Genomic DNA, 72,089 nt, shown 5'->3' on the forward strand with positions numbered 1-72,089 from the left:
GCATAGCGTCCGTGACGAATGGCTCACCAGACACCTCGACCAAAATAAGCCAGGAACGATGGCCACATTAACAAGCCTCATGACCCGCTTTTGCGCGGGTGAGGAAAGCTGGCTAGCCAGATGCAGCACCAGCAACCCCAGTACATCTGAAGTTAGAGATGGAAACGGGACATCACGGTGCAACAGCAATAACAAACGCCAGAATAAAGAAGACAGCACGAATGGCACGACAGTAAACGCCGGATTCAAAAGCTCTCGGCCCGGTCAAAAGCCGCCCTCTAAAGGCACCAGGGATGAACTGTCCAGCCTCAACAAAATTCTGGACCAAGTATGTCAGATCCATAGTACCCCTGGTAAACCTGCTAATCATACCCACAGAGAATGTTGGGTCTGCAAGCAGTCCGGCAAGCTCAACGCCGTACACAAGGGGGAGGATACACCAAGTGAAGACGAGGACGAGCCTCCCAAGCAAGACACTGGGGAACAAAAGAAATTTCCACCAGAAGTCAAAACAGTAAACGTGTTACACGTGATCAATGGAAAAAACAACGCGGCACTCCCAGGAAAATATACCCAAGTGCCTGTCACCGCGAAGTCCTGCCACTGGTCGTCTCAACCGATCACTTTCGACCATCGCGATTACTCAGCAAGTATCCGACGTGCAGGATGGGCTGCCCTGGTATTAGACCCAGTAATTGGTGGATATCACTTCACACGAGTCTTGATGGACGGTGGCAGCAATCTAAATCTAATATATCAGGATACAATCCGCGGGATGGGGTTAGACCCAACAAAAATTTGCCATAGCAATACTACCTTTAAAGGAGTAACGCCGGGCCCAGGGGCTCGTTGTACGGGCTCCCTCCTACTACAAGTTATATTCGGCCCCCCCGATAACTTCCATCGCGAGCATTTAACCTTCCACATCGCTCTGTTCTAAAGTGGCTATCAAGCACTGCTCGGACGCGAAGCTTTCGCTCGCTTTAATGCAATACCACACTACGCCTCCCTCACACTCAAGATGCCCGGTCCACGTGGCATCATTTCAGTGAACGGAAATATCAAGCGATCTCTGCACGCCGAAGAGAGTGCAGCTGCATTGGCAGCTGCACACTAAAGGCGCCCGGACCAGCGAAAGCATCCAATAGGTCGTCAAGACCTCAGACACAACTAATCAAGTCCGGCGCCGCTATTTATACCGAATAAATAGTCATACCCCTTGTCGGTGTCAAAACCGGCGGATCTCGGGTAGGGGGTCCCGAACTGTGCGTCTAGGCCGGATGGTAACAGGAGGCAGGGGACACGAAGTTTTACCCAGGTTCGGGCCCTCTCGATGGAGGTAAAACCCTACGTCCTGCTTGATTAATATTGATGATATGGGTATTACAAGAGTTGATCTACCACGAGATCAAAGAGGCTAAACCCTAGAAGCTAGCCTATGGTATGATTGTTGATGTGTATGTTGTCCTACGGACTAAAACCCTCCGGTTTATATAGACACCGGAGAGGCTTAGGGTTACATAAAGTCGGTTACAATGGTAGGAGATCTGAACATCCGTATCGCCAAGCTTGCCTTCCACGCCAAGGAAAGTCCCCTCCGGACATGGGACAGAGTCTTCAATCTTGTATCTTCATAGTCCAGGAGTCCGGCTGAAGGTATAGTTCGGCTATCCAAACACCCCTAATCTAGGACTCCCTCAGTAGACCCTGAACCAGACTTCAATGACGATGGGTCCGGCGCGCAAATTGTCTTTGGCATTGCAAGGCGGGTTCCTCCTCCAAGTACTTCATAGAAGATCTTGAACACAAAGATAGTGTCCGGCTCTGCAAAATAAGTTTCCACATACTGCTATAGAGAGAATAATATTTACACAAATATAATCTGCTGACGTATTCTGTGGTGCGACACGCCACGACCAAGCCTTTATCCGAGTCGTTTAATTACCCACCTCAGCGTGTTATGCGAGGTGGTTTCCTTGGCACGTCTTGTTAAAGCAGAGATCGTGTCCCCTTATTACGGGATTCTCATCAATATGGGCGTGGGTAACCCAACCGCTTCTAGGACTCCTAGATCATAGGCAAGTCCAGACGGACACGGGGAGGACGCTTGATATCCACCCTCTTTATAAAGGGACAAAGCTTTTACTTTTCCCTCCCGTGCTCAATCGAACCCTTCCCCCGCCTCAAGCTCAAACGCCCAAAGCTCAGGTCAGGTGCTCCGAACCTTCAGTCATGTCCGGATCCAGCCTTCAAGGCCGATGGATGCCCTCCTCCGTCACGGAAGAAGATATCAAAAGGTTGAGGGAGGCCAGGTATCTGACCCCCGAAATGTCGCATCGGCTGCCTCCCCGGGGGCAGGCCGTCCCCTCTCCCAAACCCAACGAGAGCGTCGTGTTCGTCTCCCACTTCCTCCAAGGTCTAGGTTTTGCACTGGATCCTTTCGTCAGGGGCTTGATGTTTTATTACGGGCTAGATTTCCATGATCTAGCTCCGGACTCCTTCCTGCATATCACGACTTTTGTTGTAGTATGCGAGGCCTTCCTCCGGGTTACCCCCACTTTGGCTTATGGCTCAAGACCTTTGAAGTAAAGCCGAAGATGATCGAAGGGCAACATGCAGAGTGTGGAGGCGCCTCAATACACAAGATGACGGGAGCTCCGTGGCCCAAAGGTTCCATCCTAGAGGTGTCTCTATTGTGGCAACAGGAGTGGTTCTACATCACGACTCCTAGAAGTGCCAAGTGGGCGGCCGCCCCCGTTTTTCACTCGGGCCCTCCACCACGACTGATGTCATGGATCAGCAGAGGACTGAGCTGGGGTCCAGCCAAGGACGTGCCTTTACTGCAAAGCCGCATTCGAGATCTCTTCAACAAAGATCTCAATTTGGTTGCAGTAATACAAATTATGCAGGTTCGTCAAGTCCAGCCTTGCAAACGTCGGCCCGTTCGCTTGTGGGAGTTCAATCCCGAGGGTCCGCGTGCCATTCAAAATTTTCTCGGCCTGACGCACGAGGATATGTATAAGTTATTCTTCGGACCTCAAGTAGAGTGTCCGGAAATCACCGAGGACGTGGGCCTGAGTAGTAACCGCGCCGCCGAACAGGTAAGTAATCTTCCGGCCGAACATATTATCTTTCCTTCGTTACGAAGTTATTTCTGAGAGTTTGCTTTTTCGACCAGGACTGGCTAACGAAGGCGAAGTTGATTCAGTGTTTGGCCCCCCTCCCTGAGGGTTTGGAGAATCCGGTATTGGAAAAGATGCTTCAGACCGCACCTTGCCCGGATCCCTTGAGGGAAGATATTGTGGAGGATAATGCGGGTGGACGCGGGCCCCCAACGCTTCCTATTCTAACTGAGGGAGCGAGCAACTCCGTGAAGGAAGACGACCAGAAGAGGAAAAGGACTGCGCCCGGGAATTCAGAAGCCGAAGCTTCCAAACGGGAGAAGAAATCTTCCACCGGGGGCCCTACCTTTGGGGGCGCTGCTGCCGCACAAAGTCCGCGGGGGGATCAATTCTCCTGGGAGTCGTAAGTGACCCGAAAACTTTAATAGTACAGATATGCCATCCTTTTCTTCTGAGAAAATAACCACCGCATATATTTATGCAGTTCGGGCCTTAACCCCTCTCAAATGAGCTCGTCTTCGGGGGATCTTCTTCTAGAGATGATGGAGAGCGAGACGCCTCCTCCGGACTCCTCCGCTCCGGAAGCGGGCGACCCTGAAGTGTCGTCGTGGAGGGCCTCTCCGAGTCCGGAGAGGCCAGAAGGTAATCCTATTGATCCCCGAGGCTCCCAGTGTCCGGCTCCCGAAGAGAGTAGACAAAAGAGTCCGGCACCGTCTAGTGTGCAATCGGACGTTCTGAGGGAGTTGGTGGGGCGAGCGGCCATCTCAGATGATCACCGTGTACTGATGAATATGGTGATGGAGAGGATATCGTCCGCCGAAAGCGGATTGCATGAAGCCTTTATGAGTCTACTGACAGACTTTGAGGTACGTAAAAGGGATGTGTAATAGTCCTGCACATGCTAGGTGTGCCCTGTGTAGATAGTAGCCCCTGAGACTCTGGTTGTCGTCGGAAACGATGACGAACGGAGGATCATATTCCCAGGTAATAACCATACTGCCTCTATGTGCAGGAGATGGAAGCTCCGGTGGCCAGCCGGACTAGCCAGTTTGCCCATTTAGAACGGCAGTTGGATGCGGCAGATGCCGACATCGAGCTTGTTAACAAAAGGCTTAACGAGGCGCAGGGTAAGTATCCTTGTCTGGTAAACGCCACATAGGAAGAGTATGATGCCAGTGTTTTTAACATGTTATGACTGCAGATGGAGCTGCCACTGTTGAAGCCTTGCGGGCGGAACTTGCCCGAGCCAAGGAACAAGCAAGATTGGGTAATGCGGCTGCTTTGAAGGTGGCCGAAGAGTTGCGAGCCGAGAAGGCCACACATGGCGAGAGTCGGGATAAGATGGCCAATATGGCCGTAGAATTAAAAGCCGCCGTAGACCATTGCCGGGCTCTTGAAAAGGAAAACCAGGCGAAGGCATCGGACCTTGAGAAGGCTGCTGCAACGGGAAAAGACCTCCGCTCTGCTATGAGGGCAAAGAAGGAGGAGCTGCAGGAAGCTGGGGATATTGTAGCCGGGAAGTCCTTTATGCTGTAGAGGAAGTACGAAGATCCACGGTATGCCCCTCTGGATCGGCTGTGGAGTTCGGAGGATGCGTATATGGATTTGGCGGTGAGCGCTGCCGATGCGGCCAAGTACTTCCAGAGTCAGATGGACCGTGAAGTAGACCAGCTGTTTTGGAAGCAATTCCTTTCTCCCGAGCGTCCACTTTCGTTGACGGACCAATTAGCCGAATGGGCCGAACTAAATAGGTTGTCCAGACTCTCCATGAGGTCTGTTGTGGATCAGCTATGGTCGGGAAGGTCAAAACCGAGTAGCTATCTCAGCTTGGTGCAGCAGGTTCTCGATGTGGTGCCGCGCATAAATGCGATGAAGAGGTCGGCGTGCATAGAAGGCGCACGGATGGCCTTTGCCCGTGCTAAAGCATACTGGGCAGAGATGGATGCTACCACTGTTGCAGCGCAGGACTCGGCCATAGGTCGAAGGGCTGCTGAGCACTACTTTGAGGAAGTTCTTGAGGGTGCTCGTTTGATGGAGACCCAGTCCTCAAAAAATATTATATCTGAGTGACATGTAATCTCATTGTAAGCGAAATGCTTTTATAAATTTTTATAAGGCTACTTTTATACTTTTTCTTGAAAGTAATGTGATGCCTCCTGGGCGGCCGTTTATGTATACATGTGTAGAACCTGAAAGATTGCAGTCGTCGGCTTCAACCCCCACGCATATAATGCGGAGGTGTTCGCAGAAACACGCGTTCACACTTAACCCAACGTCTTGGTCCTATTAAGGAGGTGATAGCAGAGCGAGCGAGGCAACCAGACTATAATGCTTTAACACTTTCACTTAGCCATAGGAGTTTGACAGTGGGGCTACTAGATAGCCCCTGGTGGCTCCGCACTCTCCCAATCCCGGGGTGCATATATGCATGGTCGGAAAGCGGCCCTTCGTTAAGGAAGAGGAATTCTAACATTCCCATGGGTCATTGAGTGGTTAACCAGTCTCACTCTAGATCATGACAGTCAGTTTTCAGCTTTCTCTACTGAGGTGCTCATCCGGATGAACCAAGGCACAATCGCAGTAGTTCTCCTGGTGCTACCTTAGTCGGCAAAGCGGAACGTAAGGCACCAAAACACAGGAGCCGGGCAAACCCAACATTTGACCAAAGGTAATGATTCGGAGCTGATGCATATAGGGCCAAACTCGCGACGTCGAACACTCCCTAAGGTATTCGGTCTTTGTTGTATAAACCGGGCCTGAAGAATGGCCTTTGTAAGAAGCCACTTGTGTCCAGGTACGTGCATTGTTCTGGCGTGGCCACATGCCAAGACGTCAGCATCCTTCTCAACGGTGGATATGTATCAACAAGAGACAATAAAAAAGGTTTACGCAGGGTCTTAATCTAAAAACAATCCTTGGGTCGGGTCCCTGCTGCACGTATGCGCCTGTGTCTCCGTTGTGCCGTATCCTGGACGGGTGTAGCACGATGATCATCTGTAAAAGAGAGGAATTTAGGTAAAAAGGTTGTCGTGCAAAAGGATAGTTTTCTAAAGAAACCATGTATAATTCAAGATAAGAAGAAATCGCCACTTGTCTACATGTGTTGAGCCCCTTGTACTTTTGAAACATAGGGGTGTGACCGTTTATTCGATATGAGTAGTGGCGCCGGACTTGATTAGTTGTGTCTAAGGTCTTGACGACCTATTGGATGCCCTTGATGGTCCGGGCGCCTTTAGTGTGCGGCTGCCAAGGCAGCCTCACTCTCCTCGGCGCGTAGAGATCGCTTGATACTTCTATGCACTGAAATGATGCCACGTGGACCGGGCATCTTGAGTGTTAGGGAGAAGTAGTGTGGTATTGCGTTAAAGCGAGCGAAAGCTTCGCGTCCGAGTAGTGCTTGATAGCCACTTTGAAATGGAGCGATGTGGAAAGTTAAAAGCTCTCGACGGAAGTTATCGGGGGAGCCGAATATAACTTGTAGTAGGAGGGAGCCCGTACAACGAGCCCCTGGGCCTGGCGTTACTCCTTTAAAGGTAGTATTGCTATGGCGAAATTGTGTTGGGTCTAGCCCCATCCCGCGGATTGTATCCTGGTATATTAGGTTTAGGCTACTGCCGCCATCCATCAAGACTCGTGTGAAGTGGTATCCGCCAATTACTGGGTCTAATACCAGGGCAGCCCATCCTGTGTGCCGGATACTTGAGGAGTACTCGCGATGGTCAAAGGTGATTGGTTGAGACGACCAGTGGCGGGACTTCGCGGGGGCAGGCATTTTGGTATATTTTTCTGGGAGTGTCGCGTTGTTTTTTCTCTTGATCATGTGCAACATGTTTACTGTTTTGACTTCGGGTGGAAATTTCTTTTGTTCCCCCTTGTCTTGCATGGGAGGTTCGTCCTCGTCTTCACTTGGTGTATCCTTCCCCTTGTGTATGGCGTTAAGCTTGCCGGACTGCTTGAAGACCCAACATTCTCTGCGGGTATGATTAGCAGGTTTGCTAGGGGTACTATGGATCTGACATACTTGGTCCAGAATTTTGTTGAGGCTGGACAGTTCATCCCTGGTGCCTTTGGAGGGCGGCTTTTGGTTTGGCCGAGGGACTTTGAATCCGGCATTTACTGTCGTGCCCTTGGTGTTGTATTCTTTATTCCGGCGTTTGTTATTGCTGTTGCGCCGTGATTTCCCGTTTCCATCTCTAACTTCAGATGTACTGGGGTCACTAGTGCTGCATCTGGCTAGCCAGCTGTCCTCACCCGCGCAAAAGCGGGTCATGAGGTTTGTTAATGCGGCCATCGTTCTCGGCTTGTTTTGGCCGAGGTGTCTGGCGAGCCATTCGTCGCGGACGCTGTGCTTGAAAGCCGCTAAGGCTTCGGCGTCCGGACAGTCGACAATCTGGTTCTTTTTAGTAAGAAACCTATTCCAAAGCTTTCGGGCTGACTCTCCGGGCTGTTGAGTTATGTGACTCAGGTCATCCGCATCCGGAGGTCGGACATAAGTCCCTTGAAAGTTTGCCCGAAAGGCGTCCTCGAGCTCTTCCCAACTTCCAATGGAGCTTTCGGGGAGGCCTTTGAGCCAGTGAAGAGCTGGCCCTTTGAGTTTGAGAGGTAAGCACTTGATGGCATGGAGATCATCCCCTCGAGCCATATGGATATGAAGGATATAGTCCTCAATCCAGACCCCAGAGTCTATTGTTCCGTCGTATGCTTCTATGTTTATGGGCTTGAATCCCTCTGGAAATTCATGGTCCAGCACCTCATCGGTGAAACATAGGGGGTGTGCGGCACCCCTGTAGCTGGGTGTACCGCGTTGTTCGGATGTTTGTTGTGTTGCATTGTATGCTGGGGCGCGCTTGCGTGGTTCATAGATGGATCTTGTTGCACCATCCTTTGGGTGCGAGCCCTCGCATGGGTCGCGTGTTGTATTGTGAGCGGCGTTGAATGTCGTTCTGTGTTGGTAGAGGGGTCGTCTATCCGACCGGGTGGCTGCTTTGATATTTGGTTGTGGGGGGTCTGAGGCCTCCTCATCGAATTCGGGTAGCAGCTTCCGCTTTGGGTAGCTCTTGGAGGGGCGATTGTCGCCGTACCTTTCTACAGTGTTGAGTATTTTACTCCATCTGAATTGGAGCGTGTTTTGTGCGGCCTTGAGCCTCCGCTTCTGCTTTTTGAGGCTCCTTGCGTTGGCAACGAGCCTTTTACGGGCATTCTGCTGCTCCGAGTGCCTGTCCGGCGTTATGTCGTCCGGACCATTGTCATTGATAGCATTTGTTTGTTCGGTTTGATTATCCGGATTGCCGTTGTCTGGCAGCGGTTCGCCCTGCTCCAGCGCTGGATCAATGTGATCGCTATTTCTGTCGAGGCAGGATTTGGGGCGGCGCTTGCGTCGCCGCTTTGACTGCTTTTCGAGGGAACAATCCTTCGTTGCGTCCTTCCGCTCCTCGTCGTCATCTTTGGGTGCGTCCACCATGTATACATCATATGACGAGGTGGCGTTCCAGGGCTCGATAGGCGCTGGTTCTTCATCGTCTCCTTCATCGGCGTCCATACCGTCAATGTCGTCGGAGTTGAAGTCAAGCATGTCGGTTAAATCGTCGACAGTGGCTACCAAGTGGGTGGTGGGTGGGCTTTGAATTATATAAGGGGCTCAACGCGCGCAGACAAGTGGCAATTTCTTCTCATCTTGAATTATACATGGTTTCTTTAAAAACTATCTTTTTGCACGACAACTTTTTCACCTAAATTCCTCTCTTTTATAGACGATCATCGTGCTACACCCGTCCAGGATATGGCACAACGGAGACACAGGCGCAGACGTGCAGCAGGGACCTGCTCCAAGGATTCTTTTTAGATTAAGACCCTGCATAAACCTTTTTTACTGTCTCTTGTTGATACATATCCACCGTTGAGAAGGATGCTGACGTCTTGGCATGTGGCCACACCAGAACAATGCACGTACCTGGACACAAGGGGCTTCTTACAAAGGCTATTATTTAGGCCCGGTTTATACCACAAAGACCGAATACCTTAGGGAGTGTTCGGCATCGCGAGTTTCGCCCTATATGCATCAGCTTAGAATCATTGTCTTTGGTCAAATGTTGGGTTTGCCCGGCTCCTATGTTTTTGTGCCTTACGTTCCGCTTTACTAGCTAAGGTAGCACCAGGAGAACTACTACGATTGTGCCCTGGTTCATCCGGACGAGCACCTCAGTAGAGAAAGCCGAAAACTGACTGTCATGATATAGCATGAGACTGGTCAACCACTCGATGACCTGTTGGAATGTTAGAATTCCTCCGCCTTAACGAAGGGCCGTTTTCCGGCCAGGCATGTACGCACCCCAGGATCGGGAGAGTGCGGAGCCACCAGGGGCTATCTAGTAGCCCCACTGTCAAACTCCTATGGCTAAGTGAAAGTGCTAAAGCATTATAGTCCGGTTGCCTCGCTCGCGCCGCTATCACCTCCTTAATAGGACCAAGACGTTGGGTTAAGTGTGAACACGTGTTTTTTGCGAGCACCTCTGCATTATATGCGTGGGGGTTGAAGCCGACGGCTGCAATCTTTCAGGTTATACACATGTATACATAAACGGCCGCCCAGGAGGCATCATATTACTTTCAGGCAAAAGTATAAAAATAGCCTTATAAAAATTTATAAAAGCATTTCGCTTACAATGAGATTACATATCACTCAAACATAATATTTTTGAGCACTGGGTCTCTATCAAACGAGCACCCTCAAGAACTTCTTCAAAGTAGTGCTCAGCAGCCATTCGACCTATGGCCGAATCCCGCGCTGCAACAGTGGTAGCATCCATCTCCACCCAGTATGCTTTAACACGGGCAAAGGCCATCCGTGAGCCCTCTATGCACGCCGACCTCTTCATCGTATTAATGCACGGCACCACGCCAAGGAACTGCTGCACCAAGCTGAAATAGTTGTTCGGTTTTGGCCTTTCCGGCCATAGCTGATCCACAACAGACCTCATGGCGAGTCCGGACAACCTATTCAGTTCGGCCCATTTGGCTAATTGGTCAGTCAATGAAAGCGGACGCTCGGGAGAATGGAATTGTGTCCAAAACAGCTAGTCCACTTCACGGTCCGTCTGACCCTGGAAGTACTTGGCCGCACCGGCAGCGCTCGCCGCCAAATCCATATACACATCCTCCGAACTCCACAGCCGATCCAGAGAGGCATATCGTGGATCTCCGAACTTCCTCCTCAACATAAAGGATTTCCCAGCTACAATATCCCCGGCTTCCCGCAGCTCCTCCTTCTTCGCCCTCATAGCAGAGCAGATGTCTTTTCTCGTCGTAGCAGCCTTCTCAAGGTCTGATGCCTTCGCTAGGTTTTCCTTTTCAAGAACCCGGCAACGATCGGCGGCGGCTTTTAATTCTATGGCCATCTTGGCCATCTTATCTCGGCTCTCGCCATGCACGGCCTTCTCGGCTTTCAACTCTTCGGACGCCTTCAAAGCAGCCGCATTACCAAACCTCGCTTGTTCTTTGGCTTGGGCAAGTTCTGCCCGCAAGGCTTCAACAGTGGCAGCTCCATCTGAAGTCACAACATATTAAAGATACTGGCATCATGCTGCTCTTACTATGTGGCGTTTACCAGATAATGACACTTACCCTGTGCCTCGTCAAGCCTTTTGTTAACAAGCTCGATGTCGGCGTCTGCCGCATCCAACTGCCATTTTAAATGGGCAAACTCGCTAGTCCGGCTAGCCACCGGAGCTTCCATCACCTGGACATAGAGGCAGTATGGTTATTACCTGGGAATATGATCCTCTGTTCGTCGTTGTTTCCGACGACAACTAGAGTCTCAGGGGCTACTATCTACACAGGGCACACCTAGCATGTGCAGGACTATCATACATTATTTTACGTACCTCAAAGCCTGTCAGTAGACTCATAAAAGCTTCATGCAATCCGCTTTCGGCGGACGAGATTCTCTCCATCACCGTATTCATCAGCACACGGTGTTCATCTGAGATGGCCGCTCGCCCCACCAACTCCCTCAGAACATCCGGTCGCACACCAGACAGTGCCAGACTCTTTTGTCCGCTCTCTTTGGGAGCCGGACACTGGGAGCTTCGGCGGTCAATGGGATTATCTTCTAGCCTCACCGGACTCGGAGAGGCCCTCCGCGACGACACTTCGGGGTCGCCCGCTTCAGGAGCGGAGGAGTCCGGAGGAGGCGTTTCGCTCTCCATCATCTCTGGAAGAAGATCCCCCGAAGATGAGCTCATTTGAGAGGGGCAAAAGCCCGAACTGCAAAGATATATGCGGTGGTTATTTTCTTAGAAGAAAAAGATGGCATACCTGTACTATTAAAGTATTTCGGGTCACTTACGACTCGCTGGAGAATTGATCCCCCCGCGGACTTTGTGCGGCAAAAGCACCCCCCAAGGTAGGACCCTCTGTGGGAGACTTCTTCTCCCATTTGGAAGCTTCGGCTTCCGAATCCCCGGGCGCAGTCCTTTTCCTCCTCCGGTCGTCTTCCTTCATGAAGACGCTCGCTCCCTTGGTTAGAATGGGCAGCGTTGGGGGCCCGCGTCCGCCCGTATTATCCTCCCCAGTATCTTCCTTCAAGGGCTCCGAGCAAGGTGCGACCTGGAGCATCTTTTCCAGTACCGGATTGTCCAAACCCTCAGGGAGGGGGGCCGAACACCGAATGAACTTCGCCTTTGTTAGCCAGTCCTGGTCAAAAAGCGAACTCTCAGAAATAACTTCGTAACAAATGAGAGATAGTATGTTCGGCCGAAAGATTCCTTACCTGTTCGGCGGCGCGGTTACTGCTCAGGCCCACGTGCTCGGTGATTTCCAGACACTCTACCTAAGGTCCGAAGAATGACTTGTACATCTCCTTGTGCGTCAGGCCGAGGAAATTTTGAATGACACGCGGTCCCTCGGGATTGAACTCCCACAAGCGAAGGGGCCGGCGTTTGCAAGGCTGGACTTGACGAACCAGCATAACTTGTATTACCGCAACCAAACTAAAATCTCCATTGAAGAGATCTCGAATGCGGCTTTGCAGTATAGGCATGTCCTTGGATGGACCCCAGCTCAGACCTCTGCTGATCCATGACATCAGTTGTGGTGGAGGGCCCGAGCGGAAAACAGGGGCGGCCACCCACTTGGCACTTCTAGGAGCCGTGATGTAGAACCACTCATGTTGCCACAATTCAGACACCTCTAGAATGGAACCTTTGGGCCATGGAGCTCCCGTCATCTTGCATATTGAGGCACCTCCACACGCTGCATGTTGCCCCTCGATCATCTTCGGCTTTATTTCAAAGGTCTTGAGCCACAGGCCAAAGTGAGGGGTAACCCGGAGGAAGGCCTCACACACGACAATAAATGCCGTGATATGAAGAAAGGAGTCCAGAACTAGATCATGGAAATCTAGACCGTAATAAAACATCAAACCCCTGACGAAAGGATCCAGAGCAAGGCCTAGACCTCGGAGGAAGTGGGAGACGAACACGACGTTCTCGTTCGGTTCGGGGGAGGGGACGGCCTGCCCTCGGGTAGGCAGCCGATGAAAAACCTCGGTGGTCAGATATCTGGCCTCCCTCAACTTTTTGATGTCTTCTTCCGTGACGGAGGAAGGCAGCCATCGAGCTTGAAGGCTAGATCCGGACATGACTGAAGGTTCGGAGCACCCGACCTGAACTTTGGGTGTTTGAGCTTGAGGTGGGGGAAGGATTCGATTGAGCACGGGAGGGGAAAAATAAAAGCCTTGTCCCTTTATAAAGAGGGTGAATATCAAGCGTCCTCTCCGTGGCCGTTTGGACTTGCCTATAGTCTAGGAGTCCTAGAAGCGGTTGGGTTACCCACGCCCGTATTGATGAGAATCCCGGAATAAGGGGACACGATCTCTGCTTCGACGAGACGTGCCAAGGAAACCGCCTCGCATGACACGCTGAGGTGGGACAATAAAACGATTCGAATAAAGGCTTGGCCGTGGTGCGATGTCACGCTACGGAATACGTCAGCAGATTAGATTTGTGTAAATATTATTCTCTCTATGGCAGTATGTAGAAACTTATTTTGCAGAGCCGGACACTATCTTTGTGTTCAAAATCTTCTATGAAGTACTTGGAGGAGGAACCCACCTTGCAATGCCGAAGACAATCTGCGTGCCAGACTCGTCGTCATTGAAGCCTGGTTCAGGGGCTACTGAGGGAGTCCTGGATTAGGGGGTGTCCGGATGGCCGGACTATACCTTCAGCCGGACTCCTGGACTATGAAGATACAAGATTGAAGACTTCGTCACGTGTCCGGAAGGGACTTTCCTTAGCGTGGAAGACAAGCTTGGCGATACGGATATATAGATCTCCTACCATTGTAACCGACTTTGTGTAACCCTAACCCTCTCCTGTGTCTATATAAACCGGAGGGTTTTAGTCCGTAGGACAAGATACAGAACAACAATCATACCATAGGCTAGCTTCTAGTGTTTAGCCTCTCCGATCTCGTGGTAGATCTACTCTTCTACTACCCATATCATCAATATTAATCAAGCAGGACGTAGGGTTTTACCTCCATCAAGAGGGCCCGAACCTGGGTAAAACTTCATGTCCCTTGCCTCCTGTTACCATCCGGCCTAGACGCACAGTTCGGGGCCCCCTACCCGAGATCCGCCGGTTTTGACACCGACAGAGAGGATGCTGTTAATGTTGGGGAACACAGTATTTCAAAAAAATCCTATGATAACGCAAGATCTATTTAGGAGATGCATAGCAATGAGAGGGGGAGAGTATGTCTACGTACCCTCGTAGACCGAAAGTGGAAGCGTTATGAAACACGGTTGATGTAGTCGAACGTCTTCGCGATCCAACCGATCAAGTACCGAACGCACGACACCTCCGCGATCTGCACACGTTCAGCTAGGTGATGTCCCTCGTACTCTTGATCTGGTTGAGGCCGAGGGAGACTTTTGTCAGCATGACGACGTGATGATGGTGATGATGAAGTTACCGACGTAGGGCTTCGCCTAAGCACTACAACGATATGACCGAGGTGGAATTCTGTGGAGAGGGGCACCGCACATGGCTAAACAATCAACTTGTGTGTTCTAGGGTGCCCCCCTGCCTCCCGTATATAAATGAGCAAGGGGGAGGACGGACAACCCTCATAGGCACACCAAGGGGGAGGAATCCTCCTCCTAGTAGGAGTAGGACTCCCCCCTTTCCTAGTCCTACTAGGAGAGGAAGGAAGGAGGGGGGAAGAGAAGTAAGGAGGGGGCGCCGCCCCTCCCCCTAGTCCAATTCAGACTAGGCCCATGGGGGGCATCCCTTGGCAGCCCCTCTCTATCTCCCCTAGGCCCAATAAGGCCCATTACTTTTCCGGTGGTTCTGATAACCCTTCCGGCACTCCGATATATATCCGGTGACCCCCGGAACTCATCCGGTGTCCAAATATTGTCATCCAATATATCAATCTTTATATCTTGACCATTTCGAGACTCCTCGTTATGTCCGTGATCACATCCGGGACTCCGAACTACCTTTGGTACATCAAAACACATAAACTCATAATACCGATCGTCATCGAACGTTAAGCGTGCGGACACTACGGGTTCGAGAACTATGTAGACATGACCGAGACTCATCTCCGGTCAATAACCAACAGAGGAACCTGGATGCTCATATTGGCTCCCACATATTATACGAAGATCTTTATCGGTCAAACCGCATAACAACATACATTGTTCCCTTTGTCATCGGTATGTTACTTGCCCGAGATTCGATCATCGGTATCATCATACCTAGTTCAATATCGTTACCCACAAGTCTCTTTACTCGTTCCGTAATGCATCATCTCATAACTAACTCATTAGTCACACTGCTTGCAAGGCTTATAGTGATGCGCATTACCGAGAGGGCCCAGAGATACCTCTCTGATACACGGAGTGACAAATCCTAATCTCGATCTATGCCAACTCAACAAATACCATCAGAAACACTTGTAGAGCATCTTTATAGTCACCTAGTTACATTGTGACATTTGATAGCACACTAAGTGATGAGGACATCAATACCATTGTTACACCCACAGCCCCTGTTGTTGTACATACTGGACCAATTACTAGAGCTCGCGCACACCAATTAAATTACCAGGTACTTTCGTTTCTTGGTAACGATTCTAATGTTCATGAGAATATGATGCTACCTAAATTGGATACATTTTTTTTGCTTACAAATGAAGGGCCTATCTTGGACAAGAAAGATGAACCTTGGAGCAAGTTTAAGCATGGAGATGATGGCGTGCGCAAGGGGAACAAGAATGGAGTTACAAGTGATGATTCCAGGACTTTCAAGCCACCATAATGAGTGCATGATGCCTTGGACGAAATATACAAGATGCCACTTCATAAATTTTGTCCAGAGGCTATCCTAGGTGCTGTGTCACCTTATTTTTGGGCCAGGCCCATGTAATTTCAAAATACTTGATTATAGGTTGTTTTTAGAGTCTATATGTTTGGGGAAACAAGAGTTAGGGTTGTTTTTGGACCCTTCCTCCAAGGGACACGAATTCCCCCCTGTCTCCTCCATATATATAGCCCTTAGGGCATCGTTTAGACTTTGGGTTTTGTTTAAATCAAAGTTTCGCCATAGCTGCAACTTCGCATACTTTGTTTGTGTTCAACGACCAGACCAAGATGTCACAAAACCCCACCTTGATCAATAAAGCTTTCATTTTATATTCACAATATCCAGATTGCAATCTCAGTTTCTTGCTTGTTCTTCGTTTGCTCGCAGGAAACAGACCCTCGTGGTCAAGTTGATCGTGCTCCGGCGTGGTCAATAACCCCTCAGAAGTTGGTTTAGCGATTGCTAAGGCACGACGTCTCGCACGTTCGTAGTTGGATCGGCAAGGTCGACTCCCATAGAAAACGATAACCACCATCTCATCGAAACATCGGGATACCTTCACCCCTATCAAGTGGTATCAGATTTCCAGGTTGCTCGGTGAGATTTTACAGTTTTTCGTAGTTTAGATCAAGTCCGTTCTTCATACCTACAGTCCACAAAAAAGCCAACAAAAAGATTTAGGGTTAGTTCATCATATCCGAACCAACCTGAGCCTTTCCATAATCTTTTTAGGGTTTTGCATTGTTGAATTTGTGGTTGCATAGTCGTGTCTAGTTGCTAGTCTTAGTGTCTAGTCCTTTAGAGTTTCGAGTTCTGCTCACAAGTTGTCATGTCGTCGCCGCATCATCATCATCACCACTGCCATATACCACCATCATCATCACCGCTGCCATATACCACCATCATTATCACCGCTGCCATATACCACCATCACCATCACCGCTACCATATACCACCATCGCCTTCACCGCTGCCATATACCACATATCCACCGCCATCACGATAATCCGAGTCCACCTCCATCACCGATTCGCCACCAGTCTGAGTTCCACCGCCCTACATATATCCGCCACCAGTCCGAGTTTCCACCAGATTCATCTCCGCCACCAGTCCGAGTCCAGTATTTGTTGCTTTGTTTTGGATTTCCATATCACGCCATACTCCGAGTCGTGACAGAGTAGGACTCCCCAACTTCCGTGCTACCCGTAGTGGAAAGATAGTTCCAAACTCAAAAAAACTAAGTCTGGAAAATTCTGGCTAGGCAGTTTTTAGACCATTTGTAGACTTTTTCGAAAAAAAATTGTTGCGGAGCAAAAAAAGAGGAAAGAAAAAGTGCAAAAAAAGAAAAAAATCAGAGCATGCTCCTCCCTTGTTTATGTGCATCGTCACGATTTTGTTAGTGTTATAGGCTCGCGTCTCTAGCATGGTCTATCCTAGGACCAGCACAGTACTGTCGTTGAGCGTGTATTCAACTTTGCATCTCTGAATTGATTATTGATGAACCTTTTTGCTACCATATCATAAGCCTTCCCAGCTCCACATACATCTACGTCGTGCGTTTGACTCTCCCTAGTAATCGCTCTATCCAAGCTTTGAGAGTTTTGACTACGACGGTTGCCGATCACCACCAGCTGCTGGGTAAGAACTAGTAAGAATTTGAGATTTGCTTGACGGATTTGTGACATTGATGACCAACAACTATAGGGGATCTATCGTAGTCCTTTTGATAAGTAAGAGTGTCGAACCCAACGAGGAGCGGAAGGAAATGATAAGGGTTTCCAGCAAGGTATTCTCTGCAACTACTGAAATAAGTGGTAACAGATAGTTTTGTGATAGGATAATTTGTAACGAGCAACAAGTAACAAAAGTAAATAAAGTGCAGCAAGGTGGCCCAATCCTTTTTGTAGCGAAGGACAAGCCTGGACAAACTCTTATATAGAGAAAAGCGCTCCCGAGGACACATGGGAATATCGTCAAGCTAGTTTTCATCACGCTCATATGATTCCCGTTCAGTACTTTGATAATTTGGTATGTGGGTGGACCGGTGCTTGGGTACTACCCTTACTTGGACAAGAATCCCACTTATGATTAACCTCTATTGCAAGCATCCGCAACTACAACAAAAGTATTAAGGTAAACCTAACCATAGCATGAAACATATGGATCCAAATCAGCCCCTTACGAAGCAACACATAAAGTAGGGTTTAAGCTTTTGTCACTCTAGCAACCCATCATCTACTTATTACTCCCCAATGTCTTCCTCTAGGCCCAAACAATGGTGAAGTGTCATGTAGTCGACGTTCACATAACACCACTAGAGGAGAGACAACATACATCTCATCAAAATATCAAACGAATACCAAATTCACATGACTACTAATAGCAAGACTTCTCCCATGTCCTCAGGAACAAAAGTAACTACTCACAAAGCATAAACATGTTCATAATCAGAGGGGTATTAATATGCATATAGGATCTGAACATATGATCTTCCACCAATTAAACCAACTAGCATCAACTACAAGGAGTAATTAACACTACTAGCAACCTACTAGCACCAATCCCGGACTTGGAGACAAGAATTGGATACAAGAGATGAACTAGGGTTTTGAGAGGAGATGGTGCTGATGAATATGTTGATGGAGATTGCCCTCTCCCGATGAGAGGAGCATTGGTGATGACGATGGCGATGATTTCCCCCTCCGGGAGGGAAGTTTCCCCAGCAGAACAGCTCCGCCGGAGCCCTAGATTGGTTCTTCCAAGGTTCCGCCTCGTGGCGGCGGAGTTTCGTCCGAGAAGATGGCTTATTATTGTTTTCCCATCGAAAGACTTCATATAGCAGAAGATGGCCACCGGAGGGCCACCAGGGGGCCCATGAGGTAGGGGGCGCGCCCAGGGGGGTAGGGCGCGCCCCCACCCTCGTGGGCAGGGTGTGGACCCCTGGTGAAGTTCTTGCTCTTAGTATTTTTTTATATATTTGGAAAACGTCTTCCGTGGAGTTTCAGGACTTTTGGAGCTATGCAGAATAGGTCTCTAATATTTGTTCCTTTTCCAGCCCAGAATTCCAGCTGCCGGCATTCTCCCTCTTTATGTAAACCTTGTAAAATAAGAGAGAATAGGCATAAGTATTGTGACATAATGTGTAATAACAGCCCGTAATGCAATAAGCATGATGCAAAATGGACGTATCAACTCCCCCAAGCTTAGACCTCGCTTGTCCTCAAGCCAAAAGCCAAAATCGAAAAATATGTCCACATGTTTAGAGATAGAGGTGTCGATAAAAATAAAATACGGACATGAGGGCATCATGATCATTCTTAGAACATCAACTTATATAATTCTTGTCATATGATTTCTTATGCTAGAGTAGTAATTCAATCACAATTTCAAGTATGAATCGTAAACTTCATTGAAAACTAACAAACTATAATCTCAGTCATTGGAGCAATTGCAATTTATTATAACATAGGAAAGAGTCAACATATAAGAGCTTTTAAGCAAATCCACATACTCAACTATCATATAGGCTTTCACAATTGCTGACACTCATGCAATACTTATGGGTATGGAGTTTTAATCGGACACAGAGAAAGATAGGGGCTTATAGTTTTGCCTCCCAACGTTTTACCTCAAGGGTAATGTCAACAATAATAGTTCATGAACACTCACATCCAATTAGCCATATATACCAGGATCTTCCCAACATACTGTGATTGCCAAAGGATAAAATGTAAAAAGGAAGGGTGAAGATCACCATGACTCTTATGCAAGGTAGGAGATAAAAGTAAAAGATAGACCCTTCGCAGAGGGAAGCAGAGGTTTTCATGCGCTTTTATGGTTGGATGCACAAAATCTTAATGCAAAAGAACGTCACTTTATATTGCCACTTGTGATATGGACCTTTATTATGCAGTATGTCGCTTTTATTTCTTCCATATCACACAATCGTATAAAGCTTATTTTCTCCCACACTAATAAGTCATACATATTTAGAGAGCAATTTTTATTGCTTGCACCACTGACAACTTACTTGGAGGATGTTACTCAATCCATAGGTAGGTATGGTGGACTCTCATGGCAAAACTGGTTTAAGGGTATTTAGAAGCACAAGTAGTATCTCTACTAAGTGTGATGAATTTGGCTAGCATGAGAGGGAAAGGCAAGCTCAACCATGTTGGATGATCCATGACAATATAATTTATCTCAGATGTAAGAAAACATAACCCATTACGTTGTCTTCCTTGTCCAACGTCAACTATTTTAGCATGTCATATTTTAATGAGTGCTCATAATCATAAAAGATGTCCAAGATAGTATATCTATATGTGAAGACCTCTCTTTCTTTATTACTTCCTATTAATTGCAACGATGACCAAAACTATGTTTGTCAACTCTCAACAACTTTTATTCATCATACTTTTTCTATGTGAGCTCATTACTCTCCATAAGATCCATATGATCTCTTTGTTTCTTTTTATTTCTTTCTCTTTTCTTTTATTCACTTAGGATCATGGCAAAATAATCAAGCCCTTGACTCAACACTAATCTTTATTATATATAGCTCACGAACTCGATAACATAGAAGGATAATAAAGCAAAACTCACAACTAGATCATACTAAAAACTTTATGCTACTAGATCAAGATATTATCAAAAGGATCGAACTAAGAAAAACGCTAAAGATAGAAGTGATGGTGATACGATACCGGGGCACTCCCCCAAGCTTGGCAGTTGCCAAGGGGAGTGCCCATACCCAGGTGATTATGTCTCTCTTTTCATGGGTGGTGATGTGATGTTCTTGGCGATGATGCCCCTCAGGATACGATTCTCCTCCTTGAGCTTATTGACTTGCTGCTTGAGATCCATTATTTCCTTTCAGAGTTTTCCTGTAACAGCCAAAGCTCCCTGCACCCAAGGGTGTTGCATAGCTGCGGGAGAACAAGTGACACTCGTTTTCATATTCTCATAAGAAAGAAATCTAACATTGGAAGGGATAACCGAGTTTGGAATAGCCGAGCTCTGCAGTTCTCCCAGTGTGAATCTAGCTCGAAAGCGGGAAGTGACTTCTTGATCCTCTTCCATGGCATCTATCCTCTTCAATTCGTCCTCCATCTCTTCCTCCGTTGCTGGCCCAAAGAGGTCAACATTGTTGTTTGTCATTGATCTCGGTGCCGGGTGAGACACCCGGCTCTCCCCGACTGACTCTTGCGAAGACATCTTGCTCTAATCTGCAGCAGCAACAGCTCGAAACACAAAACCGAGGATAATTGCGTGATACAGGAGTCAAAACCTCCGGGATATTATATAATGAATTTTTATCGACCAAAATACGTGTCGTGTACGAAAACGGAGTCCGGAGAGCACACGAGGTGCCCATGAGGTAGGGGGGAGCGCCCTCCACCCTCGTGGAGCCCTCGTGTCCTTCCCGGATTGCTACTTATTTTTCTATTTTTCTAAATATTCCAAAACAGAGAAATATTGCCTTAAAAACTGTTTTGGAGTCGGTTTACTTACCGTACCACATACATATTCTTTTTCGGAGTCTGGAACTGTAACATCCCAAATTTTCAATTTGGAATGTTATACAATAGATCATCTTTGCATATCACATTTTATTGCATTTTGGTTGATCCTAGAAATTTCATGCAACTCAAGGACCCTCGGAGAGAGTTGGGGATTTCGTTATTTTCATATTTGAGTTTGCTCAAATTTGGAAAATGGGATCATTTGATTTTATTTATTTTATCTTCAATTATTTCTATTACAAAAATATGAGAGAGGGAATAAAATGACTTTCCCAAAATAAAGAGAAATTGAGGATTTGATAATAAAATCAAATAAGATTTTATTTTGGTTTTATTTGCTATTTTATTTGAATTTAGGAAAAATGTGTGTTTTTCAAAATTGCATTTAGACCCCAAATAAATGTTCATCCTGTGCAGCTTGATTTTAGAAGCCGGGGAAAATCTATTTCGGGATTTTTGGAGTCCGTTTAGTATTTCTTTTGTTTTTTTTTTCTGCGCGCAAATTATTTTAAAAAAGTGCGAATCGAATTAGAGCCGGTTTCGGCCCGGACTCCTATCGGCCGGGCTTTATATAGCGCCACCCCGGGGCCCGATTAGCCCAAGCCGCCACCACCGCTGGACCCGCCCGCGGAGGTTGCCCCACCGCCGTTTTTTTTAGAAAAATTATTCGGTTTTTCCGTTGGTTTTTTTTCAGATTCATTTTTTTAGTTAGATCGGTTTTTCTCGGTTTAGTTTAATTAGCAAGCGTTCACTCGTTCGTTCGTTTTAACGAACGCGTTCATCATTTAGATCCAGATAATGAACGTTCGTTCGTTAATCTGTTCGTCATTTTTCTTTTTCTCGGATTCTCCGCGATTATTTCTGATCGCGATTTCTGATCCAATTTTCGTTTTAGTATAACTTTTTGCTCGTTTATCGGAATCAGGCGATTCAAGCGCCTGGAGTTTTGTCTCGAAACCCTCTTTCCGTTTAACCAACTCAAACAAGTTTTTGCCCCTGTAAAAATTGACCTAGATCCAGAATAGTAAACGAAACTTGTTTCTTTTGCCGTTTGTCTTTCGTTGCTTCGTTCGATTTGATTCTTTTTGCCAACCGGAGTTCTTAAGTTGAACTATCTGGTTAGATCTATTATTTGAGTTTTACCTGTGCATTAGATGAGTGCTTATTGTATGCTTGTTTGTTTGTGATAGAGTACCCGGAGTGCACCGCTTGCTACTTCGAATCGCTAGGTTTTGCGGATCATCAGTAAGGCAAGTAACACTTTGATCATACCTCCTACTACCAAGTTTTTATTGCATTACATCAATCCTCACAAATTATATGATTAAGATCTAATTAAATTGTGGATTTTGGGGAGTAGATGAGGTAGTACCTATTACCTGTTTCATTATCAAACCTTTGGGAGTTACTTCTACGTTTGCTTATATTTGCCATGCTATGCTAGTAGACGTGGATTGGTGAGTGTATCCATGACAGATGTGAGATTGTTAAATTAATGGTTTATCTAAGGTGGCAACTTAAACATACATCTAGGTGGATTGAGGCACCTGGGTATTCCAGCGATTCTCTGTTTTCTTTTAGACCGCCACCCAGGCTCAAAGGGATCATGAGATTATTCATACTAGAAACTTCCGTGTGCAGCCACAAGCTACTATGGGCTCTAGCATAGTTGACTAAGTCATGCGAACTCTTATAGTGGTAGACTAGTAGATGTAGGGGATGTAGGTTGGTATGGTCTACCCGTTCATAAGGTGCAAGCGCTTCTGAAAGACTATGTCTCGGTCATCCATTTATCAAACACCATGTAGTGCGAGAATCTCAAGGAGGAGATCGAGTCTTGTGGGGAAAAGTGTGCAAACCTCTGCAGAGTGTATAAACTAATCATGGTTAGTCGTGTCCCCGGTTATGGACAACTTGAGTATCTAGTACTTGGATTATCATGTGAATCTCATCATGTTACTCTAATTAATTTTGTTGGGTTTTTAATGATGATACTTAATTGGGATTGAGAGGGTGTATACACTCTCAATGTTTAACAACTACCATGATAGTTAAATAAAATTTATTCCTTTGCAGTAGGGAAAAATTGGCTTTACGCAAAAATGGTAACCATTGAGCTTTCCACCAGCCAAATATGCATGTAGTATAGCCTTATTCTTTCATTGCTCTCTATGTGTTACTTTGCTAGCATATTCCATGTGCTGACCTGTTTCGGGCTGCAACGTTCATGTTGCAGACTTTTCAGACGATGAGTAAGGTGCCTTAGGTCATGGTTCTATACTCAGTGATGCCGTTGGAGTTGATGGACTCACTTATCTTCCAAGCCTTCCGTTGTTATCATTATTAGATGGCCTTAAGCCATATTTTATTGTAATAAGTTCTCTTTTGAGACATTCGATGTAATAAGTGTGTGATTGCTACTCTGTTATAAATCCTTCAAGTACTGTGCGATGTCAGCATTACTGATCCAGGGATGACACTGGAGCACAGAGATTGGACCGTTTGAGGTCTGGTCGCTACAGGAACGTTCCGAAAAGTGTCGGGTTACGGTTTCAATAACATTGGTTTCAACATTTATGGGATTACCTGAGATATAATGTTTAATTCTTGGACCGTTCACCACCTTCGGATTTGTGCCTTCGAAGTTGTTGATTTTTATAGCACCGGAACGATAGACCTCCTCGATAATGTAAGGACCTTCCCATTTCGAGAGAAGTTTTCCTGCCAAAAATCTTAAACGAGAGTTGTATAGCAATACATAATCACCTACATTAAACTCACGCTTTTGTATTCTTTTCTCATGCCATCTTTTAACTTTTTCTTTAAACAGCTTGGCATTTTCATAGGCTTGGGTTCTCCATTCATCAAGTGAGCTAATATCAAATAGCCTCTTCTCACCGGCAAGTTTGAAATCATAATTGAGCTCTTTAATAGCCCAATATGCCTTGTGTTCTAGTTCGAGAGGTAAGTGACATGCTTTTCCATAAACCATTTTATACGGAGACATACCCATAGGATTTTTATATGCAGTTCTATAGGCCCATAATACATGATCAAGTTTCTTGGACCGATTCTTTCTAGATCTATTAACAGTCTTTTGCAAAATTAATTTGAGCTCTCTATTACTCAATTCTACTTGACCACTAGACTGTGGGTGATAAGGAGATGCAATTCTATGATTAACATCATATTTAGCAAGCATTTTACGGAAAGCGCCATGAATAAAATATGAACCACCATCAGTCATTAAATATCTAGGGACTCCGAATCTTGGAAAATAACTTCTTTAAGCATTTTAATAGAAGTGTTATGATCAGCACTACTAGTTGGGATAGCTTCTACCCACTTAGTAACGTAATCAACATCAACTAAAATATGTGTATATCCATTAGAGGAAGGAAAGGGTCCCATATAGTCAAAGCCCCAAACATCAAATGGTTTAATAACAAGTGAATAATTCATGGGCATTTCTTGACGTCTACTAATATTACCAATTCTTTGACATTCATCACAAGATAAGACAAACTTACGGGCATCCTTGAAGGGAGTAGGCCAATAAAAACCAGATTGCAATACCTTATGTGCAGTTCTATCTCCAGCATGGTGTCCTTCATAAGCTTCGGAGTGACACTTGCGTAGGATATGTTCCTGTTCATGCTCAGGTACACAACGTATAATAACACCATCTACTCCTTCTTTATAAAGATGTGGGTCATCCCAAAAATAATGCCTCAAATCATAGAAGAACTTTTTCTTTTGCTGGTATGTGAAACTAGGTGGTATAAACTTAGCAACAATGTAGTTAGCATAATCAGCATACCATGGAGTAGTATGAGAAGCGTTTATGACATTTAATTGCTCATCAGGAAAACTATCATCAATAGGTAGTGGGTCATCAAGAACATTCTCTAACCTAGACAAGTTGTCTGCAATGGGGTTCTCAGCTCCCTTTCTATCAACAATATGTAAGTCAAATTCTTGTAGCAAGAGAACCCATCTAATAAGTCTAGGTTTAGCATCTTTATTTTCCATGATATATTTAATAGCAGCGTGATCAGTGCAAACAGTTACTTTAGAATCAACAATATAAGGTCTGAACTTATCACAAGCAAATACAACTGCTAAGAATTCTTTTTCAGTGGTAGCATAATTTCTTTGAGCATTGTTTAGGGGTTTACTAGCATATTGAATAACATTTAATTTCTTATCAACTCTTTGCCCTAGAACAGCACCTACAGCATAATCACTGGCATCACACATAATTTCAAAGGTTAAATTCCAATCAGGTGGCTAAACAATAGGTGCAGAAATCAATGCTTTCTTAAGTATTTCAAATGCTTCTACACAATCATCATGAAAAACAAATGGTATATCTTTTTGAAATAAATTAGTCAGAGGCCGAGAAATTTTTGAGAAGTCCTTAATGAACCTCCTATAAAATCCGGCATGACCAAGGAAACTTCTTATACCTTTGATGTCCTTGGGACATGGCATCTTTTCAATAGCATCAACCTTGGCTTTATCCACTTCAATACCTCTTTCAGAAACTTCATGCCCCAAGACAATACCTTCATTAACCATAAAGTGGCACTTTTCCCAATTCAAGACAAGATTAGTTTCTTCGCATCTCTGCAAAACTCGAGCAAGGTTGCTTAAGCAATCATCAAAAGAAGATCCATAGACGGAAAAGTCGTCCATGAAAACCTCACAAATCTTTTCACAAAAGTCAGAGAATATAGCCATCATGCATCTTTGAAAGGTAGCAGGTGCATTACATAGACCAAAAGGCATACGTCTATAAGCAAAAGTACCAAAAGGGCATGTAAAAGTAGTCTTTGATTGATCTTTGGCCGACACGGGTATTTGAGAGAAACTAGAATAACCATCCAGAAAGCAAAAAATGTGTATGTTTGGACAATCTTTCTAGCATTTGATCGATAAAAGGTAAGGGGTAATGATCCTTTTTAGTTGCCTTATTTAATTTGCGGAAATAAATTACCATCCTATACATGTAATAATTCTTTGAGGAATCAATTCATCTTTATCATTAGGAACGACAGTAATACCACCCTTCTTAGGGACACAATGGACAGGACTTACCCACTGACTATCAGCAATGGGATAGATTATACCTGCCTCAAGGAGCTTCAGTATTTCCTTTCTTACCACTTCTTTCATTTTAGGATTCAGCCGGTGTTGATTATCATGAACTGGTTTAGCATATTCTTCCAAATTAATTTTATGTTGACAGAGAGTGGGACTAATGCCCTTAAGATCATCAAGAGTATACCCAATAGCAGCACAGTGCTTCTTTAGAGTTTTCAATGATCTCTCTTCCTCATGCTCTGAAAGGTTAGCACTAATAATAACAGGATATATCTTTTTCTCATCAAGATAAGCATATTTAAGAGTATCAGGTAACAGTTTAAGCTCAAACACGGGATCACCCTTGGGTGGAGGAGGATCCCCTAGGATTTCAACAGGTAAATTATTTTTCAGAATAGGTTCTTGTTTAAAGAATACCTCATCTAATTCCCTTCTTTCATTCATAAACATATCATTTTCATGGTCTAGCAAATAATGTTCTAAAGGATCACTAGGAGGTACGACAATAGAAGCAAGACCAATAATTTCATCCTTACTAGGTAATCATTATTCATGGTGTTGTCTACTAAATTTAGAGAAATTAAATTCATGAGTCATATCATCTAGACCGATAGTAACAACATCTCTTTTGCAATATATGGTAGCATTAAAAGTGTTCAAGAAGGGTCTACCAAATATAATGGGGCACTATCTTGTGGGGAACCAAGAACAAGAAAATCAGCAGGATATTTAGTTTTCCCACACAAGACTTCAACATCTCTAACAATTCCCATTTGTGAAATAGTATCTCTATTGGCAAGTTTAATTGTGACATCAATATCTTCTAACTCAACAGGTGCAATATCATGCATAATTTATCTATAAAGGCTAATAGGTATTGCACTAGCACTGGCACCCATATCACATAAGCCATGATAACAATGATCTCCTATTTTAACAGAAATAACAGGCATGCCTACCACAGGTCTAGGTTTATCTTTAGCATAAGGTTTAGCAATTCTAGCAGTTTCATCACAGAAATAAATAACATGCCCATCAATATTATCAGACAAGAGATTTTTAACAATAGCAATATTAGGTTCAACTTTAACTTGCTCAAGAGGTGTATATGTTTTAATATTGCTTTTACAAACTACAGTTGAAGCTTTAGCATGATCCTTTATCCTAACAGGGAAAGGTGGTTTCTCAACATAAGAAGTAGGAACAATAGGATCATTATAAGTGACAATCTTTTCTTCAACTTTAATAGGTGCAGCTACTTTTACTTCTATGGGAGGATGATATTTAAACCACTTCTCCTTGGGGAGATCAACATAAGTAGCAAAAGATTCATGGAAAGAAGCTACTATCTCAGAGTCAAGTCCATATTTAGTGCTAAATTTACGAAAAATATCGGTATCCATAAAAGATTTAACACAATCAAAACTAGGTGTTATACCTGACTCCTTACCTTTATCGAGGTCCCAATCTTCAGAGTTGCGTTTAATTCTTTCCAATAAATCCCATTTGAATTCAATAGTCTTCATCATAAAAGAACAAGCACAAGAAGTATCAAGCATGGTGCGACTGTTATCAGAAAGCCGAGCATAGAAATTTTGAATAATCATTTTTTCTCGAGAGCTCATGATTGGGGCATGAATATAACATTGATTTAAGCCTCCCCCAAGCTTGAGCGATGCTTTCTCCTTCGCGAGGCCAAAAATTATATATGTAATTGCGATCATGATGAACAAGACGCATAGGATAAAACTTCTGATGAAATTCCAATTTCAATCATTTGTAATTCCAAGACCCCATATCATCACATACCCTATACCATGTCGATGCATCTCCCTTCAAAGATAAAGGGAAGACCTTCTTATTAACAACATCTCCTGGTACACCTGCAAGCTTAAATAATCCACAAACTTCATCCACATATATCAGATGCTCATCAGGATGTTTTGTTCCATCTCCTAAAAAGGGATTAGCTAGCAGTTTTTCTATCATACCCGAAGGAATTTCAAAGCAGACATTTTCATTTTTAGTAGGTTGAGGAGCAACTCTTTGCTCTACTGGTCGGGGTGAAGATACCCCGAACAAGCCCCTCAGAGTATTACTTTCCATAGTAACAAGTGACAGTAAATTTCAGCACACTATATAAATTTTGCCTTACCAAATTCCACCTACCAAAGGCGCTTCACTCCCCGGCAACGGTGCCAGAAAAGAGTCTTGATGACCCACAGGTATATGGGATCTATCGTAGTCCTTTCGATAAGTAAGAGTGTCGAACCCAACGAGGAGCAGAAGGAAATGATAAGCGGTTTCCAGCAAGGTATTCTCTGCAAGTACTGAAATAAGTGGTACCAGATAGTTTTGTGATAGGATAATTTGTAACGAGCGACAAGTAACAAAAGTAAATAAAGTGCAGCAAGGTGGCCCAATCCTTTTTGTAGCAAAGGACAAGCCTGGACAAACTCTTATGTAGAGAAAAGCGCTCCCGAGGACACATGGGAATATCGTCAAGCTAGTTTTCATCACGCTCATATGATTCGCGAACGATACTTTCATAATTTGGTATGTGGGTGGACCGGTGCTTGGGTACTGCCCTTACTTGGACAAGTATCCCACTTATGATTAACCTCTATTGCAAGCATCTGCAACTACAACAAAAGTATTAAGGTAAACCTAACCATAGCATGAAACATATGGATCCAAATCAGCCCCTTATGAAGCAACGCATAAAGTAGGGTTTAAGCTTCTGTCACTCTAGCAACCCATCATCTACTTATTACTTCCCAATGCCTTCCTCTAGGCCCAAACAATGGTGAAGTGTCATGTAGTCGACGTTCACATAACACCACTAGAGGAGAGACAACATACATCTCATCAAAATATCGAACGAATACCAAATTCACATGACTACTAATAGCAAGACTTCTCCCATGTCCTCAAGAACAAAAGTAACTACTCACAAAGCATAAACATGTTCATAATCAGAAGGGTATTAATATGCATATAGGATCTGAACATATGATCTTCCACCAATTAAACCAACTAGCATCAACTACAAGGATCAATTAACACTACTAGCAACCTACTTGCACCAATCCCGGACTTGGAGACAAGAATTGGATACAAGAGATGAACTAGGGTTTTGAGAGGAGATGGTGCTGATGAAGATGTTGATGGAGATTGCCCTCTCCCGATGAGAGGAGCGTTGGTGATGACGATGGTGATGATTTCCCCCTCTGGGAGGGAAGTTTCCCCGGCAGAACAGCTCTGCCGGAGCCCTAGATTGGTTCCGCCAAGGTTCCTCCTCATGGCGGCGGAGTTTCGTCCGAGAAGATGGCTTATTATTTTTTTTCCCATCGAAAGACTTCATATAACAGAAGATGGCCACCGGAGGGCCACCAGGGGGCCCACGAGGTAGGGGGCGCGCCCAGGGGGGTAGGGCGCGCCCCCCACCTTCGTGGGCAGCATGTGGCCCCCCTGGTGAAGTTCTTGCTCTCAGTATTTTTTATATATTTGGAAAACATCTTCCGTGGAGTTTCAGGACTTTTGGAGCTGTGCAGAATAGGTCTCTAATATTTGCTCCTTTTCCAGCCCAGAATCCCAGCCGCTGGCATTCTCCCTCTTTATGTAAACCTTGTAAAATAAGAGAGAATAGGCATAAGTATTGTGACATAATGTGTAATAACAACCCATAATGCAATAAATATCGATATAAAAGCATGATGCAGAATGGACGTATCAGACACCCACCACCACCTCTTATTAGTAGTCTGTAGGATCATATTCTTGTGTGTTTCTATTGTTGCTAACCATGGCAGGATGACAAGCCGACGAGACTGACTGGGAGAACATGACGAATAAGGAGTTGCTTGATAAATTTCAGCAAATGATGTGTGGACAGGTGCAAGATGTGCTAAACAGATTTGAAGAGGCCATGGAGAAGATAGATGGCATGGAGAAAATGTTCGAAACAAAGCTCGATAACAAGTTTAATGAGTTGCTCGTGCGTCTTACACCACCACCACCGGCTGCACCTAACGCACCTCTACAACAACAACAACAACAACAACAACAACAACAACAACAACAACAACAACAACAACAACAACAACAACAACAACAACAACAACAACAACAACAACAACAACAACAACAACAACAACAACAACAACAACAACAACAACAACAACAACAACAACAACAACAACAACAACAACAACAACAACAACAACAACAACAACAACAACAACAACAACAACAACAACAACAACAACAACAACAACGACGACGACGACGACGACAAACGACGACGACAACGAAGACAACGATACTACGACGACTACTACTACTACTACTACTACTACTACTACTACTACTACTACTACTACTACTACTACTACTACTACTACTACTACTACTACTACTACTCCTGCTACTACTGCTACTGCTTCCTACTACTACTACTGCTACTACTGCTACCGCTGCTACTGCTACTGCTACTACTCCTGCTACTACTCCTGCTACTACTGCTACTACTGCTACTACTACTACTACTACTACTACTACTACTACTACTACTACTACTACTACTACTACTACTACTACTACTACTACTACTACTACTACTACTACTACTACTCCTGCAACTACTGCTACTACTGCTACTACTCCTACTCCTACTACTACTGCTGCTACTGCTACTGCTACTACTACTACTACTACTACTGCTACTGCTACTACTTCTACTACTACTACTACTACTACTACTACTACTACTACGTGAATTAATTCAAAAATTGCAGTGTTTAAGACAAGGAAAAAATTCTGTAGAAGAATATTATCAGGAATTACAAGCTAGCATGATTAGATGTGGTATTGTTGAGGAGAATGAAGCTATGCTTGCATGTTTTATGGGTGGATTAAATAGAGAGATGCGGACCATTCTAGAGTATAAGGAGTATAATAATATCACTCATTTATTCCATCTTGCTTGTAAAGCTGAACGTGGAGTGCAGGATCGATAGGCAATGGTGCGAACTAACTTTTCTGCAGGTCGATCTTCATCATGGACACCACGTGCATCCTCTACTTCCACTACACCAGCACCTCCATTAGGTGCCACCTCCAGCCGTGATACAAGAAAGCAGGAACAACCACCACTATCTGCCAAGAGCACACCTGTCGGGCCTGCGCAGAGCTCTTCTTCTTCCATGGCATCAACAGGGCACACAAGTGATATTATTTGTCGCCATTCTAAGGGAAGAGGACATTTTGCGAGAGAATGCAAATCTCAATATGTGATGATTGCTACTGAGGATGGTGGGTATGAGTCCGCTAGTGACTATGATGAGGAGACTTTGGCTCTTATTACAGATGAAGAACACGGTGGAGATGATTCTGATCATGAGATGCAATACATGGCTGCTGAAGATGCTGACAGGTATGCATGTTTAGTTGCTCAACGTGTTTTGATGTGCAGGTTACACAAGCTGAGCAAAATCAGAGGCATAATTTGTTCCATACAAAGGGAGTTGTGAAGGAACGTTCTATTCGCGTCATCATAGATGGAGGGAGCTGCAACAACTTGGCTAGCATGGAGATGGTGGAGAAGCTCCCTCTCACCACAAGACTGCATCCACATCCTTACTACATCCAATGGTTCAACAACAGCAGCAAGGTTAAGGTAACATGTACCGTTCGTGTGCATTTTACTATCTTACATATGATGATTATGTTGATTGTGTTGTGGTACCTATGCAAGCATGTTCCTTATTACTTGGTGGACCATGGCAATTTGATAAAAAAATTGTACACCATGGTAGAAACAATCAGTATACTCTTGTTCATAATGATAAAAATATTACTTTCCTTCCTATGACTCCTGGTTCCATTTTGAAAGATGATGTTAATAGAGCTAATAAAGCAAAACAGGAGAAAAATAAGAGTGAAAATCAGATTTTGGCAAAATAATTTGAGCAACAAATGAAACCTAATAATAAACCATCTAGTGTTGCTTCTGAAATTAAATTGAAAAGTGCATGCATGTTTACTTGCCACAAAATCTGATATTGATGAACTAGATTTCAGCAAATCTGTTTGTTATGCTTTTGTGTGCAAAGAGGCATTATTTTCATTCGAGGACGTGCCTTCCTCGTCTCCCCCTACTGTCACTCACATTTTGTAGGAGTTCAGTCGATAGGGGTGAAGGTGTACCGATGTTTCGATGAGATGGTGGCTATCCTTTTCTATGGGAGTCGACCTTGACGATCCGGCTACGAACGTGCGAGATGTCGCGCCTTAGCAATCGCTAAACCAACTTCCGAGGGGTAATTGACCACGCCGGAGCATGATCAACCTGATCACGAGGGTATGTTTCCTGCGAGCAAACAAAGAACAAGCAAGAAACTGAGATTGCAATCTGAATATTGCGAATATAAGATGAAAGCTTTATTGATCAAGGTGGGGTTCTGTGACGTCTTGGTCTAGTCATTGAACACAAACGAAGTACGCGAAGTTGCAGCTATGGCGAACTTTTGATCTAAACAAAACCTAAAGTCTAAACGATGCCCTAAGGGCTGTATATATGGAGAGAGGGGAGAATTTTGTGGCCCTTGGAGGAAGGGTCCGAAACCAACCCTAACTCTTGTTTCCCCACACATACGGACTCTAAAAACAGCCTATAATCAAGTATTTCGAAATTACATGGGCCTGGCCCAAAAATAAGGTGACGCAGCACCTAGGATAGCCTCTGGACGAAATTTATGAAGTGGCATCATTATGGTGGCTTCAAAGTCCTAGAATCATCACTTGTAACTCTGTTCTTGTTCCCCTTGCGCACGCCATCATCTCCATGCTTGAACTTGCTCCAAGGTTCATCTTTCTTGTCCAAGCTAGGCCCTTCATTTGTAAGCAAAACAAATGTATCCAATTTAGGTAGCATCATATTCTCATGAACATTAGAATCGTTACCAAGAAACGGAAGTACCTGGTAATTTAATTGGCGTGCGTGAGCTCTAGTAATTGGTCCAGTATGTATAGCAGCAGGGGCTGTGGATGTAACAATGGTATTGATGTCATCATCATCCTCTGCTTCTTGAAATGAAGTCGTCCTCGATGGAAGCTCATCTTCCTCACCCAAATAAGGCTTCAAATATGCAATGTCAAAAGTGGGACTAACCCCAAAATCTGCATGCAGCTCAAGTTTATATGCATTGTCATTTATTTTCTCTAAGACCTTAAAAGGATCATCAGCACGTGGCATTAGCTTTGATTTGCGCAAATTAGGAAATCTATCCTTACACAAATGTAACCAAACAAGATCGCCAGGTGCAAACACAACATGTTTTCTACCCTTATCTCCAGCAAGTTTATATTTAGCATTCATTCGCTCAATGGTTTTCTTAGTTAACTCATGCGTTTTTAAAATCAATTCAGCATGTTCTTTAGCATCAAAATTAACCTTCTCCGAAGATGGAAGAGGCAACAAATCAATAGGTGCACGAGGTAGGAAACCATACACAATTTCAAAAGGGCACATCTTAGTAGTAGAATGTAATGAACGATTATAAGCAAATTCAATATGAGGCAAGCATTCTTCCCACATTTTCTTATTATTCTTCAAAACAGCCCTAAGCATAGTAGACAATGTTCTATTGAGTACTTCAGTTTGTCCATCAGTTTGGGGTGACAAGTAGTACTAAAAAGCAGTGTAGTCCCCAACTTAGCCCATAAACATCTCCAAAAGTGGCTAAGAAATTTAGTATCACGATCTGAAACAATAGTATTTGGCACACCATGCAAGCGAATAATTTCACAAAAGAACAAATTAGCAACATTAACAGCATTATCGCTTTTATGACATGGTATAAAGTGTGCCATTTTCGAGAACCTATCCACAACAGCAAATATGCTATCCCTCCCCTTCTTTGTTCGAGGTAAACCTAAAACAAAGTCCATAGATATATCCTCCCAAGGGACACTAGGTACAGGCAAAGGCATATATAAACCATGAGGATTGAGTCGTGACTTTGCTTTTTGACATGTAGTGCAGTGAGCAACAAAACGCTCAACATCCCGTCTCATCTTTGGACAAAAGAAATGTGTAGCAAGTACGTCCTCCGTCTTCTTCACGCCAAAGTGTCCCATTAGTCCTCCTCCATGCGCCTCCTTCAACAACAAAAGATGAACGGAGCTAGCTGGAATGCATAGCTTGTTAGCACGGAACACATATCCATCATTAACGACGAACTTGTTCCACATTCTTCCTTCTTTACAGTTCTGCATTACAACTTTAAAATCAGCATCATGCACATGCTGATCTTTGATGGTCTCCAAACCAAATATTTTGAAGTCAAGTTGTGAAAGCATAGTATAGCGACGAGACAATGCATCAGCAATAACATTTTCTTTACCCTTCTTGTGTTTAATAACATAAGGGAAAGTCTCGATGTATTCAACCCATTTAGCATGTCTGCGATTCAGTTTAGCTTGACTTCTAATATGTTTCAAAGATTCATGATCAGAATGTATAACAAATTCTTTGGGCCATAAATAATGTTGCCATGTCTCTAAAGTCCGAACAAGAGCATATAATTCTTTATCATAAGTAGAATAATTCAGACTAGGCCCACTCTATTTTTCAGAAAAGTAAGCAACAGGTTCGCCATCTTGTAATAACACACCTCCTAATCCAATTCCACTAGCATCACATTCATGCTCAAAAGTCTTACTAAAATCAGGAAGTTGGAGTAAAGGATCATGTGTCAACTTATCTTTCAATACCGTGAAGGCTTCTTCATGTGCGGTACCCCAAACAAAAGGCACATTCTTCTTTGTAAGCTCATTGAGAGGTGCAGCAATGGTGCTGAAATCTCTCACAAAACGCCTATAGAATCCAGCGAGGCCGAGAAAACTCCTCACTTGTGTGACCGTTTTGGGTTGCGGCCAACTCTCAATAGCTTCAATCTTGGCTTTATCAACTTCAATTCCCTGTGGAGTAACAACATAGCCAAGAAAAGATACTCGGTCGGTGCAAAAGGTGCACTTCCCAAGGTTACCAAACAAACGTGCATCCCGTAGAGCAATAAAAATAGCACGTAAATGTTCCAAATGTTCTTCCAAAGATTTGCTATAAATCAGTATATCATCAAAATAGACTACCACAAATCGTCCAATGAAAGCACGTAAAACTTTGTTCATTAGTCTCATGAAAGTAATAGGTTTATTAGTTAACCCAAAAGGCATGACTAACCACTCATATAATCCAAACTTAGTTTTAAATGTTGTTTTCCATTCATCTCCCAATTTCATACGAATTTGATGGTATCCACTACGCAAATCAACTTTGGAGAATATTGTAGAGCCACTCATTCATCAAGCATATCATCTAGCCTAGGAATAGGATGACGATAACGAATAGTAATATTATTAATGCCTCTACAATCAACACACATACGCGACATACCATCCTTTTTAGGCACTAGTATAATAGGAACAGCACGAAGACTAAGAGATTCACGTATATAACCTTTGTCGAGCAGCTCTTGTACTTGATGCATAATCTCATTCGTCTCCTATGGATTAGTACGGTATGGTGCATGGTTGGGTAGCGATGCACTGGGAATTAAGTCAATTTGATGATCAATCCCTCGAATAGGTGGTAATCCCAGTGGCACGTCTTGTGGAAAGACGTCAGCGAACTCCTGCAAAATGTGAGTGACGGCAGGGTGCAAAGAGGAAGGCACGTCCTTGAATGAAAATAATGCCTCTTTGCACACAAAATCATAGCAAACAGATTTTATGAAATCTAGCTCATCAGTATTAGATTTTGTGGCAACTAAACATGCGCTTTTCAATTTAATTTCAGAAGCAACACTAGATGGATTATTATTAGGTTTCATTTGTTGCTCAAATTCTTTTGCCACAATCTGATTTTCACTCTTATTTTTCTCCTGTTTTGCTTTATTAGCTCTATTAACATCATCTTTCAAAATGGAATCAAGAGTCATAGGAAGCAAAGTAATATTTTTATCCTTATGAACAAGAGTATACTGATTGTTTCTACCATGGTGTACAAAATTTTTATCAAATTGCCATGGTCTACCAAGTAATAAGGAACATGCTTGCATAGGTACCACATCACAATCAACATAATCAGCATATGTAGAGATAGTAAAATGCACACGAACGGTACGTGTTACCTAAACCTTGCCGCTGTTGTTGAACCGTTGCATGTAGTAAGGATGTGGATGCGGTATTGTGGTGAGAGAGAGCTTCTCCACCATCTCCATGCTAGCCAAGTTGTTGCAGCTCCCTCCATCTATGATGACGCAAATAGAACGTTCCTTCACAACTCCCTTTGTATGGAACAAATTATGCCTCTGATTTTGCTCAGCTTGTGTAACCTGCACACTCAAATCACGTTGAGCAACTAAACATTCATACCTGTCAGCATCTTCAGCAGCCATGTATTGCATCTCATGATCAGAATCATCTCCACCGTGTTCTTCATGTGTAATAAGAGCCAAAGTCTCCTCATCATAGTCACTAGCGGACTCATACCCACCATCCTTAGTAGCAATCATCACACGCTGAGATTTGCATTCTCTCACAAAATGTCCTCTTCCCTTACAACGACGACAAATAATATCACTCGTGTGCCCTATTGATGCCAAGGAAGAAGAAGAGCTCTGCGCAGGCCCGATAGGTGTGCTCTTGGCATATAGTGGTGGTTGTGCCTGCTTTCTTGTATCACGGCTGGAGGTGGCACCTGATGGAGGTGCTGGTGTAGTGGAAGTAGAGGATGCATGTGGTGTCCATGATGAAGATCGACTTGCAGAAAAATTAGTTCACATCAATGCCTGTCGATCCTGCACTTCACGTTCAGCTTTACAAGCAAGATGGAATAAACGAGTGATATTATTATACTTCTTATACTCTAGAATGATCTGAATCTCTCTATTTAATTCACCCATAAAACATGCAAGCATAGCTTCATTGTTCTCAACAATACCACATCTAATCATGCCAGTTTGTAATTCCTGATAATATTCTTCTACATAATTTTTTCCTTGTCTTAAATGCTACAATTTTTGAATTAATTCACGTTGATAATATGGTGGAACCCAACAAGTACGCATAGAAGTTTTCAAAGCAGCCCAAGTAGGTGGATTAGGATATAATCTACAATGTTCAGACCACCAAACACATGCAAAGCTAGTGAAAGCACAAATAGCAGACAGGAACACGTTTCTCCTCAGAATATAATACTAAGTGTTCCTCCGGTATTCGGGGGTTGCATAATCTCATAGTCATAGGAACATGTATAAGTCATGAAAAAGCAATAGCAACAAGATAAACGATCATAGTGCTAAGCTAATGGATGGGTCGAGTCAATCACATCATTCTCTAATGATGTGATCACGTTCATCAAATAGCAACTCTTGTCCATGGCTAGGAAACTTAACCATCTTTGATTAACGAGCTAGTCAAGTAGAGGCATACTAGTGACACTCTGTTTGTCTATGTATTCACACATGTACTAAGTTTCTGGTTAATACAATTCTAGCATGAATAATAAACATTTATCATGATATAAGGAAATATAAATAACAACTTTATTATTGCATCTAGGGCATATTTCCTTCAGTCTCCCACTTGCACTAGAGTCAATAATCTAGTTCACATCGTCATGTGATTTCACACCAATAGTTCACATCTTTATGTGATTAGTTCACATCTTCATGGGACTAATACCCAAAAGGGTTTACTAGAGTCAATGATCTAGTTCACATCGCTATGTTATTAACACCCAAAGAGTGATCATGTTTTGCTTGTGAGAGAAGTTTAGTCTACGGGTCTGCAACATTCAGATCCGTATAAATTTTGCAAATTTCTATGTCTACAATACTCTAGCTAATTGCTCCCACTTTCAATATGTATCTAGATCGAGACCTAGAGTCATCTAGATAGGTGTCAAAACATTGCATCGACGTAACTTTTTACGACAAACTCTTGTATCACCTCCATAACCAAGAAATATTTCCTTAGTCCTCTAAGGATAATTTTGATCAATGTCCAGTGATCTACTCCTAGATCACTATTGTACTCCTTTGCCAAAATCATGCTAAGGTATACAATAGGTGTGGTACTGTAACGCCCCGAGACCGATGTGTCAGGTGTCCTCCAGTTATTCGCTGTCGTTGCCATGTCATTCGCTTGCGTGTTGCATCTTGTCATGTCATCATGTGCATTGCTTCATCATGTTTTTCAAAACATGCATCCGTCCGGATTCCCTCACTTCTCTCCGTTATCCGTTCTGAGCCCAGACACACTTGCACGCGCCCGCGGCATGTCCGAAATAGTATTTTATAAGTGGCTAGAAAATGTTCTCGGAATGTGATGAGAGTTGGCGTGTGGTCTTATTGTAGTGTAGATAGACCGCCTGTCAAGTTTCATCGCATTCGGAGTTTGTTTGATAGCCCAACCGTTAAACTATAGCGGCATTATAGTCGGGCACACGTCGGACGTTTTCGGTCTCCGGAAACAGTCGCTAGGCCTCCCTCTCTTCTCTTCTCTCAGCTCGAGACCGTCTACACAGCTCACTACCTACCACCAGGTCCAACCTGACCTCTCTCGTCAGCCCGCGGCCCTCCTCGCGCGCGCGTCCGAAAATTGTCCCGAACCCGACCCGGGGAGTCATCACCGTTGGGTCCGGATCATCCCCAAACGTCTACAAAACATCACCGTTCCTTTATTTGGACTTCCTAGTCTATTTTTCTCGACCGCTCGATTTTAATTGGAGGGACGGATTAGCCCCTAAACTCTCCCTCTTTCCTTATATATACTCCCTAGTCTAAATCTAGACCAAACCCTAAAATCTAGGAGTCTTGTCCCTGCCGCCGCCACACTCAAATCCCCATCGGGATCTCAACCGAGCCAACCACCCACACCCCAGATCCCCTCCTCTCAATCCAGAGCATCAGCGGCAGTCCTGAGCACCAAGCCCCTCCAGGATGGATCGGGAGCAGTGCTGCCATTCGCTCGTCGCCGGCGGCCTCAACCACCAGGACGCCACTGCCAGAGCACCAGCAGGACTGCCGCGTCCCTCCCCTGTTCCCTGCTCGTCCTTCTCCTTTCCCTGCCTCTCCGTCACGTTTTCTCTCACTCACAGGAACGCCATGGTCGGCCCTCGCCCTCGAGCTCCAACGGGATCCGTGCCCCTGGGTCCCCTGCTTCGACCACCTCCTGGAGCCCGACCATGCGCGCCCTCAAGCCCCTGCCACGGGCACCCACGCTGGCAGCCGTAGTTCCCGCGTCTCCGGCGAGTCGGTGACCACGAGAGACATCCATGGCTGCCCCTTGGTGCTTCGCATCGCGCCTGACCATCATCCCCAATGTCGGCGAGCTCCTGTTGCATCACCGTCGCACGTACGGGACCTCGTCTGCCTCCCCTGCCTCACGTCTCATCGTCGGGAGTTCTTGCCAAGTCCGACTTCCATCAGCCACAGTCCAGCCACTCCCAGTCCACATGGCCCCCGTCCGCACCATCCCAACCCAGACCTCACCGGTGAGACCCCGTCGTCGCACGTCCCCGTCTCTCCCTCTTTTGCCTTCTCTGACCTCCCCTGCTCTCCCCTTCCCTGTCGAATAGAAAGGAGCAACATCGCCTCCCTGACCTTCGGAATGGCTGGATCCGCCGCGCCCGCGTGGACCTTGCCCTTGCCCGGACCCACCGCCTGCAGGCCTCTCCTCGGCCGGGTCCGCTGCTACCGTTGTTTCCCTGTCAAACGAGCAAGCACGAACCCCAGCGCCAAGTCCACCGTGATCCCCTGCGCATTGACCACGCCCCTGCATCGTCCATGTGCCTAGGCCATGAGGGCGCCGAGGCCCAGCAACATCTTCTCATCTCCAGAACCGGCCCAGCCGCTTCTCCACTTTCGGCCCAATGGCCCGATGTGAGCATAGCCCGGTCCCTCCGGTTTTTTTGTGCATGTGCGTTTGATAGCTATGTTGCGCCTATTGCCTTACTGGGCCTCTCCTTAGATTCAGCACGGTATATTTTTTTCCTGTTCTGCGAATTTGTCTTTTATCCAGTGAGCTGCAGTTTTGCAGATTAGTCCCTCTAGATCATGCATTTAATATCTCCACAACCGTGCATCGGATTAAAACAAATTATATATGAAAGTTGGTTAGAATTTTGTGTAGAACAATAATATCCAACTTTCATCAATGTTTGAAATGTTTAAAATGCCGTTTGGTTAAATTTGCTCCTATGCCCTGCTAAAATGATTTAATTCATAACTATTTAACTGTAGCTCCGAATTTAATAAATTTATATGTAAATGGGTTAGAATTTTGCCTAGTTTAACATGGTGGCTTTACTTTGCATGTTTAATAACTCTAAAATTATGTTTAGGGCAGAACAATACCTAATTCATTATTATGCACATGAGGAGTTTCCGGACTTGTTGTTCGTTGTTTCCGGCCTCATTTAAACTTGCCTAGTTAGGTAGTTTTGTTGTGCTTCACCTCTTGCCATGCTAACAACATTTAATCTTGTTGGGTACATAAACGAGATCGAACTAAGTAACTTGAATGTGGTGTTTCGCCAATATGCAACGGAGTTGCATATTTTGATCCACTTAATTTGTAGGATTGCTTGTGCACTTTTCCATGCCATGCCCTCTTTAAACCGGACATGCATCATACTTGGTTGTGCATCATGCCATGTCTATGTGGTGGTTGTTTACTATGTTGTGTGCTTCTTTCCGGCGTTTGCTTCTCCGGGTTGGTTCCGGTAACGTCGCGTTTGTGAGGAACCATTCGTCTACGTCCGTTTGTCTTCTTCATGGACTCGCTCTTCTTCCTTGCGGGATTTCAGGAAAGATGACCATACCCTCGAAATCACTTCTATCTTTGCTTGCTAGTTGCTCGCTCTTTTGCTATGCCTATGCTGCGATACCTACCACTTGCTTATCGTGCCTCCCATATTGTTGAACCAAGCCTCTAACCCACCTTGTCCTAGCAAACCGTTGATCGGCTATGTTACCGCTTTGCTCAGCCCCTCTTATAGCGTTGTTAGTTGCAGGTGAAGATTGAAGTTTGTTCCTTGTTGGAACATGGAGATGTTGTTCCTTGTTGGAACATGGTTACTTGTTGGGATATCACAATATCTCTTATTTAATTAATGCATCTATATACTTGGTAAAGGGTGGAAGGCTCGGCCTTATGCCTGGTGTTTTGTTCCACTCTTGCCGCCCTAGTTTCCGTCATATCGGTGTTATGTTCCCAGATTTTGCGTTCCTTACGCGGTTGGGATATTATGGGAACCCCTTGACAGTTCGCCTTGGATAAAATTCTTCTAGCAATGCCCAACATTGGTTTTACCTTTCGCCACCTAGCCTTTTCTTTTCCCTTGGGAGTCACGCTCCTGAGGGTCATCATTATTTTAACCCCCCTGGGCCAGTGCTCCTCTAAGTGTTGGTCCAAACTGTCAGCCGTCGGTGGCCACCAGGGGCAACTCTGGGCTGGCCTACTGGAAGTTTGGAAAATCTGAGTGTGCCTTGAGAACGAGATATGTGCAGCTCCTATCGGGATTTGTCGGCACATTCGGGCGGTGTTGCTGGACTTGTTTTACCATTGTCGAAATGTCTTGTAACCGAGATTCCGAGTCTGATCGGGTCTTCCCGCTAGAAGGAATATCCTTCGGTGATCGTGAGAGCTTGTGATGGGCTAAGTTGGGACACCCCTGCAGGGTTATGAACTTTCGAAAGTCATGCCCACGGTTATGGGCAGATGGGAATTTGTTAATGTCTAGTTGTAGAAAACCTGAAGTTGACCTTAATTAAAATACATCAACCGCGTGTGTAACCGTGATGGTCTCTTTCCGGCGGAGTCCGGGAAGTGAACACGGTGTTGGAGTTATGCTTGACGTAGGTTGTCCTAGGATCACTTCTTGATCATAGTTTCTCGATCGTGCTTTGCCTTCTCTTCTCGCTCTCATTTGCGTATGTTAGCCACCATATATGCTAGTCGCTTGCTGCAGCTCCACCTCATACCTTTACCTTATCCATAAGCTTAAATAGTCTTGATCGCGAGGGTGTGAGATTGCTGAGTCCCCGTGACTCACAGATACTTCCAAAACCACTTTGTAGGTGCCGAGGATACCGTGCAGATGACGCAACCAAGCTCAAGGAGGAGCTCGATGAAGATCTTTTCCTTTGTGTTGTTTCGTTCTAGTTGATTAGTAGTGGAGCCCAGTTGGGGTCGATCGGGGGCCTTGTCGCATTTGGGGTTCTTCTTTTATTTTGGTTCCGTAGTCGGACATTGATTGTATTTGGATTTCGTAATGCTTTATTCATGTATTTGTGTGAAGTGGCGATTGTAAGCCAACTATGTATCTTTTCCCCTATTGTATTACATGGGTTGTGTGAAGATTATCTCACTTGCGACATTGCTTTCAATGCGGTTATGCCTCTAAGTCGTGCTTCGACAAGTGGGAGATATAGCCGCATCGAGGGCGTTACAAGTTGGTATCAGAGCCTTCTCCGACCTTAGGAGCCCCATTGCTTAATCGAATTAGCGGACGAGTTGAGTCTAGAAAAATGTTTTGAGTCATTTAGGAATTATATATCGGAGAGTTTAGGAATTCTTTTTACTCCCCAATCCCTTCATCGCTCTGGTAATGCATCCTGACGTAGAGTTTTGACTCTTCTCTTCTCAAATTTCACTAAAAAAATTAGGATCACGCGGGTATCTTGGAATCGTTCCAATGGATTTGTGACAAGAACATTCTTCTTGGTGCCTCCTGTCATTTAGGGGTTGTGGCAGTGTCCCGGGGAGTTGAGCTTTGAGGTGTTGTCGTCACAATTTTATCGTTGCAGTTCTGGAATACCTGAGATTAGTTTCGCCAACATCGAAAATCTCTTTTATGCATTTGTTGGTGAGATAACCTTGACGCCACCTAGTACTGGGGCGGGAGTTCGGGAGTATTGCCATAACTCGTATAACGGATGCTTTTCGAAGGTTGAGGTAGATGATTTCTGAAGGTTTCTTGGTTATGTGTTGAAGGATGGATACAGCTGGATGTAGGATTTGTTAGTTTTGGGTGAGATATTATGCTTCCCCTGTATCCCCAACACCTGATTGCATAACCGGAAAGTTTCGAGGGAATTCAAGTAGCTCTTAGGATATCTTTCCGACAGATGTATGATATGAAATTGGGGTTCGACGTCTAGTGGTCCGCCTATCCACGGTTGGTTTTACAGTGGTCTCGTTGTGTCTTAAAGAGTCATTGGCTATGCCGACTCGGGGATGCTTCGTATGTCATGTGCACTGCCTTGTACAAGATGGTGTTGTATGATCGAGCCCGTGTAGGCCCCACCACGAAAATTTCGGACGAAATCTCTATCATATGTTTATTCTGGCTTATTCTGCAAGCCAACCCTTTGTTTTTGTTTTGAGTTGTGATATTCGAGTTGCTTCGAAGTCAAATGTTGATTCCATACCTTTCCTAAGTGGTGTTCTCATATTCCTATGTGGATACTAATACTTCATGATAATCGAGATTGTCATGTCAATCCTTTTCAACCGGTGTGTTTCTCTTCTAGTGGGTCCGATCACTTCAACATTCGCAAGATCAAGTATCAGTCTCTTCTGAACGGTGTTTGTTTCATTCGTCTCCAAATTGCCTTTGTTTTTCCCGCCCACCCACCCTTTTTCTTCAACGATTCAGATTTCTTATTCAAGTATCCTTTTTATTGATGGAAAATCTCTCCATTCTTTTCCGTCAATGTTCTTATCCGGTGATTCTCATGAAGATCCTAACGGAACCTCAAGTTCATCATTCTTCATTCTTTTCATCTCCGGTGGTTTCAAGTCAAGCTGTGTTGATCATATCTTTTCCTCGTGTCAAATGTCGTCTCTTGCCGGTGCACCTCTTAATCTTCCCGGCTTGCTATTCATTTATTCCGGAGTGCTCAAGGTATCTCGAAGATTTGTGTTTCCACTCTACTTTCGTTCAACCTATTTCGAGGTCATTATCTCTTTCAAGCCATTTAATTCAACCAATGCAATCTCTCTTTTCAAGCAATTGTTCTACGGTGTATCTTTTGAGTGGGCCCTAACCCACAGGTCTTTTCCCAGGATCTTACCTGACTCTTCTTATTTTCCCGGAGCTATCCTCAAATTTCTTTTCGAAGTTTGACGTAAGAATGATTTACCATCAGTCAAATGCCTTTCTCCAAGATCTTTCAAATTCTTTTTGTCGTTGGCTCAACTTTTCCATTCTTTATTCCGGTGTGCCTCGATAATTCTTGGTGGTGTTTCTCGTTGTCATTCTCATCATTTGAAGATCGAAGAAGATTTCTATCTCAATCTTTCTCCTTTCTCTTCAAGATTCGTGATGCTAGCTTACTGCCATCCTCTCATAATTGTTTTGATTGTGAGTATTCTTTTCACCTATCCGGAGCAATTCAGGAGTCTTTTCAGTTGATTATCCGGAGCCCACCATCTAAGATTTATTCATTCCTGCTTTCAGCTCTCGTTCTCCAAATCTGACCGGGGCTTCATTCAAGTTTTTTCTAATCAGTTCGTGATCTCTTCGTTCTCATGGATCTAAATTCTCTCAAGTATTTTCGTTCTTTTTCAATTCTTACCGGTGGCTCATTCAAGATTTCTCTTCCTTTGTTATTGTATCGATTCATTTGTTCTTTCATCCTACCGGTGGTTCGTCGAAGACCTTCTCAAATTTATGCAATATCTATCTTAATCCTCTCTACAAGAATAAGTGGTGTGTCAAATTCATTGTTTGTCATCAATTTAATTGATGAAGGACAATCATAATGTAATTCTTATTCTTGTTTCATCCAAATGATTAATTCTTTATTCCCGAGGCCCTTCAAATTCTCGGTTTCATTTGTTTCATCTTCTCTTTTTCCCAGAGTTCCAACCTCTTTCAATTATATTATCACGGGGATCTCTATCTAAATCATTGCGAGGCTTCAATCTTGTTCTTTTCATCAGTCAATTATTTTGGATCATTCTTTTATTATCGGAATTCTTCATGAAGGTTCTACATGATGGTTCATCAAGGATTTAATTCCTTCTCGAAGTTTTTCATCGAGATTCGTTTCTAAGAAGCTCAAACATTCTTCATCTTGCAATCTGGAGTGCAATTCTTTCAACCGTACCATTCGAGGTGGTATTATGTCATTCTTGATAATTTGAGTTCATGTCTCATGATTCCCATGTTGTTAAGAATGAGATATTTTAAATCCATCATCTCGTCATTGGAGTTATCTGGGGTTATATTTCACCTAAAGCCTTCCCTAAGGATTCTTGCTATCTATGGTGCTTATAAATGATCCAATTTCTTCTTTTATCCTTCCAGTGAACAAGTTTTCTCGTCTTCTTCTTCATATCAATCCAATTCTTTTTTCCGTGAGTGGAAAAATTTCACCTCATAGTTTTGAGTTGTTCTCCATAAGCCCACTACAAGCTTACTCTCTTTGTTGTTGGTTTTTCCCAACAACTCCGTTCGACCCTTCTCCTAAAGATGCTTTTTCAAGCTCTTTTGGGGGCAGAAGTTGGCATTTTCTTCTCCATTCTTGTATTTCAATCTTCTATTCTTTTCGTTCCGGAGGCATTGTGTGTTGCTCCTTCCGTTCCATCACCTCATTTTGACAAGATCATATTCTTTTCATGCCCACCCATTTAACCAGAGTGTTGTGCCCTTTGCTCAAGCTCTTTCATTTTATCAAGTCTTGTACCACTTTTCAACCGGAGTGCTGCCCAAAGTTGTTCTTCCATGTTTCCTCTTTGCTAACGGAGTGCTTTCAACTTCATTTATCTCCGTTGTATTCTTTTCTCGATATGGCTTAACCTTTTCAAGGTTCTTTGGTCTCACTCGTTTGTCAAAGAAGCAACTTAGTTTACCTCTCCTTTTTCTCTTCCGTTGTCCCTCCGGTGCCATTCTAGATCTCGGGACGAGATCCTCTCGTAGTGGTGGAGTGTTGTAACGCCCCAAGACCGATGTGCTAGGTGTCCTCCAGTTATTCGCTGTCGTTGCCATGTCATTCGTTTGTGTGTTGCATCTTGTCATGTCATCATGTGCATTGCATCATCATGTTTTTCAAAACATGCATCCGTCCGGATTCCCTCACTTCTCTCCGTTGTCCGTTCTGAGCCCAGACACACTTGCACACGCCCGCGGCATGTCCGAAATAGTATTTTATAAGTGGCCGGAAAATGTTCTCGGAATGGGATGAGAGTTGGCGTGTGGTCTTATTGTAGTGTAGATAGACCGCCGGTCAAGTTTCATCGCATTCAGAGTTCGTTTGATAGCCCAACCGTTAAACTATAGCGGCATTATAGCCGGGCACACGTCGGACGTTTTCGGTCTCCGGAAACAGTGGCCGGGCCTCCCTCTCTTCTCTTCTCTCAGCTCGAGACCGTCTACACAGCTCACTACCTACCGCCAGGTCCAACCTGACCTCTCTCGTCAGCCCGCGGCCCTCCTTGCACGCGCGTCCGCAAATTGTCCCGAACCCGACCCGAGGAGTCATCACCGTTGGGTTCGGATCATCCCCAAACGTCTACAAAACATCACCGTTCCTTTATTTGGACTTCCTAGTCTATTTTTCTCGACCGCTCGATTTTAATTGGAGGGACGGATTAGCCCCTAAACTCTCCCTCTTTCCTTATATATACTCCCTAGTCTAAATCTAGACCAAACCCTAAAATCTAGGAGTCTTGTCCCTGCCGCCGCCACACTCAAATCCACATCGGGATCTCACCCGAGCCAACCACCCACACCCCAGATCCCCTCCTCTCGATCCAGAGCATCAGCGGCAGTCCCGAGGGCCAAGCCCCCCCAGGATGGATCGGGAGCAGTGCTGCCGTTCGCTCGTCGCCGGCGGCCTCAACCACCAGGACGCCACTACCAGAGCACCAGCAGGACCGCCGCGTCCCTCCCCTGTTCCCTGCTCGTCCTTCTCCTTTCCCTGCCTCTCCCTCACATTTTCTCTCACTCACAGGAACGCCATGGTCAGCCCTCGCCCTCGAGCTCCAACGGGATCCGTGCCCCTGGGTCCCCTGCTTCGACCACCTCCTGGAGCCCGACCATGCGCGCCCTCAAGCCCCTGCCACGGGCACCCACGCTGGCAGCCGTAGTTCCCACGTCTCCGGCAAGTCGGTGACCACGAGAGACATCCATGGCTGCCCCTTGGTGCTTCGCATCGCGCCCGACCATCATCCCCAATGCCGGCGAGCTCCTGTTGCATCACCGTCGCCCGTACGGGACCACGTCTGCCTCCCCTGCCTCACGCCTTGTCGCCGGGAGTTCTCGCCAAGTCCGACTTCCATCGGCCACAGTCCAGCCACTCCCAGTCCACATGGCCCCCGTCCGCACCATCCCAAGCCGGACCTCGCCGGTGAGACCCCATCGTCCCACGTCCCCGTCTCTCCCTCTTTTGCCTTCTCTGACCTCCCCTGCTCTCCTCTTCCCTGTCGAACAGAAAGGAGCAGCATTGCCTCCTTGACCTTCGGACTGGCTGGATCCGCCACGCCCGCGTGGACCTTGCCCTTGCCCGGACCCGCCGCCTGCAGGCCTCTTCTCGGCCGGGTTCGCTGCTACCGCTGTTTCCCTATCGAACGAGCAAGCACGAACCCCAGCGCCAAGTCCACTGCGATCCCCTGCGTGTTGACCACGCCCCTGGATCGTCCCTGTGCCTGGGCCATGAGGGCGCCGAGGCCCAGCAACATCTTCTCATCTCCAGAACCGGCCCAGCCGCTTCTCCACTTTCGGCCCAATGGCCCAATGTGAGCATAGCCCGGTCCCTCCGTTTTTTTTTGTGCATGTGCGTTTGATAGCTATGTTGCGCCTATTGCCTTACTGGGCCTCTCCTTAGATTCAGCACGGTATATTTTTTTTCCTGTTCTACGAATTTGTCTTTTATCCAGTGAGCTGCAGTTTTGCAGATTAGTCCCTCTAGATCATGCATTTAATATCTCCACAACCGTGCATCGGATTAAAACAAATTATATATAAAAGTTGGTTAGAATTTTGTGTAGAACAATAATATCCAACTTTCATCTATGTTTGAAATGTTTAAAATGTCGTTTGGTTAAATTATCTCCTATGCCATGCTAAAATGATTTAATTCATAACTATTTAACCGTAGCTCCGAATTTAATAAACTTTATATGTAAACGGGGTAGAATTTTGCCTAGTTTAACATGGTGGCTTTAATTTTCATGTTTAATAACTCTAAAATTATGTTTAGGGCAGAACAGTAGCTAATTCATTATTATGCACATGAGGAGTTTCCGGACTTGTTGTTCGTTGTTTCCGACCTCATTTGAACTTGCCTAGTTAGGTAGTTTTGTTGTGCTTCACCTCTTGCCATGCTAACAACATTTAATCTTGTTGGGTACATAAACGAGATCGAAGTAAGTAACTTGAATGTGGTGTTTCGCCAATATGCAATGGAGTTGCATATTGAGCTCCACTTAATTTGTAGGATTGCTTGTGCACTTTGCCATGCCATGCCCTCTTTAAACCGGACATGCATCATACTTGGTTGTGCATCATGCCATGTCTATGTGGTGGTTGTTTACTATGTTGTGTGCTTCTTTCCAGTGTTTGCTTCTCCGGGTTGGTTCCGGTAACATCGCGTTTGTGAGGAACCGTTCGTCTACGTCCGTTTGTCTTCTTCATGGACTCGCTCTTCTTCCTTGCGGGATTTCAGGCAAGATGGCCATACCCTCGAAATCACTTCTATCTTTGCTTGCTAGTTGCTCGCTCTTTTGCTATGCCTATGCTGCGATACCTACCACTTGCTTATCGTGCCTCCCATATTGTTGAACCAAGCCTCTAACCCACCTTGTCCTAGCAAACCGTTGATCGGCTATGTTACCGCTTTGCTCAGCCCCTCTTATAGCGTTGTTAGTTGCAGGTGAAGATTGAAGTTTGTTCCTTGTTGGAACATGGAGATGTTGTTCCTTGTTGGAACATGGTTACTTGTTGGGATATCACAATATCTCTTATTTAATTAATGCATCTATATACTTGGTAAAGGGTGGAAGGCTCGGCCTTATGCCTGGTGTTTTGTTCCACTCTTGCCGCCCTAGTTTCTGTCATATCGGTGTTATGTTCCCGGATTTTGCATTCCTTGCGCGGTTGGGATATTATGGGAACCCCTTGACAGTTCGCCTTGGATAAAACTCTTCCAGCAATGCCCAACATTGGTTTTACCTTTCGCCACCTAGCCTTTTATTTTCCCTTGGGAGTCGCGCTCCTGAGGGTCATCATTATTTTAACCCCCTGGGCCAGTGCTCCTCTGAGTGTTGGTCCAAACTGTCAGCCGCCGGTGGCCACCAGGGGCAACACTGGGCTGGCCTACCAGAAGTTTGGACAATCTGAGTGTGCCCTGAGAACGAGATATGTGCAGATCCTATCGGGATTTGTCAGCACATTCGGGCGGTGTTGCTGGACTTGTTTTACCATTGTTGAAATGTCTTGTAACCGGGATTCCGAGTCTGATCGGGTCTTCCTGCTAGAAGGAATATCCTTCGTTGACCGTGAGAGCTTGTGATGGTCTAAGTTGGGACACCCCTGCAGGGTTATGAACTTTCGAAAGTCGTGCCCGCGGTTATGGGAAGATGGGAATTTGTTAATGTCTGGTTGTAGAAAACCTGAAGTTGACCTTAATTAAAATACATCAACCGCGTGTGTAACCGTGATGGTCTCTTTCCGGCGGAGTCTGGGAAGTGAACACGGTGTTGGAGTTATGCTTGACGTAGGTTGTCCTAGGATCACTTCTTGATCATAGTTTCTCGATCGTGCTTTGCCTTCTCTTCTCGCTCTCATTTGCGTATGTTAGCCACCATATATGCTAGTCGCTTGCTGCAGCTCCACCTCATACATTTACCTTACACATAAGCTTAAATAGTCTTGATCGCGAGGGTGTGAGATTGCTGAGTCCCCGTGACTCACAGATACTTCCAAAACCAGTTTGCAGGTCCTGAGGATACCGTGCAGATGATGCAGCCAAGCTCAAGGAGGAGCTCGATGAAGATCTTTTCCTTTGTGTTGTTTCGTTCTAGTTGATTAGTAGTGGAGCCCAGTTGGGGTCGATCGGGGGCCTTGTCGCATTTGGGGTTCTTCTTTTATTTTGGTTCCGTAGTCGGACATTGATTGTATTTGGATGTTGTAATGCTTTATTCATGTATTTGTGTGAAGTGGCGATTGTAAGCCAACTATGTATCTTTTCCCCTATTGTATTACATGGGTTGTGTGAAGATTACCTCACTTGCGACATTGCTTTCAATGCGGTTATGCCTCTAAGTCGTGCTTCGACACGTGGGAGATATAGCCGCATCGAGGGCATTATAGGTACATAGCATAGCATACTTTATAGAACCTATGACTGAGGCATAGGGAATGACTTTTCATTCTCTTTCTATTTTCTGCTGTGGTCGGGTTTTGAGTCTTTACTCAGCTTCACACATTGTAACACAGGCAAGAACCCTTTCTTTGCTTGATCCATTTTGAACTTCTTCAAAACTTTATAAAGGTATGTGCTTTGTGGAAGTCCAATCAAGCGTCTTGATCTATCTCTATAGATCTTGATGCCCAATATATAAGCAGCTTCACCGAGGTATTTCATTAAAAAATCTTATTCAAGTATCCTTTTATGATATTCAGAAATTTAGTATCATTTCCGATCAACAATATGTCATCCACATATAATATTAGAAATGCTACAGAGCTCCCACTCACTTTCTTGTAAATGCAGACTTCTCCAAAAGTTTGTATAAAACCATATGCTTTGATCACACTATCAAAGCGTATATTCGAACTCCGAGATGCTTGCACCAGTCCATAAATGGATCGCTGGAGCTTACACACTTTGTTAGCAACTTCTGGATCGACAAAACCTTCTGGTTGCATCATATACAACTCTTCTTTAAGATATCCATTAAGGAATGTAGTTTTGACATCCATTTGCCAAATTTCATGATCATAAAATGCAGCAATTGCTAACATGATTCGGACGGACTTAAGCATCGCTACGGGTGAGAAGGTCTCATCGTAGTCAACTCCTTGAACTTTTCGAAAACCTTTCACAACAAGTCGAGCTTTGTAGACAGTAACATTACCGTCAACGTCAGTCGTCTTCTTGAAGATCCATTTATTCTCTATGGCTTGCCGATCATCGGGAAAGTCAACCAAAGTCCACACTTCGTTCTCATACATGGATCCCATCTCAAATTTCATGGCCTCAAGCCATTTTGCGGAATCTGGGCTCATCATCGCTTCCTCATAGTTCGTAGGTTCGTCATGGTCAAGTAACATGACTTCCAGAACAGGATTACCGTACCACTCTGGTGTGGATCTTACTCTGGTTGACCTACGAGGTTTGGTAGTAACTTGATCAGAAGTTTCATGATCATCGTCATTAGCTTCCTCACTTACTGTTGTAGGAATGATTGGAACTGATTTCTGTGATGAACTACTTTCCAATAAGGGAGCAGGTATAATTACCTCATCAAGTTATACTTTCCTCACACTCACTTCTTTCGAGAAACTCCTTCTCTAGAAAGGATCCATTCTTAGCAACGAATATCTTGCCTTCAGATCTATGATAGAAGGTGTACCCAATAGTCTCCTTTAGGTATCCTATGAAGACACTTTTCTCCGATTTGGGTTCGAGCTTATCAGGTTGAAGCTTTTTCACATAAGCATCACAGCCCCAAACTTTAAGAAACGACAACTTGCGTTTCTTGCCAAACCACAGTTCATAAGGTGTCATCTCAACGGATTTCGATGGTGCCATATTTAATGTGAATGCAGCCGTCTCTAAAGCATAACCCCAAATCGATAGCGGTAAATTAGTAAGAGGCATCATAGATCGCACCATATCTAATAAAGTACGATTACGACGTTCGAACACACCATTACGCTGTGGTGTTCCGGGTGGCGTGAGTTGCGAAACTATTCCGCATTGTTTCAAATGAAGACCAAACTCGTAACTCAAATATTATCCTCCAAGATCAGATCGTAGAAATTTACTTTTCTTGTTATGATGATTTTCCACTTTACTTTGAAATTCTTTGAACCTTTCAAATGTTTCAGACTTATGTTTCATCAAGTAGATATACCCATATCTGCTTAAATCATCTTTGAAGGTAAGAAAATAATGATACCCGCCACGAGCATCAACACTCATTGGACCGCATACATCAGTATGTATTATTTCCAATAAGTCTGTTGCTCATTCCATTGTTCCGGAGAACGGAGTTTTAGTCATCTTCCCCATGAGGCATGGTTCACAAGCATCAAGTGATTCATAATCAAGTGATTCCAAAAGTCTATCGGCATGGAGTTTCTTCATGCGCTTTACACCAATATGACCTAAATGGCAGTGCCACAAATAAGTTGCACTATCATTATTAAACTTATATCTTTTGGCTTCAATACGATGAATATGTGTATCACTACTATCAAGATTTAGTAAAAATAGACCACTCATCAAGGGTGCATGACCATAAAAGATATTACTCATATAAATAGAACAACCATTATTCTCTGATTTAAATGAATAACCGTCTCGCATCAAAAAAATCCAGATATAATGTCATGCTTAACGTTGGCACAAAATAACAATTATTCAAGTCTAAAACTAATCCCAAAGGTAGATGTAGAGGTAGCGTGCCGACGGCGATCACATCGACTTTGGCACCATTTTCCATGCGCATCGTCACCTCATCCTTACCCAATCTTCGCTTAAAGCCCATGTTTCGAGTTGCAAATATTAGCAACAGAACCAGTATCAAATACCCAGGTGCTACTGCGAGCATTGGTAAGGTACACATCAATAACATGTATATCAAATATACCTTTCGCTTTGCCATCCTTCTTATCCGCCAAATACTTGGGGCAGTTCTGCTTCCAGTGACCAGTCCCTTTGCAGTAGAAGCACTCAGTCTCAGGCTTAGGTCCAGACTTGGGCTTCTTCACTTAAGCAGCAACTTGCTTGCTGTTCTTCTTGAAGTTCCCCTTCTTCCCTTTGCCCTTCTTCTTGAAACTGGTGATCTTGTTGACCATCAACACTTGATGCTCCTTCTTGATTTCTACCTCCACAGCCTTTAGCATTGTGAAGAGTTCGGGAATTGTCTTATCCATCCTTTGCATATTATAGTTCATCACGAAGCTATTTTAGCTTGGTGGCAGTGATTGAAGAACTCTGTCAATGACACTATGATACGTATCCAACGTATCTATAATTTTTTATTGTTCCATGCTATTATATTATCTGTTTTGGATGTTTAATGGGCTTTAATATACTCTTTTATATTATGTAGCGACCCGACCCGAATGGATCAAGTCTCTGTGCTTAAGTGTCATCCCTGGATCGGTATGCTGACACACACAGTACTCGAGGATTTATAACAGAGGTAAATCACATGTAAAAGTAACGTAAATACTATTACCTCAATTCAAAATAGCGGAAGTAACAAGGTTGTGGATTCCCATCAACACCAACGGCAAAGTTGAGTGTAGAAATCGTAACCCTAACGTATCACTTACTCATCGTAAGATAATCCTGCAACATGAGACGTTGCAGCCACAGAGGGTCAGTACATTGAATGTACTGGCAAATTCACACCATAGAGAATGATGAATAAAGGCTATCACTACATGCATATTTGGCTGGTGGAAAAGCTCTATGGTTATAAGGTTTTTGTGAAAAGCCAATTTTTCCCTACTGCAAAGGAATACATTTTAATTAACTATCATGGTGGTTGTTGAACATTGAGAATGGTTGACAGCATTCTCAATCCCAATTAAGCATCATCATTAAAACTCAACAATATTCATTTAAAGTAACGTGATGAGATCACAGGATAATCCAAGAACTAGATACTCAAGATGTCCATAACCGGGGACACGGCTAATCATGATTAGTTTGTTACTCTCTGCAGAGGTTTGCGCACTTTTCCTCACAAGACTCGATCGCCTCCGTTGGATTTCTCGCACTACATGGTGTTTGAGAAACGGATGACCGAGACACGGTCTTTCAGAAGCGCTAGCACCTTAAGATGGATAGACCGGTACACCTACTTTCCCCTACATCTGCTAGTCTACCCTGTAAGAGTTCGCACGACTTAATCAACTATGCTAGAGCCCATAATGGCTTGTGGCTGCACACGGAAGTTTCTAGTTTGAAAAATCTCATGATCCCTTTGAGTCTGGGTGGCGGTCCAAAAGAAAACATGCAAGTCCTGGATTACCCAGGTGCCTAGACAGGCAATCCTAGAATAACCAGGTGCCTCAATCCACCCAGATGTGTGTTTGAGTTGCCACCTTAAGTAAACCATTAATTAACAATCTCACAGCTGTCATGGATACTCTCAAAACCCAATCCACGTCTACGAGCATAGCATGGCCATGTAAGCATAACGTAAAAGTAACTCCCAAGGTTTGAATGCAGGGCAATATGTTCCTACCTCATCAACTACTTCCCAATACCCACATGTTATCAATCCTACTCATGCAATGTTGGAGGGTGAAGCTAATGCATAAAAACTGGGTATGGAAGGGGATATGATCAAAGCGTGAACTTGCCTGCAATGTTGATGAAGATGATTCGCACTCATAACTCTTGATAGTTCTACTCGTCACACACCAGTCAATCTATCGTAAGCAAGCAATAGTAACCACACATGAGCAATCACTCAAAAGATCAGAAAGAACAAAGAAGACGATTCAGAAAACATCAAAACCAACCAAATAACTCTTGCAACGTAAAACAATTTCTAACAGTACCAAAATTATGTGAATTTGGCCTTATCAGAAAGTTTAGGTCAAGAGCTTCGATTTGCAAAAAGAATCAACTCAAACGGAGCTACGAAACTCAAGTTATGATCAAACGAAGTTTGAATTCAAATCTGGTCTAATTCAAATTTTAAAACTTTCAGAACATGTTTGAGTTGAATTAATGGATAGAGGGGTTCATAACGAAGAAGTGGGTGTTTGTTTCGTTGGATTTGGACTAACGAATAAAAAGTTATGCTTGTTTGAAAACAGGGACTATTCTGTAAATAAAGTATTCACATCTAGGTCCCTGGCCAAAATTACAGAAAAAGCAAAAAAACTAAAAGGCGAACGCTCGCTTATAAGGTCTAAACAGTGGATGTTCGCTGTTTAATAAAACCTAAAAAAATAGATCTAGTCTAGGGTTTTTTTTAAAAAAATAAACCGGATCGGACCGCGCGGTTTTTTTACCGGTCCACGGTGGGTCAACGGCAACGGCGACGGCGGCGGTTTCCGGCGAGGCGAGGCGACGGCGAGCTCTAGCGCGGTAGTAGCGGCGCGAAGCGGCTCCGGCGAGGAGCGGGCGGCGGCGAAGGCGAGCGGCGACGGCAGCGGCGAGCGGCGGATGCGGCAGAGGGCGGCACGGGCAGCGAAGCAAATGCGGCGGCGGCGGCGCGGATCTGCGGTGATGCGGGGAGAGGAGAGGGAGAGGGGCCCGGGGCTCCGGATTTAAGGAGGGGGGAGGCGAGGGCGGCTTGGGCGAGGGGCAATGGAGGCGCGGAGTCCGGCCATGGGACGGCGGCGGCGCGTGCCCGAGCGGGTCTCCCGCTCGGGAGGAGGGAGGCGGTGCGGCTGGGCTGGGCTTGGCCTGTTGGGCCGGCCCAGTTCGGCGGAGGGGAGCTCTTTTTTTTTAATAAACCTTTTTTTCAGAGAACTTAAAATAATAAAAACAAAATAACTAAAAATATTATATAGGCATATAATATATCAAAATTTTCACAAAAAGATTTTCTACGACATGAACATTTTTATAACTTCAAATAAAATCCACACAAGTTCAGATAAATCAAAGAGTGCTACTGGTCTAATAAAAACTCAATAAAAATCATTTTAAAAATACCAAAATGATTTCAAATTAATTCTTCTCCAAATTTTTTATTGTAGGGAATCATGTTACCCTAATTTCCATATATTTTATTTTTGGAGAAAAATAATTTGAATAAAACTCAAATATCTCCAAATTGAAAATAGATTCAAATGAACTTTGAATTTAATTCTTTGAACTCCCAACTCATATTTCATATAATTTGAAGAAGTCATTTTATCTTCGCTCGTGAAAATCATTGAGTTACATAAAGTTGCAGAATTGGAAATATTTTCCAAATGAAATTCAAATATTTTCAAACACCCCATTTCATTTAAATAAATGGAAGAAGTCATGTCATCTTCTCTCCAGGGTTTTGTGATGAAAAGAATTTGAATTCACGGAGATCAAAAAGCAAATATGAAAGTTTGGGAAAGTCCTTTTATTCCCTCTCTTTTAACTTTCAAAAAGTTTCGAATTCACTCACTTTCAGACAATCAATCAAACAATCAACCAAATCTATCTAATTATTATAACATTCCAAAAATTTAGAATTTTGGGATGTTACAAACCTGCCACCCTTAAAAGGAATCTCGTCCTCGAGATTCGGAGAGGCTAGAAAGAAATAGGTTAGGGTTTGGGGTCTTCTCAAAATCCATCGATCATCCTAGGGGTCTGGGGTGCTACCACCCTTAGAAGCATGGTTACTGTTCCATCAAAACTCATATACTCCATCCTTATTCTTGACAGTGTCGGTCTTCTCAGATCCTCGAGAAAATTCCTTCTCTAAGCTCTTCCGGTAGTGGCATAACCTTTTCCTCAATTCTTCTGTCTTTCATCTAGGTAAGGTTATTCCGAGACTGGGTCTTCTTAGCGGATGGGTCTGGCGCCAATACTAATCAACTATCGACATCTCATGGTGGTCAACAATTTATGGTTTCTCCTGCAGGAAATGGGTCTGGGTTGATCCTCACCGTATAAACTACGGTTGGCAAAAAGCTTCTGTGTACAAGGGAAAAAATCTTATACCATTCTAAGGTTTAACAAGGTTTAATATCGTCGTCTCTCTACTATAGGCAAGTCACTCAGATTTACCATCCCATATAGCAAGGCGAATAATAAGAGTAAGTCGGTATGGTGATCAATCCATCCCGCACCCAAATCATTACCCTGTATATGCTTTAGTGAATCTCGCATTCTAACACTCGGTCATCCTCACAAGCATTGCAGAATTTCTCTTGTCGACGAACCAAGTTCGGATAAGTCCATAGATTCTGCAAGCCAAACAACCATCTATCGTTCCTTCACAACTCTCAGGTTTTGCGTTACTCCTATAAGATTGTCTGTCGACAAAGGTATATCCTCTTCCAGGGTTCTCCCTTCCGCAAGAATGTGCTTGCTTCTTGGCAGGTCCTGGGGCCTGTGGGTTATGGCACACCTCATCACTTGTAGTCCTTGAACTTATCATTGGGCAACTGATCATTATTCCAACTTCCAACTTCCTAGTATTCTTAAATCCATCCAATTGTACTATCTTCCTTCCTTCTATTGGCACCAAACTAGGACATGATTACTCGGACTCATCATGGAGTTTCCATTGATCCATATTTCCGACATCATACCTCCTTTATATCCAATAGTAATTCATCTCTTCATCCTCGTGGGATATCCCTCATACCGAGATAAAAACGTATACTTATGAAGTCCATATTCCACTTCGTGGAACATCATTATCCTTTCCGCGGTCAAGTGTCCTTACAGGGGAATATTGGCCATCTCTGCATGGCACTTCTTCAACTGGGAAACGTGAAACACATCTTGAACTCCTGACAGTCCTTCGGGTAACTCAAACTTGTAGGCCACTTCTCTCATACGCTCCAAAACTCGGTATGGTCCTACAAATCTCGGGGCTAACTGTCCCTTAACTCCAAATTGTTTAACTCCTCGCAGAGGGGTCACACGAAGACATGCTCTGTCTCCAATTTCATAGACTACCTCCTTGCATTTTTAAGTCTGCATAACTCTTCTGCCTGGACTGAGCTACCTTCAGTCTATCTCGAATCAACTTAACATTCTCTTCTGACTCCTTGATCACATTTGGTCCAAACAACTGACGGTCTCCAACTTCATCCCACATACTCTTGGGGTATCACACATATCGAGACAAAACTCATTTTCATTTTGTCCAAAATCCACTCAGTGGAGTATCCTTATCTTTTCCAGGGGTCAACGGTTCTTACAGGGTACTACCACCCTTAAAATGCACAAATCTTCCATAGACCATATTTCTCTTATCCTCAAAAATGGTCAAAATCTTTCTTCGTAGAGTAACAACTCATAAAATCCATATCAGTACCAACGATGCTAACTTTATTCACTCTCAATTAATTACAATCTCTCGCTTTTCCATTACATGTCTCAACTCAACACCTCAATATAAAAGAAAATGTTCTCACTTCTACTACTCCATTACTTTTGTTGCAAACTCAACTATCTAGCACAAGTTTCCTTCTCCTTGGGGCATTCTCTGGCAAAGTGCCCTGCTCCATTACCACTAAAACATATTACTTCTGACAAGTATCGAGGTTTCCTTTTTGGGCAATTGTTGAGGTAGTGCCCTGACTCCTTGCACCTGTAACAGGTGATATGACTCAGGTCCTTCCTGGAATCCAATCAGTTTATCTTCCTGGACTTTTCCATTCCAATCAGGGCTTCTATTTCCTGTGGGTCATATTCTACTTCCTCTGTCGGGAATTCTACTAGATCCCCATTCATACAATTCTGGGAGATGTGTCCTTCTTCTCCACATGAATAGCAAGACTTGGTGCAGGGTTTACTCGGGTCCTCTTTAGGTGTGTCCTCCACATCTTCCTTCATCACGGGTTCTTCTAAAATTTCCATAAGGGCTCCTTTCTTTACTTCTTTCTTCTGGTGTATGGTTCTTCATACCATGGGGTAAATGTGACACCGAGAGGGATAGTGGGTAGTCCCTTCACACAAGAAACAAGTAATCTGCCTAGTTGGGCATTCTTCAACTGGGTGACTTCCTTCACAATTAGTGCATTCATCCTTGTGTTCTTTATGGGTATGTCCTATTTCTCCATAAATCTTGCATGCACAAGGTTTCTTCATATCCTTTCCATAAGGCTTCAACTTCTGGGACACAAGTCGAGACTTTGGCAGAGTCAACTTAAATTCTTTCCAAGTGGTTTACTCCTTGCCATCCATTGATGGTTTGGTACATCCTCCACCAAGTAGCAGCACCTCTTTCAAAGCACTGAAGAGAATGCTGGGTCATATCATGTCCAACTATAGGGTTATTCTCCATGTGATCCTCCATGTTCCGAATCCATCGGTCTGTCTCCAACTGACTCATCGGTCCAGAAAATATAAGCTCATCTTCATTCGTCCTCTATTGGGTCCATGAGTTTGGGGTGAGTTAAGAGAGATAGAGAGGGATACACACAATGCAAACAAAAGTTTCAAAAAGATGGATTTTTATTGTGGCTGTCAAGAAAAACATCAAACAAATGATAGCTCACAAACGTCGCATCTAATGTAGGTATATAACAGGGGTTTGGTCTTCTAAAGGTCAATAAATCTTCAACGTCTCCAAACTCTTCAAGCCTTGTTCATGCCTCCAATGGCTTCTTCCGATCATGCTTGTCTTTCTCAAGTTCTTTTGCCAGATCAACTCTGTTGACGCGAAGTCCCTCGTGACGTCCTTTAATATTCTGGAGTTGTGTTCAAAACTTTCGGGTTTCAACATCCTTGACATGAACCATTGGCACTACGGTCCTTCCGTTCCTGACAAATCTTCGGTATCTCGAGGTTTTTCTACTCTAGCTTGGCTACTTTCAACTTTTGGGTCCTGAGTTCTTCACGAAATACTTCCTTGTCTAATACGACTTCCTGGAGCTCCATTTTAAACTTCTAGATGTACTACTCCAGATCCTGGTGATACACCAGCTAAGTTTAAAACTGCATCCTTTGCTGATAGATGCTCCATCAGCCTTCTACCATCCAATCCTTCCGAAGGAATGCATGCTTAGCTCAGCTCGGTGACCACAGTATCAATGGTGATGACATCATGGATAACCGTGTTTCTGCCCTTGTCATTGCCATGAGCTATCTTGCATAGTTGATATCTCCTGCCTTAGGGTTTTCTTGACAAAACTTTGAGTTCTCAACTCTCCATGTTTTGGTCCTTCTCCAATACACCTTGATCTCGGGTATTGACAACTTCCATAGTCTGCCAAGTTCCATAAGGGTAGCCTTCCTAGGTCATATAAATCTAGGAATTCTTCAGAGCCTTCAAATTCTACTTGTCTTCGGCCTTCAACCGTTGTAGTTTCCATTATTCAGATGCACGAAAAATACTCTTCATTCCGAAGTGGTCTTAGTTGTCCGATATCTTGTACTTCTTGGAGTGGTCTCATCAGTGGAATCTTCGAGTGGTCAAAAGGGGAAAGGGGTATGGTCTCACTAAAGAGAATTTTTGAATAAGCTCAGAAGAGAAGAGAGGTAAAAGATCTTTTTGAAAGGGAAAGTTGTAGAGAAAAATCTTTGCTATGGGCTTGCCAGTTTCTAGGGTCACGTCCTACAGTCAACCTGGCTCTGATACCATCTTGTAGCGACCCGACCCGAATGGATCAAGTCTCTGTGCTTAAGTGTCATCCCTGGATCGGTATGCTGACACACACAGTACTCGAGGATTTATAACAGAGGTAAATCACATGTAAAAGTAACGTAAATACTATTACCTCAATCCAAAATAGCGGAAGTAACAAGGTTGTGGATTTCCATCAACACCAATGGCAAAGTTGAGTGTAGAAATCGTAACCCTAACGTATCACTTACTCGTCGTAAGATAATCCTGCAACATGAGACGTTGCAGCCACAGAGGGTCAGTACATTGAATGTACTGGCAAATTCACACCATAGAGAATGATGAATAAAGGCTATCACTACATGCATATTTGGCTGGTGGAAAAGCTCTATGGTTGTAAGGTTTTTGTGAAAAGCCAATTTTTCCCTACTGCAAAGGAATACATTTTAATTAACTATCATGGTGGTTGTTGAACATTGAGAATGGTTGACAGCATTCTCAATCCCAATTAAGCATCATCATTAAAACCCAACAATATTCATTTAAAGTAACGTGATGAGATCACAGGATAATCCAAGAACTAGATACTCAAGATGTCCATAACCGGGGACACGGCTAATCATGATTAGTTTGTTACACTCTGCAGAGGTTTGCGCACTTTTCCCCACAAGACTCGATCGCCTCCGTTGGATTTCTCGCACTACATGGTGTTTGAGAAACGGATGACCGAGACACGGTCTTTCAGAAGCGCTAGCACCTTACGATGGATAGACCGGTACACCTACTTTCCCCTACATCTGCTAGTCTACCCTGTAAGAGTTCGCATGACTTAATCAACTATGCCAGAGCCCATAAAGGCTTGTGGCTGCACACGGAAGTTTCTAGTTTGAAAAATCTCATGATCCCTTTGAGTCTGGGTGGCGGTCCAAAAGAAAACAGGCAAGTCCTGGATTACCCAGGTGCCTAGACAGGCAATCCTAGAATAACCAGGTGCCTCAATCCACCCAGATGTGTGTTTGAGTTGCCACCTTAAGTAAACCATTAATTAACAATCTCACATCTGTCATGGATACTCTCAAAACCCAATCCACGTCTACGAGCATAGCATGGCCATGTAAGCATAACGTAAAAGTAACTCCCAAGGTTTGAATGCAGGGCAATAGGTTCCTACCTCATCAACTACTTCCCAATACCCACATGTTATCAATCCTACTCATGCAATGTTTGAGGGTGAAGCTAATGCATAAAAACTGGGTATGGAAGGGGATATGATCAAAGCGTGAACTTGCCTGCAATGTTGATGAAGATGATTTGCACTCATAACTCTTGATAGTTCTACTCGTCACACACCAGTCAATCTATCGTAAGCAAGCAATAGTAACCACACATGAGCAATCACTCAAAAGATCAGAAAGAACAAAGAAGACGATTCGGAAAACATCAAAACCAAGCAAATAACTCTTGCAACGTAAAACAATTTCTAACAGTACCAAAATTATGTGAATTTGGCCTTATCAGAAAGTTTAGGTCAAGAGCTTCGATTTGCAAAAAGAATCAACTCAAACGGAGCTACGAAACTCAAGTTATGATCAAACGAAGTTTGAATTCAAATCTGGTCTAATTCAAATTTTAAAACTTTCAGAACATGTTTGAGTTGGATTAATGGATAGAGGGGTTCATAACGAAGAAGTGGGCATTTGTTTCGTTGGATTTGGACTAACGAATAAAAAGTTATGCTTGTTTGAAGAACAGGGTCTATTCTGTAAATAAAGTATTCACATCTAGGTCCCTGGCCAAAATTACAGAAAAAGCAAAAAAAACTAAAAGGCGAACGCTCGCTTATAAGGTCTAAACAATGGATGTTCGTTGTTTAATAAAACCTAAAAAAACAGATCTAGTCTAGGGTTTTTTTAAAAAAAATAAATTGAACTTAAAATAAAACCGGATCAGACCGCGCGATTTTTTTACCGGTCCACGGTGGGTCAACGGCAACGGCGACAGCGGCGGTTTTCGGCAACGCGAGGCGACGGCGAGCTCTAGCGCGGTAGTAGCGGCGCGAAGCGGCTCCGGCGAGGAGCGGGCGGCGGCAAAGGCGAGCGGCGACGGCGGCGGCAAAGGCGGATGCGGCAGAGGGCGGCACGGGCAGCGAAGCAAATGCGGCGGCGGCGGCGTGGATTTGCGGCGATGCGGGGAGAGGAGAGGGAGAGGGGCCCGGGGCTCCGGATTTAAGGAGGGGGGAGGCGAGGGCGGCTTGGGCGAGGGGCAATGGAGGCGCGGAGTCCGGCCATGGGACGGCGGCGGCGCGTGCCCGAGCGGGTCTCCCGCTCGGGAGGAGGGAGGCGGTGCGGCTGGGCTGGGCTTGGCCTGTTGGGCCGGCCCAGTTCGGCGGAGGGGAGCTCTTTTTTTTATTTTTTTAATAAACCTTTTTTTTCAGAGAACTTAAAATAATAAAAACAAAATAACTAAAAATATTATATAGGCATATAATATATCAAAATTTTCAGAAAAAGATTTTCTACGACATGAACATTTTTATAACTTCAAATAAAATCCACACAAATTCAGATAAATCAATGAGTGCTACTGGTCTAATAAAAACTCAATAAAAATCATTTTAAAAATACCAAAATGATTTCAAATTAATTCTTCTCCAATTTTTTTTATTGTAGGGAATCATGTTACCCTAATTTCCATATATTTTATTTTTGGAGAAAAATAATTTGAATAAAACTCAAATATCTCCAAATTGAAAATAAATTCAAATGAACTTTGAATTTAATTCTTTGAACTCCCAACTCATATTTCTTATAATTTGAAGAAGTCATTTTATCTTCGCTCGTGAAAATCATTGAGTTGCATAAAGTTGCAGAATTGGAAATATTTTCCAAATGAAATTCAAATATTTTCAAACACCCCATTTCATTTAAATAAATGGAAGAAGTCATGTCATCTTCTCTCCAGGGTTTTGTGATGAAAATAATTTGAATTCACGGAGATCAAAAAGCAAATATGAAAGTTTGGGAAAGTCCTTTTATTCCCTCTCTTTTAACTTTCAAAAAGTTTCGAATTCACTCACTTTCAGACAATCAATCAAACAATCAACCAAATCTATCTAATTATTATAACATTCCAAAAATATAGAATTTTGGGATGTTACATATTATTTTTGGGACTAACCTATTAACCGGAGGCCCAGTGCCAGATTCTATTTGTTTGCCTATTTTAGTGTTTCGGAGAAAAGGAATATCAAATGGAACGAAACCTTCGCGAGGATCTTTCTTGGAACAAACGCAAACCAGGAGACTTGAAGTGGAAGTCTGCGAGTCCACGAGGCGGCCACGAGATAGGAGGGCACGCCCAGGGGGTAGGCATGCCCCCACTCTCGTGGGCCCCATGGAGCTCCACCGACGTACTTCTTTCACCAATATATACTCTTATACCCTAAAACCGTCAAGGGGGGCACTAAACCAATTTTCCACTGCCGCAACCTTCTGTACCCGTGAGATCCCATCTGGGGCCTTTTCCGGCGATCTGTCGGAGGGGGATTCGATCACGAAGGGCTTCTACATCAACACCATTGCCTCTCCGATGATGTGTGAGTAGTTTACCACAGACCTTCGAGTCCATAGTTATTAGCTAGATGGCTTCTTCTCTCTCTTTGGTTCTCAATACAAAGTTCTCCTCGATGTTCTTGGAGAAATATTCGATGTAATACTTTTTGCGGTGTGTTTGCCGAGATCCGATGAATTATGGATTTATGATCAAGTTTATCTATGAATAATATTTGGTTCTTCTCTGAATTCTTATATGCATGATTTCATATCTTTGCAAGTCTCTTCGAATTACCGGTTTAGTTTGGCCTACTAGATTGATCTTTCTTGCAATGGGAGAAGTGCTTAGCTTTGGGTTCAATCTTGTGATGTCCTTAACCAGTGACAGTAGGGGCAGCAAGGCACGTATTGTATTGTTGCCATCAAGGATAAAAAGATGGGGTTTATATCATATTGCTTGAGTTTATCCCTCTACATTATGGCATCTTGCTTCAAGTGTTACTCTGTTCTTATGAACTTAATACTCTAGATGCATGCTGGATAGCGGTCGATGTGTGGAGTAATAGTAGTAGATGCAGAATCTTTTCGGTCTACTTAACACGGACGTGGTGCCTATATTCAGAATCATTGCCTAGATATTGTCATCACTATGCGCTCTTCTATCAATTGCTCGGCAGTAATTTGTTCACCCGCCGTAATATATGCTATCTGAGAGAAGCCACAAGTGAAACCTGTGGCCCCCGGGTCTCTTTATTATTACATTGCATCTCTTTCTATTTACATCGCATCTCGTTTAATATTTTGCAATCTTTACTTTCCAATCTATACAAAAAAATACCAAAAATATTTATCTTACTATCTTTATCAGATCTCACTTTCGCAAGTGATCGTGAAGGGATTGCCAACCCCTTTATCGCGTTGGTTGCGAGGTTCTTGACTGTCTGTGCAGGTACTAGGTGACTTGTGTGTTATCTCCTACTGGATTGATACCTTGGTTCTCAAAAACTGAGGGAAATACTTACGCTACTTTGCTGCATCACCCTTTCCTCTTCAGGGGAAAACCAACGCATCGTCAAGAGATAGCAAGAAGGATTTATGGCACCGTTGCTGGGGAGATCTACGCTCAAGTCAAGACATACCAAGTACCCATCACAAACTCTTCTCCCTCGCATTACATTATTTCCATTCGCCTCTCGTTTCCTCTCCCCCACTTCACCTTTATCATTTTATTCGCCCCTTTTTCGTCCGCCTTCTTTTGCTTGCTTCTTGTGTGATTGTGTGTTGGATTGATTGTTTGTCACGATGGCTCAAGATAATACTAAATTATGTGACTTTTCCAATACCAACAACAATGATTTTATTAGCACTCCGATTGCTCATATTACTGGTGCTGAATCTTGTGAAATTAATGCTGCTTTGTTGAATCTTGTCATGAAAGATCAATTTTCTGGCCTTCCTAGTGAAGATGCTGCTACCCATATAAACAACTTTGTTGATTTGTGTGATATGCAAAAGAAGAAATATGTGGATAATGATATTGTTAAATTGAAGCTATTTCCGTTTTCTCTTAGAGATCTAAAACTTGGTTCTCTTCTTTGCCTAAAAATAGTATTGATTCATGGAATAAGTGCAAAGATGCTTTTATCTCTAAGTATTTTCCTCCCGCTAAGATCATCTCTCTTAGAAACAATATTATGAATTTTCAGCAACTTGATCATGAGCATGTTGCACAAGCTTGGGAGAGGATGAAATTAATGATACGTAATTGCCCTACACATGGTTTGAATTTAGGGATTTTTATTTCTGTGCCCCTGGTTCGTTAGTTCTACTCATTCATCCCCACGCTCTTAACTTTTGCTCACTTTTCCCCACTCCCTTGCCCGAAACCCTCAGAACTGGTCATAGCAGACGTTGTCGTCGGGTCAATGGCTTGACCGTTAGATCTGACTAGTGGGGCCACGTAGGGCGGAGTCCACATTTTGACCGTTACATGGTAACCAGTGGGGCCGCGAAACTGACACTCACGGTAACCTGAATCAGATCTAGTCGCTTCCGCGCCGCCCCCTCCGCTGTCGTCGTGCCGCCTCTGCCGCTGTCGTGCCGCCTCCGCCGCACTCTTGCTGCCTCCGCCGCAGTCGTGCCTCCTCCACCACATCTACCCTCTCTCGCCATCTAGGATTAGGAAGCGATGTCAGGGGGCACCCCGTCCGGCCCATCGACCATGGAGATGATTGGGTCTAATCAGAGGCTGATAATTCATGGATTCCACCTGGGTAAGCATCGTTTTCCTCTCAAATTGATTAGGAGATCCGTAAATTAGGTTGTCTTTGACCACCGTTGGCGTGAATCAGCACAATTTATCTGAAAATTTTCAGCCTAATTGCGCCCTTTATCTCATTTCAATCGAATAGGGTTGATCCTGCACTTGCTTTTCGGCTGGCGGTTAGAATGGAAACTAGCGAGCTGCATGGAACTAAATCGTGTGTGATTTCTGGATTTTTCTATCATAAAGTGGTAGAAACCACCGTTTCGTTCAGAGATTTCCGTGAGGCACTCTGTTGTGAGTATCCGTGGAGCCCTGCCGATGCTGTTGAACTGAGATCTTTCGACAGTACCGAGCAGAGATGAGCATCTGGTATTGCAATTTAGTTTGAATGCTGACAGTCGTTTTGGTAAAATCCATATCGGTGTGCTTCAGGCACGCAAACAACGTATCCCGAAGGGTGTTCAGACATCATCTGTCTCTTCTAATAGCGAGCGTCCTCGCACTCCTTGTAGGTCAAGACCAAGTAAACCTAGTGGTTCTGAAAGCCACAAATTGTCGGTTGCCGCTAATTCTTCCACTTCTCCTCTCCCTTCTGCACCTGATGTAGAAGTAGATGCAGAGCTTGATGAGGAAGTGCCTCGACATGATGATGAGTATGAGATTCTATTCCCTGAACTGGTAGATAGAGTCAGTCAACAGGTAGTGGAAGATGAATTTGCAGAGGAGCCTAGCAGTTGTGCTAGATTTGATGACACTGATGATAAAGAGAGGGAGGAGAACATCGACTCCTTAGTTTTACAAGAATGTGATGGTGAGTACATGCCAACAATTGAGTGGAATAGGGAGAATCCTGACCTTACTCCAGGAACCGTATTCGAATCGATGGTGGACTGTCATAATGCAGTGACTACATATTGCATTCTCACTAAAAACTCTTATGAGGTTGATAGGAGCGAGCCAGGAAGATTCAATGTTCATTGCCCTTATGGTAGGTGTAGGTGGAGGTTGCATGCATCCACTATGCGAAAGAGCAAATTGATTCAGGTATTACAACTGAATATTGTTATCAGATTATTTATCCATTCTATATTGAGATCATGTGTACTGTTTATTAATTGTATTTGACATCATTTTTCATTTTGTTTCAGATAAAAAGCAACCCACATGGGCACACTTGCCCACCTGGAGGGGGAGGCGGAAAGGACAAATCTAAGCTTGCAAAGACTAGGTGGGTGGCAGATGCAATCTTGGATTGGGTGAGAGGAACACCAACAATTGGTCCAACAGCACTCCATGGGAAGCTATTTGAGAAGTAGAAGATTAATGTACAATACATGAAGATTTTCTATGCTAAGGAAAGGGCTCTTGATAGGATTAATGGTCCATGGAATGAGAGTTTTTAGTTGCTTTACACCTTCAAAGCTGAAGTGGAGACGGCTAGTCCAAGGAGTGTTGTAGAGATTGATAATAGAGAAGGGGTGCTTCAGGAGGGCTTTTGTTTGTTTCAAGGCTTGCTGGCAGGGGTTTCTGAATGGTTGTAGGCCCTATTTGGTTGTCGATGCGACTGCTTTGAATGGAAGATGGAGAGGCCAGCTAGCAGCAGCTTCTGCAGTTGATAGGCACAACTGGCTATTCCCAGTTGCAGTTGGTGTGTTGGAGGTAGAGAGTGAGGAGAGTTGGGTCTGGTTTCTGCAGCAGATGTGCAACATTATAGATACACCCTCAGGTTTAGTTATACACATAGATTCTTGCAAGGGTTTAGAAACTGCAGTAGAAATTGTATTCCCTGGAGTGGAACATAGGGAATGTATGCGACACCTAGCGCAGAATTTTAAAAAGAAATTCAAAGGCAAAGTTTATGATGAGAATCTATGGCCAGCATCATACACATGCAGCTTGAGGAAGCATGAGCACCATTTTAGAGTGTTGTTGCTCATAATCCTTTGGTGAAGGAGTACATGGATGAACATCATGGAAAGCTGTGGTCAAGAAGCAAATTCAATGAAATCTACAAAGTAGACTATGTGACCAATAACCTCGCTGAGTGTTTCAATGCAAAGTTCAAGTCATTGAAAGGGCTTTTGTTGTGGCAAGCATTTGATAAGATTAGGCAGCTGATCACGGTAAATATGGCTCTTCGTAAAAGAATTACAAAAACACAATATGTTGGCCATCTTATGCTCCCATCTCTGATTAAGGCATTGCGGCCAAGGCAAGAGGACTAAGAATGAAATGCATTCGACCGTCGACATACGAGGCTGAGGTGACATACACTGACAGTAAAAATAGGGAATGGAGATATCCAGTGAACCTTGCAACCAATGAATGCAGCTATAGGCAATGGCAGATCCGCGGGAAGCCCTGCATACACGCCCTACATATCATGACTATTATTGGAGGTGAAGATGGTGAAGTTGATCAGTATTGCTCTGAATATTTCTCTCTTGCCAAATTTAGGGCTGCTTATGCTGAAAATGTGCCTGCACTCTTGGGAAAAGGCCAATGGAACATAGTAGACCCGGGGTTCAAACTCCATTCTCCTGTACTGACTAGACCACCAGAAATACCAAGGAAAACAGGATAAGAGCTGGTGAAGAGGGTCGTGTAAAAAACAGCGTAAGTGCAAAAGATGTGGTATCTTAGGGCATATTGATAGGCATTGTACCAATCCAGTTGATGCATCATTTGGAGAAGAGGAACAATGGGTAGCAGCAAATGCAGAGGAGAATGCAGCAGCAGAGGAGAATGCAGCAAGTTTAGAGGATGATGCAGCAGTAGAGGAGAATGCAACAAGTTTAGAGAATGAAGCAACTGAAGTAGCAGCTTGGTATGTGTGCAATCTTTCCATTTTTTGCATTTGTTCTTTTTTTATCGATGGCTAAGCTTATTTCTATTTGACCTAGCTCTAGGATAATTGGAGGCACAAGACAGAAAAGACCTAGAGAGGAAGAAACTTCGGTTGAACCATCATCTGATGCGGAATTTGAAACCATGGCTTACGAAAGTTTTGAAGCTATAAGAGAGGAGGAAGTTATTTTGTCTGAAGTTCCTTTAAAGATTAGTGAGCCCACAGATGACCATCAAATGGTCATCACTTGCTCGATCATTCAAATCTCAACAAAACCACCACCACCAGAAGTGAAGATCAGAAGCAACAAGACAAAGATTTCAAAAGCACAAAGTATCCCGGCCAGGGAAACCAGAAGCAAGACGATTAACCCATCCCAGTACACAAGGAGCAAGGCAAAGATTTGAATTTGAACTTGAATGCAAGTCATAAACTTTGAACTTTAAAGATTTGTAATAAGGATTCTGTCGACAATTTGAAGTACTGTGAAAACTTGTAAGGTGTAATAATTCTATATGTAAACTTTGAATTTGAACTACTGAGGCAAACTTTGAATTTGAACCAACACTTCATTCCATTCCCCTGTGGTGTGAGTTGCACGGTTTGCTGAACTATTATAAACGTTAGGGTGATCAATCTGATCTCTTTTGCGTCTACAAAACTTGTAGTCATGAGAAATGTGCTCCAAATGAGCTCCCAAGCTAGGGTAAACAGCCCCATTTGTAATCAAGTTTTTTTTGGACCTACTCCAAATGAGCCAAATATTTTTTATTAACACCAGATCAATCTATATAGTGTAGATTCGAAGAATCACTATTTATTGAATTAATCTTTCTATTTTTACATTTTTTTCAAAAAATATACTATAATAGAAAACCCATTAAAAACATGTTTACCATATGAAAATGGAAAACTAAGTTCAGATCCTTCTTATTCACTTCGAAATCAAGCTTTGGTGATTTTTTTTATTTTTTTTAAAAAATCAAAAACCAAAGGGAAACCCGACCTCCTCTCCTTGTTCTCTATGAAACGTTGTACATGATAGCTCATATGTGTGAAGATTTTTTCATGAAAATGTCCATAGACAAAGTTTATGATTTTTGGTTCGTAACATGTCACACAAGACAACATTGTGCGCAGGTTTTATTTTTTTGACTTCTTTAATTAATGGTGCTCATTTTACCTCGATCGTGCTAGCTAGGTTTTTTCTCTCTAAATGTACGTATACCAAGTTTAGTATTTTTCCTCGTTAGTGTGTCCTATAAAATGACGAACGGCAAAGGTTTCATATTTTTACGATTTTTTTAATTATTTATGCTCGGTCAAAGCCTTTGAAACCCCGTTGACCAGCTCAAAACCCCTCAAAACCCCGCGGGGTTTCACCTAATCCTAGCTCCGAACATCAGCCATCCGATCATACCCTAGTGCCAAGCGACAGCCCTCAGATGTGGTCTTCTAGAAGTAATTCCAAGGGCAGGCTGCGACCAGGCTCCGCGCTGTTGGATCACATGGATGGCTCTGCATTGTTGGATCGTGGGGCGGTCCGCGAGAGGCGATCCGCGAGACTTGTTGGTTGTGCCTCCCCTTCTTCGGGTACCCCTTTTATTCTGGTGCTTATTCTGCAGCGACGAGAGGAGCCACTCCTCTGCTACTTCTTCTCCGGCGACGAGAAGAGCCACTCCTCTGCTTCTTCTTCTCCGACGACTCTGGGCGATATGTCGAGCTCCACTTTAGCCTCCCGCCCCTCGTGGACCCAGTATGGTCCACTTCCCATGGAGCGATGTCCTAACTGCCCACGCAGCGCGCCACTTATACGGTTGACTTCGAAGGAAGTCAAGAATGGCAACTATGGATGCGAGTTCGTGAAATGCGAGAGCAAGCCAGAGGGGCAGGTTAGATCTCATGATTTTTCTCTGATTTCTTTTTCTATTTGCTTTTAATTCTTTTTCGATCTGGGATTTAGGGTTCATTTTTTCGATTCATATCGTGAAGAAATTCACACATTTTGAATGGTTGGATGACTACGTTAAGCGGATTCAATTCAATGGGGCCCCAACCCGGGAGCTCAATCTGTCGTCAGCAACAACGAATTTGGTCTCTGGAAGTGCTGCTCTGACAGTTGGGGATGCAGATCTGAAGGGGAAAATAAAGAATATGAACAAGAACTTAAAGCAGATGATTCAATTGAACAAGCATGCGAATCTGATAACTTTAGGATTGTATCCCTTTTATTTTTGTGTAGTTGCTCTAGGATTTTCTTACTGCTGGTCATCACTCGTTAGAGATGTTATTAGTGTGGTGTCATGTGCTCTAGGATTTGGTTAAATTTGTGGATCATGTGCTCTACGATTTGCTTAAATTTGTGGATCATGTGCTCTATGCTCTGTGTTGCTTAATTTGTGGATCATGTGCTCTATGCTCTGTGTTGATTAATTTGTGGATCATGTCAGTTTCGGGTACTCGTCAATTTCGTTAGTTTTGTACACTTTTAGTTTCTTCAGTTTCGTCAGACAACACCGACCGCAAAAGAAAAAACGTAGTTCTAGGGCCCAAATTGAAACTAAGCTCTGGTTGGGCCGTCTCATTGCGTTGAGTGTCAAAGGCCCACGCGATGGCTATGTTTTTTCCCTTGATTATTACCATGGTAAATCCATTTATTGCCATGCCGAACAAAAATAGTGCATGTTGGTAAATCGATTTATTGTTGGACTTGCACATGTCAAATTTATTTGTACATATCATGGCAATTTCCTTCTGTATATAGCCTACGGCACAACACTTTCATTTTTGACAT

At 43.9% G+C, this 72,089-nt stretch overlaps 1 protein-coding gene across 1 annotated transcript; it reads left to right on the top strand.

Moving 5' to 3' along the window:
* Positions 1 to 39,131: 39,131 nt before the first annotated feature.
* On the top strand, positions 39,132 to 48,816 carry LOC123056822 (proline-rich protein 33). The gene is made up of 4 exons (XM_044480081.1): positions 39,132 to 39,299; positions 46,865 to 47,549; positions 47,634 to 47,937; positions 48,758 to 48,816. Exons 1-4 carry the CDS (start codon positions 39,132 to 39,134, stop codon positions 48,798 to 48,800), a joined length of 1,200 nt encoding a protein of 399 aa, XP_044336016.1. The 3' UTR covers positions 48,801 to 48,816.
* The last annotated feature ends 23,273 nt before the right edge of the window (positions 48,817 to 72,089 follow it).

This window comes from Triticum aestivum, chromosome 3A, assembly GCF_018294505.1.
Source record: "Triticum aestivum cultivar Chinese Spring chromosome 3A, IWGSC CS RefSeq v2.1, whole genome shotgun sequence".
Classification (NCBI taxonomy): domain Eukaryota; kingdom Viridiplantae; phylum Streptophyta; class Magnoliopsida; order Poales; family Poaceae; genus Triticum; species Triticum aestivum.

What these genes read in the sequence shown, in the direction of transcription:
- LOC123056822 (XM_044480081.1), top strand. Translation starts at nt 39,132, where the DNA reads ATGGATCGGGAGCAGTGCTGCCATTCGCTCGTCGCCGGCGGCCTCAAC. An exon ending in TCACTCACAGGAACGCCATG is followed by an intron (nt 39,300 to 46,864) that starts GTCGGCCCTCGC and finishes CCTAAAATCTAG; the next exon opens with GAGTCTTGTCCCTGCCGCCG. An exon ending in TTTCGGCCCAATGGCCCAAT is followed by an intron (nt 47,938 to 48,757) that starts GTGAGCATAGCC and finishes GCTTCTTTCCAG; the next exon opens with TGTTTGCTTCTCCGGGTTGG.